At 34.4% G+C, this 63,803-nt stretch overlaps 3 protein-coding genes across 4 annotated transcripts; all 3 read left to right on the top strand.

The window, feature by feature from the left end:
• Window positions 1-12,533: 12,533 nt before the first annotated feature.
• Window positions 12,534-15,401, top strand: LOC123265119. Its single transcript, XM_044728764.1, has 4 exons — window positions 12,534-12,946; window positions 13,303-13,899; window positions 14,089-14,372; window positions 14,567-15,401. The coding sequence occupies exons 1-4, from the start codon at window positions 12,928-12,930 to the stop codon at window positions 14,846-14,848; spliced, it is 1,182 nt and encodes a 393-aa protein (XP_044584699.1). The 5' UTR covers window positions 12,534-12,927; the 3' UTR covers window positions 14,849-15,401.
• Window positions 15,402-38,917: 23,516 nt separating this feature from the next.
• LOC123265122 lies at window positions 38,918-50,547 on the top strand. 2 transcript variants are annotated; one of them, XM_044728769.1, is made up of 6 exons: window positions 38,918-39,140; window positions 41,504-41,882; window positions 48,998-49,227; window positions 49,333-49,404; window positions 49,488-49,591; window positions 49,802-50,546. In XM_044728769.1, the coding sequence occupies exons 1-6, from the start codon at window positions 39,096-39,098 to the stop codon at window positions 49,989-49,991; spliced, it is 1,020 nt and encodes a 339-aa protein (XP_044584704.1). In that variant the 5' UTR covers window positions 38,918-39,095; the 3' UTR covers window positions 49,992-50,546. The 2 variants fall into 2 exon arrangements, with proteins under 2 accessions (XP_044584704.1, XP_044584703.1); XM_044728768.1 differs by lacking the exon at window positions 38,918-39,140 and adding an exon at window positions 40,734-41,274 and having other exon boundaries at window positions 49,802-50,547.
• Window positions 50,548-56,250: 5,703 nt separating this feature from the next.
• On the top strand, window positions 56,251-61,026 carry LOC123265131. The gene is made up of 6 exons (XM_044728779.1): window positions 56,251-56,641; window positions 59,154-59,529; window positions 59,816-60,036; window positions 60,107-60,175; window positions 60,287-60,390; window positions 60,785-61,026. Exons 1-6 carry the CDS (start codon window positions 56,597-56,599, stop codon window positions 60,969-60,971), a joined length of 1,002 nt encoding a protein of 333 aa, XP_044584714.1. The 5' UTR covers window positions 56,251-56,596; the 3' UTR covers window positions 60,972-61,026.
• The last annotated feature ends 2,777 nt before the right edge of the window (window positions 61,027-63,803 follow it).

Genomic DNA, 63,803 nt, shown 5'->3' with positions numbered 1-63,803 from the left:
TAGTGAGATGCTGGTTGAGTATTACCTTTTATATATAATACGCCTAGCCCGAGTAAAGAACTGGCTTACAAACTAATACCACCACCTTTATTTGCTCGTCAATGCGGTGTGTAAAAAGAAAAAAAGAAAAAGATAAAAGTTAAGAGTTTCAGAAGAGAGAGAAAAAGAAATTCACTAATAAAAACTAAAAATTATTCTTGGATAAATTTCCCTCCATAATGGTAATCTAACTTTAATATTGTTCGTGTGTTTATTCTGTGTTCGAGTATTGTCTATGACCCAGTTGAATTGCAACGTTGCTACAAAAAAGAGATTCAATTGTTTTAGCTGTCCAGTTCGTTCGGAGAGAGAATTTTTATTAATTCGAAAATAATTTATATTAGTAACCCACAGTCATTACGAGACTGTCGAGAATTACTAATTAGAAATAAAAAAACTTTGGCTTGATGATTTTTCGATATTTTTAATTACAATATACCGTTGGAATACTTTTGAAAGAAATTTTAAAAATAATATTGGTATCACAAGATCAATTACCAATCATTTTTATGGGCAAATGTCACGGAAAAAACTTATAGAACTACTGAACTATTAAAAACTCCTCAATATATAAAATCATAAATTCACGTCAAGAATTTTTTGATGTGACAAAATTTAACTATAAAAATTCTTTCCAAAATAAACATACGCCAGTTACCAAATTTGGCTTATTCTCTTAATTATTTAGATGATAAATTGATTATCGCTGAAAAAAATATCAAACTGTGAAAAGACATAAATTTAGGTTACGACCATTCTGATGGTACCAAATTCAACTATAGAAACCCATTTTGTAGTAAAAATATGCTCGTCATAAAATTTTCCTTATTCTCATGATTAAATGGATTAATATTTGATATAGAACGACACTCAAATGTACAAAATAAGAAAATAACCAAATTTTATCGAGCGCGAAATTTGAATCAATTGAGAAAAACTCTGAAAATTTATCACACTAAGCTAACTATCGTTAAAAAGCATATAGAACCTTTAAAAGGCACTGATTTAATTCAAAATCGTTCCAATTATACTAATTTTAACTAAAAAAAAAAATTATTTTATTATATAAATACGCAGAAGACAAAATTTTCCTTATTTTCTTAATTATACACTTAAAAAATAAAATTAACTGGATTTAAGAGAAAAATTCTGGAACTGAGAAATTTTCTTGATTTAAGTAAATTTAACTTGATTCAGGAATTTTTTATCTAATTTAATTTTCAATAAGTAAGCAATAAAGAGAGTAAAGAATACTTCCAATTACAAGCATTAAATTACTAATTACTTCAATGATAACTGCAATTACAATTTAACGAGGACTTACAGGCTGAACTGGTGCACCGTAGGAATCGTAAGCTTGACCACCGCCGCTAGATCCTCCCGATAATCCGGTAACTCCACTTAATACTTTCCCAGCAATCCCAGATATGAAATCGCCACTGCCAGATCTCTTTATCCTCTCCCGCATGATTGTTTCATAATTAGGATCATTGTAGAGCTTGTAGGCATTAGTTGCAAGCTCGTCGATCCTCCTCATGGCGTCCTCGTTTAGCAAGATCTCCTGCTCCGAACCCGGATTTCTCTGCAAGGTATCTCCTTTACTCCCCTCATTTTTGCTCCTGGTTCGCGAAATCTCGTGCTTCGGAATCGGCTCCAGAAGATCATTTGTTTCGAGCTTTACGTTTTTGTACTGAGATAAACGGTTCAATTGTGCTGCTGCTCGCTTCAAGAATTCGTCGTTCGGTACTTCCAAGGATGCCGATATTGTTGCGAAAGTCAGTAATAATACTGACAGCTAAACAATTTTATATTGTGCTTTAATAAAAATAACTATAGTATTCAAATAAATTATAAACACCATACACTATGTAAATAATTATTTTTATTTTTTTATACTCAAAAAATTGATAGAAAAATTAGATAAATTTTATAACTACACGGAGAAAATTTTATAGTAGAGATTACTATCTAGTTATGGTAAAATCTATTAACTCAATTCGATAGTAGATATTATTTAAATAATTATGTAAACCATCTGAATTGTAGTAGTTACCATCCTGATGGTTACTACTACTATTATGATGGTAATCAGTAATAATAGCTATTATTATTTTAACTAGTTACTACTATTATCAAAATCGTAATTCCTAATTTAACCTGATGGTTACAGTTACCATCAGTAATAATAATAGCTACTATCTAAGCTAGTAAAAAATATTAAAAAAATTAAAAATTTGCGTTAGCGTGGATGCATTTCTGAATAAACTAAAAGCAGTTGTAGCGCAGTGTAGTACACAAAAAATCGGGATTAAATTCGGATTGAATGTATATTTAAATTTTTATTTGTCTAAAAAAAGTTTCAACGCCAAATTTTTCAAAAAAAAATTTGAAATTTCCAAAGAAATCAAAATTTTCAACAAAATTAAAATTTCAAAAAAAAATTTTTAATCTTACAAAAAATTTTTAAAAAACATAATTTTCAAAAAATCTAAGATTTTCAAAAAGAAATTTTGAATACAATGAAGCTTTAAACTAATTATTAATCATAATTATCTAATTATTTAAATTAAAATTTTCCCTTTAACAATTGCAATTAAAGAGAGCATACTCTTTGCTCCAGTTGATGGTATCGTATTTTGAAATGCACCGAATCGGCTTGACTACATGTAATTTTTCTTCTGCATTAAATTAAATGATATATATACCTTTAATTTCTATTTGAATAAATTATTCTAAAATAATAATAATTATTATTATTTTAAGTCCACACAATTGAGCTGAAATTGTTTGAGTGTGTACATTTAATTATTCCCCTAATTTAACAAGAATAACAATGTCGATGATTATAAATTTATTATTAATAATTAATTTATGAAATTTGCTTCTGGAATTGATATGCAACATCTTCAAGCATTACTTGTATTCTAATGAATACTCGTTGATGATGAACTAGAGAAAATTATTCAACTTTGAAATTCTCCGCAACTCTACCAAATTTGTTTGAGGTACATTCTAAGAAATTAGTGAATGTGTAATTTAGGCTTATTCGGAATGTCGGAGTGAAATAAATCCCTTCAACGTACCGTATAAATGCATACATTCCAATGTAAATTCATAAAACTTCCATTATGATTACGAAAAAATTTATTATAAAAGTTTAAGAGTTTTCTTTGGGAATATTTTATGGTAAAATATTAGAAAATAAAAAAAAAAAGAACATGTCTTAAGTCTCAAGCTATTTAGTTAAAATATTATTAGTCGGGTTATTGATATTCTAATTTATTATTCTCACCCAACATATTTTTCAACATTTAAATAAATTTATCGATTCTGTCACGTAAAAAGAGAAATTTAATTTAACCATGAACCCAAACTAACCTTACATTTATTTATTTATTAAAAAAGAAAAAATATAAATTTCCTCATTTCATAGTTTTTGAGTCACTTGTCAATGACCAAAAAACTTTCTCTTATTAAAAATAACTTAGTTAATAAATAATTAAATTATGAATTTAAGAAAGCATATTAACATACTAAAAATTTTTATTAAAATAAAAAAATTCACAATCTGAGATTTAATTACCAAGGAAATACGGAATTCGTAATTGCACTGTCTTCAATGGAAAAATTTCAATTATATAAATAAATGACTTATCAGAATACAAAACATATATTTTTCAATATTTCCGGCTTTTATGTAATGAGTAATGAGAAATTCACTTGATTTGATTATTTTCATTAACTTTTTTGAGGCTGGCGCGAAATTAAATTAAATAACTGGGGTATTTATTTTAATATTATTATTCTCATAATAGGCACACATTCTAATTACCATGGTAGTGTATGAAATTTAAATAAAATATGGAATGTGCGAATGAATCTGAATGTTTAATTTAATTTATTTTAATTATATAGAAATTTAATAAAGGAATGAAAGACATGCTCACGTTGGTGGAAGCCATCTCAGTAGTCGGGTACTGAATCCGATAGACATTTATAAGATTAGAAGAGATATTGTTTTGATAAGCATTGTTGTGAATTAGGAAGCGCTGTGACGTTATGCTGCACTGATAGAAGGATTTATTTGTATTAAAAAAATATTTGTTAATAGTTAACAAATCATTTATTAGAGACCATTTTTTAGTATCAAACAAATATTTCTTAGTATTTAAAATGATTTGTTTGTATTTAATAAATCAGATATTCATTTATTAAATATTAATAAATCTTTTTAAATACTAAGAAATATTTGTTAAGGACTAAAAAGTGGTCTCTAATAAATGATTTGTTAAATATTAACAAATATTTTTAACTATAAACAAATCCTTCTATCAGTGTGGCGTACGTGCAGCAAGTGGAGCAACAAACTTTGTTGTTTTGTTGGAGAAAGTCTGTAAGATGATGGGTTTTGTCGTATTTTATGTTTACTTGTCTTATTAGACGCCCACAATGTAAGAATGAAGTGTGAGTGTGTGACAATAGTTTATTCATTTATTTTTGTGGCTTCAATTATTTTATTAGGTTTTATTTGAGATGAAAATACGGATGATATTTTTTGAATCAAATGAAAAAGCGAAAAATTAGTCTCTGTAATTGACAAAATAAAGAGACAAGTTTTTTTTTTTGGTTTAATAAATTTATCAACTTGGATTAATAAATTAACATGGTAGTGCATTACTCGAGAAGAATAATTGAAAATTTCTTGATTTAATGTTCTTAAATTTGAAAATTTTTTTCTTTTATCTCAGAAAATTTTGGTGTTCAGTTTCTGTCCGTAGAAAAATTTTCTGTATATGAAAATCAAGAAATACTATAGTTTTATTGTTAATTTTTTTTTCTTTGGAAATTTGTACATCAATCAATGTGTCATATCAAATAAAAATTGGCTGAATAGTTTGTCAAACTAGAAAACAATGTCAGATAAGCTTCTAAGGAATGTCAAAAAGAAATTATTTAAATCTCACAAGTTACATCTCTTGTAAAGAGAATATCTAGCAGTCATATGCCATCTATCGGGATTTTTAACACTAATTTGAGTTGAAACATTATTTATGACTATATGAAAAATTTTTTCAGGGATTACCCGAAAACTTACTTAAGTCAAGAGTATTTATCCTAAATCAAGAATTTTTTATAATCGTAATTATACAGATTCGTGGAAAATAAAAAAATTATATTTTATACCGTAACGTGGTGCTTCGAACCAAAAATCAGAACAGTTACGGTTTCAGATCATAATTTTTATAAATTCTGTGAGAATTGCATTTTAAACTGTAAGAATTAGATTTAAAAGTTTAAAAATCAATAATTAAATGTAAATTTCTAAAAATGTTTTTTGATATGAATGTCTTTTAAAAATTGAATTAAACAATAATTTTAAAAAATGAACATTCCTTTTTTAGATAATTTAACTTTTCAAAATATTGAAAAAAACTTTTTAGAACTGAAATAATTAATAGCAGTACGAAGAAAATTTCTCCAATACAATCGAAACTAAATCACTTAAAACCTCCGAACCTAACTCTAAAATTCAGCCCCTAAATCCTCGAATAGCCTTTAATCACGTTATCAAAGAATTAATATCACCCACTGTACCGTAAACCATAAGAATTGAGTAACAAAATAAATCAAAAATTAATCTACCCATTGAATAACAAACTATCAGAAAAAAGTAACGGTCCGGAGTAAAAGTGATCTTGAGCGTCGGCCTTGATCTTGGTGACCTCAATAGCGAAAATAATAACAACTAGCTGATGGTTCTGTTAAAACTCACTATGAACTATTTTATCTCTCTGTCCACATCTCGACTACTTCTTCTTCTTCCGCTAATTCTCTTATTAGCTTTTGTAAATTAAAAAATGCAATCTTGATTTCTACGAGCACTGCTTTCTAATTGTCGATGCAATATCACATGTCAATACTTTTTGCGAACTTTAGATTCGAGCCTACCACTTGCTAAATGAAATTTTAAACCATTTTATCGGTCAGTTATATCTTTTTTTATTGAACATATTTAAACACATACGTATGTGTTAAATACATACATGTACATAAATGAGCATACATAGAACGTAAACTCTCTCAAAGGTTACGGGCACGAATGAAAACTTTCACGAACAAATAATTGGTAAGATTTAAATTGATACACCGATTTTTAAAATTTCCTTTCTAGTTTCGAATTATTTTCATTTTTTTAAATATTTTTTGACTCGTCAAAATATCCATCAAACATAAAATAATAATAATAATAATAACAACTAAAAAAAAATCACTAACTACAATTAGCGAATCCACTATTATATTTATTATCTTCAGAAATTAGCTAGATCATTTAAACTAGCAATTACTCTTGAATTTAATACTTATTAATTAGCACAACACATGATTATAATGATGATGAGATAATTGCGAGTATAATATAACATGATGTATGTATTTATATGAGATATAACATGCAGTGCGTAATATATAATGAATCCAGATCACGAAACATAGGCAATGGTAAGTACCTTCATGATAGACCAACTCGCAATGATACACCAGATTCAGAATAACTCACGGGCACTCTCACTTTACTCACTGAGCTGTACTATCGTCATTCCACATTACTTATATTGATCCCCACTCGTTTGTTTACCACGTGTATCCCTTTCAAAATATCCATTGGTGACACCCGAATTTTTCTTCATGTTTATTATTATTACTCATTTGTTAATTAATTTTTGGGTTACTTTCAAAAAGTAGTTCACAGATCTGCTTCAAAGCATCATTTATATGGTCGAAAACAACGGTATAGGTGATTTTTTAATTTTGTAGAAATATCTTTTCAATTTTCAAAAAAAAAAAAAAAGAACTGAAAACTTATTTTTTTCCGTATGCATATAAGGTACCCGAGTAAAAATAGTAGTCAAGTAACCTAGTGGATAAGATAACCTCCGTGAAAATTTTTCATAACGATCCTACATGATAATATCGGAAAATTTTATATATTTATATCTGCGGTCTGATATAAAAATTAGCCATATATTGCTTGAAATGGCTTGATATGTACATCTAGGGTGATATATGCCGCAAAATAATTTTTCGATCAAAAGTAGTGTTGTGAATCTCCGAAAGGTGGCGCATGGTCGCTAAGTCGTCTCGTTAAGAGAAATAAGTTTGAGGGATTAAGTTATAACATAAAAATATTTTTTGTACTTTTTTTAAGAGCGTATATCTGCCATTGATTTTTAGGTCTATCAACTACCGAACTAATTTTTATCAATTTGATGTGTTAAATGAAGTAGTCAAGTATAAAAAAAAAATCTGGAAAACGGTTGATTATGTAGGCCATCCCTGCAACTTTCCCCTATGTACGAGAAGTTCAAAACGCTCATTACATTGTTTAATCCCAAGTTTTGAGCTCTTCGAGCTCGCAGCATTTGACGTACTTCTTCAAGCATCAAAATATTATCTATAACCTAATACCAAACGATTCAACGTAAAATTTATGTTAAAAAAACCTTTTTTGGAATTTTTGAAAATTAAATATCTCTCAAACGATTTGACGGATTTTGAGGCGATTTTCGCACGGAAAAAAGAAAACTCGAAAAATTACAGTATATAATGCAACGTGGCACTTCGTGATGAAAACTGGAAAAATTACAGTTTCAGATTGTAATTATTACAGATTTTATAAGAATTACATTGTAGAATGTAATATTTACATTGAAAGCTCTGAAAATCAAATTCAAAAATTGAATTTAGAAAAATATTATTTTAAACTGTAATTTTTCTAGTTTTGATTACGACGGGACCGATTTTACATTTTATACTGTAATTATTCCTGTTTTCTTTTTTCCGTGCGGCAATCGGCGCAGTTTTTTAGGCACAAAAATATTATTTCTGACTCGCGAAGTGATCTCTTGAACGAATCAACCGATTTTGATGAAGCTTTTGGCAATTGATGTTTTTTGAGGTTAAGAGCTGAATAGTTTTTGAAATCGATCGATACACGAGTTCACAAGTTATTCCAAAAAAACATTTTTTTAAAAGTTTCATTTTTGAGATTTCTCAATATCTACCGAGCAATAATAGAATGCCGCAAACCCTGTTTCAATTGGTCGAACCATTGAAGAGTTATGAGAAGTTTACATACATGTACACATACATACGTACACACATAAACACACATACATACATACTTGGATCGGAAATCCCCATAAAAATCCCCGTAGTGTCTTAATACCTCAAAATGTGGAGATCTGATGAGAACTCTATTTTCGAAAACTGGGGTGAAACCAATAATTTCTCGATTTTTTGAGAATAATTGATTTTTATAACGGGAAGTTGAAAATAATAAATTGAAAAACTATAATATATGATTTTTTTATTCTTATACATTGTCGTATGAGGTCATGTATGACTATCACAAGAAGTAATATATGAAAATTGGCCATATCAAAAGTTTTTTCCCGGGAAGAAATTCTTCAAAATGATTTTCTTCGTTCGAAATTTTTTTCTCTCGAGTCAAATTAATTATTTTACGAAAGTACTTATGAAAATAAGTACTTTAAAAATATAATAAAAATATTTTTTTTATAAATTTTATAGTATGTCGATAAGAGTTACTTTTTCCGTAGTGTATTTTAAGATACTTCTGTTTTATGACTAATTCAATTAATGACCAAATTAGCTATTATAATTTATAACCAATAAATCTTGTACTTTAAAAATGAGTAGAAAGCTCATTAAACGATCGTAAAAGTATAAAGTTCATTTGACCATTGTTACAAGCCCACAACAGTGAGTGAGTACATGGAGTACTAAAATTTGAACACATGTTATGCATAAAACACTAGTACATTTAGTTAGTACGTTAATTATGCTCCTCGCGAGGAATAACGCTAAAATTTTCATTATTCATGGCGTAAATTTTAGTTTAATTTAATTTTCTGCGAAAGCTGAATTTTTCGGTTGAGTTATTTTTTTTTTTAAATTAAACCATTTAGAAAAAACGATGCGACTATTAATAAAATTTTATGCTCTGTACGTTGCTGACAAATGTTAATTTTTCAGCGCGGAAAAAAAATTTGGTCATTACATGTTTATAATGATGAGCAGTAATGACGGTTCTTTCAAACAATCCTTTCTCTTTCAGCCATCACACCGAATTATGATGTGTCGGCTGGCCGTTTGTCTCTTCCATTCTAAGTGGGCACTGTTCCAGCGAGAGTGAAATTCGGTTAGAATAAAAAAACTTTCTCTGTAATTAAATAATACAGTCAAATTAAATATTTATATTGTTAATAAAAGAGTATTGTATTATCTTCCGTGACTCAGCCAAAATTTTTGCTACTATAATTTGTAACTTTGCCATATTTTTTTTCATTTGTTTTTCTCATAATTTCTTAGATTGAGTACTAAATTGTCACTAGTACCACTTTCATAGGTATAAAATTTTTTATCAATAAATTTAATTAACAGTAAACATTATGTACAAAAACGAATTCAAGCAACAAATAGCTGCCTGATATAAAAAATTTCAATTTTTAGTTTTTAGTAATTATAACAAAACGCCACGGGTTTGGATAGTAATTTTAAATACTGATCTTCTTAAGAAAACTAACGACCTACCTATACCTTGATCGATCCGATTATTGATATAAGATATAAGTCAAAAGTTATCACATCTACAGAAATTAAAATAGATCAATTGACAGTACAAGTATAGAGTACATCTTTTTTTTACAAATGATTTTTTGTGTTTTGGCTAAATATCATTTAATTCTTTACTAAAATTTGGAAAATTAAAGATCCATCCCTGGAAATTCTCGCTATGTATGAGTTCAAAACGCTCGGTAAATTGTTTATTTCAAAGTTTTAAGCTTTTCGAGCTCAAAAATGCAACTTGCATACTTTTCCTAGCTCGAAAATTTAGTGGTTGTAAATACATACGTTCTAGAAAATTCTAAATTGCAATATCTTCCGATCGAATCAATCGTTTTTGGTACACGGAGAGAATTTTATATTAACCCTAACAATACTTGTTTTGTAGATTTTACTATCTTAGATGGTAATTAATTTTGTAGAAGTTAAAATATGATAAATATAGCAATTTAAATTATAATCAGTACAATAATAAAATAATAATTCCTAAAATAAAGCAATCGTAACATTACTATTGAGATGGTTACATTTATCATCACAAGTGGTTAAAGTTACCAATTGTATTATAAGCTATTCAGTAAAAGTAAGCACTGAATTAATCAACAACATTATCAATAATTTAATAATAATAATCTATTTTATTAAGAGAATAAGCAGAATTTTGTGGCCAGGGTATTTAGATGATAAAATGGGTTTTTTACTGTTAAATTTGGTGTCGTTCGAAAAGTCTTGACCTGGAGTTGTTCCTTCTCATGGTTTCATATCATTCTCACCAATAGTCAATTTATGATGATAAGTATTTAGGCTGCATTCGAAAATGCTCTATCTCTAGATACCTAATTAAGGAATGACCTTGAATCTTGTGAGCTATTGACATTTTTTAAGATATAAGCTCATCCCGATATTACACTTATCAAGACCTTTCATTTAAGTACCCACATCATTTTTTCATATATTTATATATATATTATATATATATATATATATATATATATATATATATATATATATATATATAGCTATATATATATATATATATATATATATATATATATATAAAGCCAGTCCCATGGCTAAGCGGTATAACGCTTGTCATGTTTGCTTGGGACTGGTGAGGCGTGGGTTCGAATCCCGGTGTGAGCTGAAATTTAATTTTCAGTGAACATCGGTGCTCGTAACTCACGCCGGGCTGTACAGGTTTGGGTTTTTCGATGGTTTCCCCAAGCCCTGTGCTACCGGTGGGGCACAGGCAAATGCGTGCAGTTTCCCCAAAGTCGGCCCATCGCCGCATTACTCTCCAGGCTGAAAAAGTATGTAATACCGCCAAACTTATTATGCCAAACTTAATGTACCGATCAGCCTGGAGTCCCCTTCCGGTCTCGGCCGGACCCCCATCGAGACAGAAGTCTGAAAAGCGGGGTTAAAATAAAAAAAAAAATAAAAAATATATATATATATATATATATATATATATATATATATATATATATATATATATATATATATAGGGTTCGGCTCCAAGCTTCGAGATGGCACTAACATCATTGCCTCTCGCATGATGCACTCGTCCTCACGCCTGTTTCAATATATAACAATTTCCATCTCCTACTCCACAAGCGTCCTGGGCCGAGGCAGTGACACTAAAGGCCTGGCTGATGAGTGTGTGTCACTGCCTACACGAAACGCCTTACCCACACAAATACCTTTTTTACCTTTCCCCCTTCTTCCAACTCTCTGACTACACAGTCAAACACAAAAACGCACATAATATACGTAGATGGCTCATTCATAGACGCTATATATATATATATATATATATATATATATATATATATATATATATATATATATATATATATATATTAGACTGATTCAAAAAAATCGATTATTTTTTTTTTTACAAAAAACCTATCTTAGAATTTTTCGATAAACCAACGCGTTTTGAAGTTATTCAACTTTAAAATATAATTTATAAAATTTTCTCATTTTTTTCCAATTTTTTGACGAAACTATCAAGTTTATCAAAAAATTTTGTCAAATTTTACAAATTTTTTGTATTCTATATTTTTTTTTGGTTTAACAGATTCTTTTATTTAACTGTCAAATTTCCAATACTGTCGTATCTTAATTTTTCACTAAATTAAAATTAATTTTATTTTCAATTAAAAATTATTTTCATCTCTTATTTAATTGATTTCATAAGTTCATAATATTATATATTTCAAATTCATGAAATTAATTTTATTACTTTAATAAAAATGTACTGATTTAATTTTTTTATTTATCGAAGCTAGTTTCACAATTAAAATCATCGAAGCGCGAAACAGAGAAGACATCGGTTGTACTATTTGTTCTTAATTAACCACACTGCTATTCATACCATCAAAAAAGCTTCAAGGACGCCCCCTCTCTTAGTATCTGACCACCTCGCACTACAACGCTCATTATTCCGCGACTCGACGCCTTAACCGAACTTTTTTGATTTGGGTAATAATCTAATAATAACCCATTGTTCAATTGATAACTGTGAGTGACGCGGTGTTCTAACCTCCAAATTCGGACTTTGATCATTGCTGTAGTTTGTCATTGTTTTTCGTGAATATTTTTGGCTTGTATTTTAAATTCATTTTTTTGCAATTAATTAATTCATATCCTAGAATTCCTTTTTCATGGGTTATTTGTCCAATTATTTGATGAACGATATTTATTCTTCTTTGAATTATTTCGTAACTGAGTCTTTTTTTAAATGGACAAAATCGATTATAAAAAATGGATAAAGAAATTTATTTAATTGGTTTTCCAATAACTGGTATTGTTGGACGTAAACTTCTAACTTTTAAGGACGTTTTAGCTTTATTTTTCTATAATCATAAAGTACAAAAGTTTAGTGTTAAAGTACATAAACAAAGTGCTTTATTTACTGTGACCGAGGTTCAAGAACAATGGAAAAAGGCTCAAATTCCTACTTGTGAGACTTTAAATGCCATCAATAAGTTATTGAGAATGTTCAAAAAGTGGCAAAGTTTGCAGCGTAGTTATAAACGGAGACAATCATTCACGCAAATCAAAAATGAAACTGTTTTTAAGAATAAGTTGAAGGAGTTATTTGATATTGCTCACACAAAAGCAGCCAAAACCTTAAGTAAAGAGGGATATGAATTTTTGCTAGCCCAGAGATCATCAGGTCGGCGTGGATTTATTGATAATTTTCCATAAAAACCTCTAACATAAGAAGAACTGATGGAGGTAGATGAAGAAAGTATGTATTAATTCAAGTTTTTCACAAATATTTCATGTTAGTTGCTGATTGATTAATTTATTGACTTTAAAATGATAGAAAAAGAATTGTAAAATATGGAGATTTTTTACTTTTCGCATTAAGTAGACAAGCAAGTACACAAAATCTTTATATTATTTTTACTTCATTAATTTTTGCAAAAAGTGTGATTTTCAGTAAAGTTTAGTTAAAAGTTTTTGGATGCTGCGGTCAAAAAGCAGTATAAAAAAAATCACGGGAAAAAAGCTTTGCGATTTTTGTTTTTTTACTTCATGAGCTTTCAAGAATATATCGAGCTATGAACATTTTTAAAAGTACGATGTTTTAATAATTTACAGATTCGGATGAACTGGTTGACAATAGTACCATCACTCCAAGCCAAGATAGTAACACTACTTCAAGCCAAGGTACACTAACAACATCACAATCAACGATAAGTCATGTTTCAAATTTCGAAGATGAATTATCTCTGCCAAAAGTGACTTCAAAAATGTCTATAATGACACCTGAACTTGTTGCTGCATTAGATCGCGGAAATGTAAGCAGTAGAAATGCTACTTATATCATAGCTGCAACTTTAAAGATTGTTGGATATGATCTTAATGATGTTAATTTAAGCTACAGTACTATTCGACGGGCACATATATCTCTAAGAGAAGGTATAGCTAGAGAACTAAAGGAACAATTGAAATTGGATGATAATTACGTTGTTCATTGGGACGGGAAACTTTTAAGTGATATAGTTAGGTCTGATACCGTTGATAGGCTGCCTATTGTTTTATCATCATCTGGTGAAGAACAATTATTAGGAGTTCCAAAAATAAATTCTGGGACTGGAATAGAACAAGCAACAGCTGTACATTCGACTCTAGATCAGTGGGGTGTTAGTCGATATGTTAAAGCAGTGTGCTTTGATACTGCAGTTACTAACACAGGTAACATTACAAAATTTTTCTCATGACGTTGAAATAAATTTGTAAGATTTACACAATTTCGCATAAAATACTTTAAAATCATTAACATAAAACTGAAAATTTTTTTGTTTCTTAAGTTTTTGTGAGCAACAACAAGTGTAAAATACAATTTGCATTATTCCAATATCTCACTTGAATTTTATTTTTTAGGTATTTATCACGGCGCAGGTGTTGAATTAGAGAAAGCTTTAGGTCGGGAACTTATTTGGTTACCATGTCGTCACCACATGTTTGAAATTATTTTAAAAAACGTTTTTGAAGTACATTGGCCTAAACAAACAGGCCCGAACGTGCCAATCTTCAATCGATTCAAAGGTTTTCGGAACAAAATTGATAAATCAAAATTCAAAGCGGGTATAGAAGATACCGCTGTTGATCAAGCTTTGTCAGACATCACTGATGAAATTTTAGGATTCATTGGAGAATATTTGCAGGTAAGATCTGTGTTAAGTGATTAAGTTTTGTTGCATATCTTAAAAAATCGTTGAGAAGAAATAAAGCTTATCAACTTTATCGGTTCAAAAATTATTTGTATTTTGGTTCAAATTCATTCATTATTTCTTATCTTTTCGACGAATGGAAAATAATAGTTTATGAATCAATATTTTGAATTTTAACTTCTTTGCAGAAATATCATCCAAGGAGTGACTACAGAGAATTTTTGGAGCTGTCATCAGTTTTCTTAGGAGTTGTTCCAAAAGAAAATTTTTCGTTCAAAAGTCCAGGAGCTATGAGTCATGCTCGTTGGATGTCCAAAGCAATATATTGTTTAAAAATATTCATTTTTCGGGAAGAATTCAAACTCACAACTTATGAGATAAATAGCCTCCGAGAAATATGCGTTTATCATCACAAATTATATAACAGCGTGGTTTACTTCGACTTCAGCGACTTTGGCCGCACAACATGATTTAATTTTCATGCAGAAATTAATTCGATACAAAGCAGTAAATTTGGCAATATCAACTGCAACTACTGAAAAAATGAAGAATCACCTATGGTATGTACCTGAAAAATTAGCCGTTATATCTTTATTTGATGGATGTGTACAAAATGAAGTGAAAGAACAAATTATTGTTAATTTGAAGAATCGAGATGGTTTTATGCGAAAGCCAAAAAATTGGAGATGAGACAAGAAGACATTGAAGGATTTTTGCAGAAAGATATGAGTGATTTTGTATCAAAAGATTCTATGTTCATTTTTACAGCGTTTAATTTACCGTATGATTTTATGGAAAGAGATGTGAATTTTTGGCCTCTTGATAAAAGTTATAATGAATGTGTGAAGATTTTGGATAAATTGACTGTGGTTAACGATGTAGCGGAACGTGGGGTAGCGTTGATCGAACATTACAATAAGTGTTTTACAAAAAATGAAGAACAATTGCAATACTTATTACTTGTTATCAGTGAATATAGGAAAAAATTTCCGAATTGTAATAAAACTACTCTAATGTCACAAGGTTAAGAAAAAAAAAAATAAAAATAATTTGAATTCATTGAAAAATTAAGATACGATAGTATGAGAAATTTGACAGTTAAATAAAAGGATCTGTTAAATCAAAAGAAATATAAAATAGAAAAAATTTGTAAAATTTGACAAAATTTTTTGATAAACTTGATAGTTTCGTCAAAAAATTGAAAAAATATTATAAATTATATTTTAAAGTTGAATAACTTCAAAACGCGTTGGTTTATCGAAAAATTCTAAGATAGCTTTTTTGTAGAGCGTTCAATTTTACACAAGAAAATGATTTAGTCTAGCTTTTTTGATTAACGATTAAAGAGTTATAAAATTCTAAACTCAAAAGAACAAGCTTTCCCATGTTAATCATACGGGAAATTGAAATTTACCATGCGGGACATCTTAATATTAATATTAAGGGCTGTAACTTTCACAGGATTTTTAACTTCCCGCTAAGAAAATCGAAGATTTTCAAAAATCGGGAAGTTATTGTTTTCACCCCGTTTTGGAAAAATCGAGTTTTCATCAGATCTCGACGTTTGAAGGTCACAGGAAGCTTCCCTGACTATACCCGCGAAGTTGCCACGGTGTCTGTATGTATGTTTTGTGGGGAATCCTTTTTACGGATTCTAGGCATAGCTGTTTGGCCTGGATATGTGGCGACTCGACGCAGCGTCATACTAACTCGACACTAACGCCCCTACCCACTAAACCCTAAACCCCTTTTCCTTCTTTCCTCTAATCCCTAATGGAAACCGCCGTCAGGCATTACTTCGTAAAGGGAGGATCTAGCTACTGCTCTTCCTTCTGGTGGCTAAAGTGTTAACTATCTTCCTTCTATCTTCTGCTATTTGCTCTTTTTCTTTCGGTGGAACGCAAGTCTTTAAGGACTTCTGTTGCAAACGTGTTGGTAGCGTTCCAGGCAGCTTCTGATGACAACATTGCTTCTACTAGTGAATCTGGTTGCATTCTCTGGTTCAGGATCCTCTCCAGTTCTTCACGCTGTGGATCGAAACGAGGACATACAAAGAAGACGTGCTCCGCGTCTTCAGCAGCTCCTGGGCAGGACGGGCACTCCGAAGAGTCATCGTTCTTAAAGCGGTGTAGATACTCTCGAAAACACCCATGTCCCGACAACATCTGCGTAAGATAGTAATTGACCTCACCGTGATTCTGGTTAAGCCAAATGTCGACCCGAGGTATGAGACGGTGCGTCCACCTACCCTTCTCTGCAGCATCCCATTGTAGTTGCCATCGGCCTATGCTCTTCTGCCGTTCTTCAATTCTAAGTTCTTCCGGGCTCAGTGCAGTTGACCTTTTTCGTTGGTAAAGGGCCCGTCTTTCCTCTGCTAGAACTCTAAGAGGTAGGGTTCCAGCAATGACGCACACTGCTTCTTCTGATATAGTGTGGAAGGCACTAGCTACTCGTAGGGCACTCAGTCGGTATATTGGTCCAGCTTTTCTCCATGATTCTTGGGTTTCCAGTGCATCAGCCCAAATGGATATTCCGTAAGTGAGCACTGATGTGACTACTGATGACAATAGTAGCCTCCTGCTCTGCATTGGGCCTCCGATGTTAGGCATCAGCCGTGCGAGACTAGCCCTCACTACTGACGCTTTAGCACTGACATGTTCCACCTGCTGTTTGAAGTTGAGTCGTGCATCCAGCATCACTCCCAGATAACGGATAAATGGTTGTGATGTGATTTCTCGGTCACCGACATTAATCTTAATTGTTTCAACTTCTTTTCGGCTGGTAATAAGCACTGCTTCGGTCTTCTGCTTGGCCAGTTGTAGGTTCACTGTATCCATCCACTGGTTGATCTTCTCAAAAGTGATGTCAAACAGATGTAGAATCTCGTCGAGGTGTTTGGCGACGATCACTGCGGCAACATCATCCGCATACGCTACCAGTTTGACACATCTTGGAAGCTTCAGTCTCAGGAGCCCGTCATACATGATATTCCACAGAAGTGGACCAAGAACAGAGCCCTGTGGCACACCACCGGTTATATCATACTCTTTTGGACCATTCTTTGTATCGTATTTCAGCACTCTATCTGTAAAATAGCTAATCACTAGTCTGCGAATATATGTTGGCACGTTCTTCTCGTCGAGAGCTTGCATGATGCAGTCCCAATTAGCGGAATTGAAAGCATTTTTGATGTCCAAGGCAGCCACCAGGCAGTACTTCTTCGTTCCACCCTTCCATCTAGTTCCTGCGATTGCCTCTTTGGCCGTATTAACAACCAGGTTGATCGCGTCCAGGGTTGATCGTCCTTTCCGGAATCCATACTGGTTGTCTGCCAAGAGTGGGTCGACTACTGCATCTATTCGCTGATGGATGATACGCTCAAATATCTTACCCGCCGTATCTAGCATGCAGAGTGGTCGGTAAGATGACGGTTCTTCTGGCGGTTTCTTTCCTTTAGGTAAAAGTACTAACCGTTGCTGTTTCCACTTACGAGGAAAAGTCTCCTCCTTGAGGCATGCGTTGTAAGCGTCTAGAAATAATGTTGGTGCTGCCTTTATGATGGTTTTCAAGGCTATATTAGGGATTCCGTCCAATCCCGGCGCTTTATTATTTCCTACCCGATTACAGGCCTCCAACAATTCTTCTTCAGTGACAGGTGGAATGTCGTCCAGTTCATCTTGCGTTGACTGATAATTGAGACTGTGTTGCTGTGGAAACAGCACAGTGACGATTTTCTGAAGGAGTTGGGGACACGTAGGTGACGGCATTTGTTGTTTCTTCAGGTGCGTCATGACCACCTTATACGGCCGACCCCACACGTCTTTGTCGACCTCGTATATGAGCTCTTTCCAGCATCTTCTTTTGCTCTCTTTTATGGCCTTATTAAGTTCACGACGAGCTTTTTTGTACTCTGCGATCAGCACTGCAGAGTAAGGTCGTTGATAGCCACGCTGTGATATTCTTCTCTTTCGATGACACTCTTTACGGAGGTTGCTGATATGATCATTCCACCAGTGTACCGCAGGTCTTGAATTCATAACACGTTTGCGAGACATACTGGCATCACAAGCTTGTGTTACTCGCATCATCAGAGCCTTAGTATGTTCTTCTGCACATCCAGTCTCTATCGGATCACTATCGAGGGCTGTTAGCAATACTTCTGGGTCAAGAGATTTCACCTTCCAACCGACGGTGTTAAATTGCTTGATAGGCCGCCGGAGGTTCTGGTCGTTTGACGTTTCCCAGAGTATCGCATGATGGTCACTGGCAGTGTAGATGTCCAGTACCTTCCAGTTAGTGTTACCTTTAGCAAGGCTGGTACTGACAAAAGTGACGTCTACAATCGAGCTTGCGTCACCTTTGGTGTAGGTCGGCGTGTCACCACTGTTGAGCAAGACTACGTCTAGTGTAGAAAGAGCTTCTAGCAGCTCTCTTCCTCGTGCATTAGTCTGCTTACTGCCCCAGTCCACTGCCCAGGCGTTAAAGTCCCCGGCTATCGCCACTGGATGATGTTGCTTCGCGTCCTCGGTCAGTCGATCCAAGAAGTCAGTAAACTCAGCAATTGAGAGGCTAGGTGGTGCGTAGCAGCTGTAAAACGGATGCCATCTACTGATGCTGCTACAAAGCCAGCGCTGCCATTGGTAGCTACACTCTGGAAAGGGAGCTTACCACAAGCCCAGATCACAGCTTTCGTGGTGATATCCGTCTCCCAAGGTTGTCCAGCTAAATGTTTATATGGCTCCGATAAAAGCACAACGTCGAGCTTTAATTCCCGTACTGTCTGCATAAGCAGGTCATGCGCAGCTTCGCAGTGATTGATGTTAAGCTGCAGTATCCTCATGTTCGTTTATTTGTCAGCTTCTGGAGTGCTTCTTGGAAGACTGGACATCGGCCAGAACCAGACCGGTGAGCAGTGTCCTGAGAGCCAGGTTTTTCCGCACATAACGCACATTTCACTTTATTTTGGCATTGAGCAGCTTGATGACCTGTTTGCCCACATTTGATGCAAAGCCCAGATCGGTCGACTTCGCTTTTACATTGGGCAGTAGTGTGCCCAAAGTGCCAGCACTTATAGCATCGTAATGGTGTCTTAATTGCTCTGACATGGCAATTTACCCAGCCAATCCTTATTTTGCCTGTCTTTCCAAGTATCTTCTGCACTATTGCTGCTGGCAATCGTACCGAAGCAGTTTGAGTACCTCTGTAGGCCGGACGAATTTTAATGACATCTTCAGGTATTTCATAGTCATTTCCAGCTGCCTCTTGTAAGGCCTTCCGGACATCGTCTTTAGTTGTTTCGTCGTCAATGTCCCGGATTTCAAGCTGTTCCTCTGGGCCTTTACAGATGACTTGCGCTTCTTCTTTAAGGATGCTCTTGATGGTCTTCAGCAAAGCTTGTCCTTTGTCTGCAGTCTTTCTGGAAAGCGTAATGAGCATATTCCCATCATTCGTCTTTTGAACCTTGTCAACGACGTCACGGGTCTGATCTGGTGGGACATCTTTTTTAATCCGACGCAGTATCTCGGCATATTTTGCCTTCTCAACGGGTCGAATAATTAAGGCATCTGGTTTGGTGAATTTTCGCGGTTTTTCCCGCTTAGGCTCCGGCCGAGATTTGTTCACCGGTTGTTTTGGTAACCGCTCTCTCGCTTGCTCCTTCTTCTCCTTCTTGGATTGGACCTTCTGCCATTCAGTCACCTCTTTTTCTACGGCGTTCTGCACTGCCGTGTTTTCGGAGGGCTTGGTTTCAGGTCCTTTTTCTTCACAACTTGGCAGATCGTTGGGTCGGGAGAAGATCGATCTTTTCTCTTAGTTGACTTGCTGCTAGTTCTGATTCTGTCTTCCGCGACTGATTCACCGTCACCTTCGGCTCCAGTGTCCATTGCTTCTTCATTCACGATAGTTGCTTGAATACTTCTCTCCGGTGTAGTGTGAGAAGTGCGTCGTACTGTTAAACACCATTCTTCATCAAGTTTCTTGAATCTCTGGAGGGCATTGGCTACGCTGGTCGTCTTGGTCTTAATCTCCTTGTGGATATTGACCTTAGATTGGATGAAGTCATTTAGCTCACTGGTCAGCTTTTCAAGGCGTTCAAACGCTTGCGACCGCTTCATTTCAGCGCTTGCTTCAATCGCTGCTTGTTGGGCATGAGGCCCGTTTTCACTATTGTTGTTTTCCTGAATTTTACTCATACTTTTAAATTCACCAGCGCATCGTACGGAGTGGAGCGGGTTGTCATAACTAGGAACGGGTGTACCCTCGGAGATAGTACTCCTACCCCAGTTCCCTGAGGCCTAGCCGCCACTTAGCCAGCCCCGGAATACACGGACGGACTAGACTCGCTCGGAGCGGTGAAGATTCCGATCTCTAACACTCACTGCGTACTTCCTGATCAAGGCCCGAAGTGGCTGGCTCCTGATCCACTGCTGCAACTTACACCTCGGCAGAGCAAGCTCACATCAGCCGTGGCCTGCATCGTCGGAAACTACGACACGAGGTTCCGGTCACTCCCAGTGGGTCACAGCAGGGAACGATCGTCTTGTTCGGTCAGTTAGTGCGATCAACCCATTAAAGGGGAGTTTTGTCCACGGGAGCGTATTTTGTTTGGTTATTTTGCTTGGCTCCTACCCGCTGTACCTCATCAACTAAGAGATTAAGTGTCATCCAAGGACAGCGAGCGTTCTCCCATCCGCTCGGGGAGACGCGCCCGGTAGCAGTATCTCTTCTGCCCCGAGAGTCTGTATGTGTGTGTGTGTGTGTGTGTGTGTGTGTGTGTGTGTGTGTGTGTGTGTGTGTGTGTGTGTGTGTGTGTGTGTGTGTGAAAGTATGTGAACCGCTTATAACTTTTGAACGGCTTGACCGATTTCATCGCAGTTGGTGCCATTCAAAAGGGCTTGACCAAACTTAAATTTTGAAAACTATTTGGATTGATTCAGATCAATAGATTTTGAGAAATCTTAAAAAAACTGGAAAAAAAATTTTTTTCAAATGTGGTTTTTTTGGAATAACTTTTAAACGGCTTAAAGGTTCAATTCCAAAAACTAATCAGCTCTTAACCTCAAAAAACTACGTCGATTCGAGAGATATCGTGAACGAAAGAAAAACGAAAAAAGTGTTTTTTCGGAATAACTCCGAAATTTCTAGCGCGATCAAACTAAAATTTGAGATTCTTTGTGAGGCTTGAAAAACTGCGTTGAATGCTTCTAACTGCGTAAAAATCGGTTTATTCATTCAAAAGTTATTGCGGTTTAAAAATTCAAAAAATAGTGTCATCAAATCTCTATCAGACTTTTGAGCTCGAAGAGCTCAAAAGCATAGGAAAGCAATCTCTTTGAGCTTGGAGAGCTCAAAAGAACCTTATACATTGTATTTTTACGCTCGAAGAGCTCAAAAACGTCATTGGTGCAATTTTAAGCGCCTAAGTATGGAATCAGCGGGAAGTTGCAGGGATGGCCTTCAGGGTCAACCGTTTTCTAATTTTTTTCATCATTTCCAACAATATTTTCGATATATTTAAGAAAAAAAAATTAGGAAAACGGTTGACCCTGAAGGCCATCCCTGCAACTTCCCGCTAATTCCATACTTAGGCGCTTAAAATTGCACCAATGACGTTTTTGAGCTCTTCGAGCTCAAAAATACAATTTATGGGTTATTTTAAGCTCTCCGAGCTCAAAGAGATTGCTTTCTTATGCTTTAAAGCTCTTTGAGCTCAAAAGTCTGATAGAGATTTGATGACACTATTTTTTGAATTTTTAAACCGCAATAACTTTTGAATAAATAAACCGATTTTTACGCGGTTAGAAGCATTCGACGCAGTTTTTTAACCCTCACAAAGAATCTTAAATTTTGAATTGATCGCGCTAGGAATTTTGGAGTTATTCCGAAAAAACACTTTTTTCGGTTTTCTTTCGTTCACGATATCTTTCGAACGAATCAACCGATTTTGACCGGACTGGTGGCGATCGACGTGGTTTTTTGAGGTTAAGAGCTGATTAGTTTTTTGAATTGAACCTTTAAGCCGTTTAAAAGTTATTCCAAAAAAACCACATTTGAAAAAATTTTTTTTTCAGTTTTTTTAAGATTTCTCAAAATCTATTGATCTGAATCGGTCCAAATAGTTTTTAAAATCTAAGTTCGGTCAAGCCCTTTCGAATGGTACCAACCGCGATGAAATCGGTCAAGCCGTTCAAAAGTTATAAGCGGTTCACATACTTTCACACACACACACACACACACACACACACACACACACACACACACACACACACACACACACACACACACACACACACACACACACACACACATACATACAGACACCGTGACAACCTCGCGGGGATAGTCAGGGAAGCTTCCTGTGACCTTCAAACGTCGAGATCTGATGAAAACTCGATTTTTGCAAAACGGGGTGAAAACAATAACTTCCCGATTTTTGAAAATCTTCGACTTTCTTAGCGGGAAGTTAAAAAAATAGTCGATTTTTTTAATCAGTCATATATATATATATATATATATTATGACCCAAATTTTACTTTTTGTAATTGAGTATTTTAGTTTATTCGTTGTTAATTACTTAAAAATTAATAGAAACAATTATTGTTATTAGTGCGGCGATTATTATTTAATTATTGTATTTATTTAGTTAATAATTTTATATTATTGTTACCGAAGGTATGATTAAATTAAGAAATTAAGCATGTGAGAAATTATTACGAAGCCGAGCGAATTAATTGTAAAAGAAATTAAAAGACTGGGCAATTTATTCTAAGTTCCGAACAAGATTTAGTATGGGAAGGTGATGAATGGATATAAAATGAAAGAAATGACGATTATTATTTTGTAAGAAATAATTTAGGTAAGCGAAGATTTTATAAGTCCCGAGGACAATTTAGTATGGAAAAATCAACGAATGGATATATAATGAAGGAAATTGCGATTAAAATAATAAAGAATTGTGAATTTGACGAAACGAATGGATAGAGAATGAAGAAAATTGCGATTAAAATAATAAAGATTTGAGTTTCAAAAATAAAAACTTAGAATTTGGCGAGACGAATGGATAGAAAATGAAGGAAATTGCGATTAAAATAATAAATAATTATTTTTGAATGCTAGTTCGAGAACACCGGATAGGTGTCTAAAACGACTCTTCCTTTTCGTTACAAGAGAGTTAGGCAAAAAATGATAAACGCCAAAATTTGGCTCGATAAAGCAAGCAGTTCTTTCTCGGGAGAATTACTCGGGCGAATACTCTTCACCAAGTAATTCCAGAGGATGATACTCTACCTGGAGTCTGATCAAGGCCCAGGTAAGTATCATGAACCGACCGGATGAAAGTGCTTCTCCCCGTGCCGAAGCCTTCAGCTGAGGTACGGTAGGTGATCATAAGCCGTGTAGGTGGGGGCGAAGAGGACACTCTCCATTCGCTCTCGGGGTAGAGGTTTAGGCCCAGGGGTGACGGCTAGTCTCCTGGGGAAGCGGGGAATCAGCTTTTGAAGTTTAGTTCGCGATTTTGACGCTCACGGTGAGTGAGAGTATGTGTGAGAAGAGTGTTCTAATATATTGTTTATATTGTTTAATTTGTTTATATTGTTTATATCGTTTATTAACATGATCAGGCCAATAAAGAGGTTTTTCTTTTTTTCTTTGATTTATTTAAAATAAAGTGTTTTGTTTATTATTTTGTTATTGATAATGTAATCCCCGTTTATGACCCTGGACTCCGGCGAGCAAATTTCGAGCCGGGGACAAATAAATTATTTTTATTTATTATAATTTTTTTGGAAAACGTGGACGTTACAATATATATATATTGTAATGCCTTTTCCGGCACTGGCGTCGACAGGACCGGATCAGGTCAACAAAAATTAATTTGCCTACCTGGTTCGTAGATTTGGTTGGGCGCCAGGAACTCAATGTTCCACGGGTCGATATCGCTGTTGATCTTCGTTGGGCGGCGGGTCGGTGTTGAAGAGATTCAAAAATCGAATAACGGCAATCGACGGACAAAGAAATCGAAATTGGACGATGGGATCGGTTAATCAGAGCAACAACAATTAAAAAAAATAATTGAGGCGTGCACTTCTAATCCAGCAACGGTTTATTCAACAACAAATATATTCTGTCGGCAATGTCGCATTAATAACAAAAATTATTTTTAACGCAAAATAATTCTAACGCAAAACTAGTGCTAACGCAATGATTCAACAGTTCAAAATAAAACAAATTACAAAAAAAAAAGTATTCGAGTAACCAAAAAAATTACAAAGTCTTTTCTTAAAAAAAAATATATTAATTAATTCAACTTACCAAATTTATTCAAAAATCTTCAAAACAAATAATTAATTCAACTCGCCAAATTTATTCAAAAATGTTCAAAACAAAGAATTAATTCAACTCGCAAAATTTATTCCAAAATTTTCCAAACAAATAATTAATTCCACTCGCCAAATGGTTCACAATGACAAGAAAAAAAAAAAACAAATTATGCGAAGCATTCGAATTAGTCAACTTATTTTACAAAGCAATTTACTAAGCCGCTTTGTCGGGTATTTGAAGCTCGAGGTAGGTAAACAGTACTTATAATCCCGACCAAAAATTCCACACACACAAACACGTGACTCAACGGTACCGTGCCGCAGAGTGTCGTCACTAAGCTTCAAAAATACCGCACGGAATTTATTTAATTCCGTGCAACTCGAATTATAAACAAATTATTTTAACACGACGAAATTCGCGGTGATGACACCCTGGGGCTAATAAAGACAGCGACCAGACTTACCCTGCAGCTACCGTAGACGTCTCGGGCGATGCTGACCAAGTAGGCGAAGTTGGCGGCAAAACTGACGGAAGAGCGTCGATATCTCGGCGATGGCGTGTCCGGGGTCGTAGTGTCCAAAACAATTCGGCGAAATATTTCACAATAATGTACACAATTGTACTTACGTCAGCGACAAATTTTAAAAAAAATTAAACAGCAAAAATAATCAAAAAGAGAACTGCACGATGCCACAGTCACGGCGTCCAGATCAGAATTAATTGTTAATATATGGCTGCCTCCTCGGCAACCCATGCCCTTTTCTTTTCGGTTCGTTCCAAAAACTCGCATCCAATCAGCTCACAGCTTCTTCTAGCCGGCCGTTGTATTACGGGATGCGTCCAGTATTCCGTTGCGATCGATGATTGGTCGATACTTCGATTAGTGATCAGCCTCGTGTTCAGATGGCGCCTCGCATACTTGTTGTTGATCGCTCTCCGTCGTCATTGGTCCATTCAAATTTTCTCGTCGTTCCATCCTCGCGGCCAGATGTCACGTTGATCGTCGATGGCTCGTAGAAATTCGCGGGTCGTCTGATCGCTATAGTCTAGTCTCACTCACTCATGCATTCAACAATAGTTCACACTCATTCCGGTATTCTTTTTATTTAAATTTTTAATTTAAATTCGGCGCGTTTTCTTTTACTAATTTTACCTCGAGCTTGTCATTCTGATCGGGAGGCTGCTTGGGGCGACACAGGCGCGTCGAATCTCTGCTTTTCCTCAGCTCAGCCAACCTAATAATTGTTAAACTCGGAATTTCAAATTTTAGAAAATTTTTCTCATGTCACAATATATATATATACTAGCCGTTTCCCGCCCGCTTCGCTGGGCGAATTGAAACACGAAATAAATTAAATTTTATGTTTCATTTTTATTTTTTTTAACTTCCCGCAGAAAAATTGAAAATTTTTAAAAATCGGGAAGTTCTCGGTTTTACCCCGTTTTTCGAAAATCGAGTTCTCATCAGATCATGACGTTTTGAGGTCCCAGGAAGCTTCCCTGAATGTTTTCGCGATGATGTCCGTATGTCTGTATGTGTGTGTGTGCGTGTGTGTGTGTGTGTGTGTGTGTGTGTGTGTGTGTGTGTGTGTGTGTGTGTGTGTGTGTGGCCGTATGTAAACCTCTCATAACTTTTGAACGGCTTGACCGATTTCATCGCGGTTGGCGCCATTCGAAAGGGCTAGACTAAACTTAGATTTTGAATATTATTTGGACCGATTCAAATCAGTAGATTTTGAGAAATCTCAAAAAAACTACAAAAAAATTTTTTTGAAATGTGGTTTTTTTGGAATTACTTTTAAATAGCTTTACCGATCAATTTCAAAATCTAATCAGCTCTTAAAATAAAAAAACCATGTCGATCACTGCAAGCCCGGTCAAAATCGGTTGATTCGTTCGTGAGTTATCGTTGTCGAAAAAAAAACCGAAAAAAGTGTTTTTTTGGAATTACTTCGAAATTCCTGGCTCGATCGATTCAAACTTGAAAATTCTTTATGGGGCTTTAAAAACTGCATCGAATGCTGCCAACCGCGTGAAAATCGGTTCATTCATTCAAAAGTTATTGCCGTTTGAAAATTCAAAAAATTGTGTTTTATTAAACTGCTATTAGAGCTTTGAGCTCAAAGAGCTCAAAATGACACAAAAATTATATTTTCGTTTTATATTTGTATTTCATTTTCGAGCTCAAAAACGTAATGTGTAACTTTGAGCGCTTAAGTACAAAATGAGCGGGAAGTTGCAGGGATGGCCTTTAGAGTCAACCGTCATCCTAATTTTTTTTCATATTTTTATTATTCTCCTTTTTTTTTTTTATTTTTGTATGAACATAAATATGCCCCGCAGATAGAACTGTAAGCATCGATATTGTTTAGACTTGCACAAATTCCATCGAATTAGCCTGTATATTTCATCCATGTGATTTTTCTAGCTAATATTCATTGTAACTTTCAATGTGCAATGATTATAACATTTCCATGACTTTCTTCCAAAAATTAATAATAATTGACACGAAGAAAAAAATTTGAAATGAGCATTGAAAGTTTTAGTTAAAATCATTGCAAGTCTCATATGTGAAGTTGAAATCTATCTAGGTTCAAGTGCGACGAATTTTCTGTTAACTAAAATTTTCTCCGTCACATCAATATTTTATAGAAAAATAATTGTTCATGTTTTTTATGAATTCTATTGAAATAAGTAACTAAATTTATTTTCCACATCTCAAGTGCTTGGAAAATGCATTCATTTGAATCTGTTACATTTCCGCGATCCCGCAATAAAAGAATTCATCGGTTATGTGATCTGCAAAAGTAAAATGAATGTAAAATTCTTAGTCCGTTGATTGGATAGCTACATGTAAAGTTAAGTTTTGGAAACCTCTCAATGACTTTTTCTCCACTGTCAAAGAGACGATTGTTGTAAGGAAATACACAAATATCCCCACATACACGAAGATCCCCACCAAATTTGGAGTCTGTAGAAATTACAGGTTAGAAATTAAAATTTTAGATTTCAACACCCACCCCCGCAATTCCTGTCGGAAGTAGACTTTATTGAAATCCATTTTGAGATGATCTTTACATGAATAATAAAAGATTCCTACCATATTTAGAATTTTTAGAAGCTATATTTCGAAATTAACATTTTTTATTGTTAACACCCACCCCCACCAACCTTATTGAAGGCAATTTATTGTAAAATCCGCTCTTAGATAATTTTTATATTACATATAGAAGACTCCCACTAAATTTGGAGTCTATAGGAGCTATAGCTTAGAAATAGAAAATTTTCATTGTTAACGCCCCCGTAATCTTTTTTGGGATGGGATATCGTAAAACTTGTTCATAAATCATTTTTACATCACTTATAAAAAATTCCTACAAAATTTGGAGCCTGTAGGAGCTTTAGCTGGAAAATTAAAAATTTTAATTGTTAATACCCACTCCCGCAACCCCCTGTGGGGTGAGCTATCGTAAAATTCGTTCATAGACTATTTCTACATCTCTTATAGAAGATTCCTACCAAATTTGAAGTCTATAGAAACTATAGTTTAAAAACGGGAATTGTTCATTGTTAACGCCCCCGTAATCCCCTTTGGGGGATGAATTTCTTAAAATCCGTTCTTAGCTGACCTCTACATAGCAAAAGTAATATTTCTACCAAGTATATGAACTTTTCAAGGAACGTCATCCAGATTGCAGGGTTGGTTTTTCAAAATTTGCATCATTGCGTCCTCAACATTGCGTGCTTGCTGGTTCGAGTGGAACTCACACTATTTGTGTGTGTTCTATACACCAAAATGTCAAGCTTATGATGTTAGGTAAGTGATACACTAGAAAAGTCTTTTTCAAAATCATTCATGGTCTCGTTTATTACAGGGTGTAACTTGGCAGCACTTACTGAACAATTAGCAACACCATTACTGACGTATAGTGACTGCCTGAAGATAATCATATGTCAAAACCTTACCTCTGATTGTTTCTTTTACAACTGTGATAAGTGTCCAGGAATACAAACTTTGAAAGACTTACTATTAAATGTACTAGAAGAAAATGGAATTGATGAAATTACTTATAAGTATTGGATTTCAAATCCCCGTACGAGCTTAGAGAGATTTGTGAAAACTTCATCAGATTTTGTAGACAGTTTTTGTGAGAATATCACAAGTCTTCTTCCTCATAATTATATTGCTAAAGAGCAAGCGAGTTATTTAAGGTCGTTGAAAGAATCATTGAAGGAGAATGAATTTATTGTTATCTGTGATTTTGCGGAAAATTATGCTTTTGTTATCCAGAATGCTGCATCTGGATTCCACTGCAATAACAGCCAGGCAACTCTTTATCCAGTTGTACTTTATTATAAAAACAATAATGAGCTGGTTCATAAGTGTCTAGTAATTGTATCAGATTGCTTATCTCACGATGCAGTTGCTGCTCATGAGTTTACAAGAATCACCACTAATTTTATCAAAGGTCTTTCCAATAATATCTCAAAAATTATTTACTTTTCTGACGGAGCACCCCAACAATTTAAAAATTTCAAAAATTTTGTAAATCTTCATTATCATGAAGAAGACTTTGGAATTAAAGCTGAATGGCATTACTTTGCAACCGCACATGGGAAAGGACCTTGTGATGGAGCTGGAGGGACTTTCAAAAGGATGGCAGCACGATCAAGTCTTCAACTTCCGTATGACCAACAAATTTCAACTCCTGTCGAACTATTTGAATGGGCGGAAAAACCAAATTCTTTACCAAATATAAATATTGAATTTTTTTCAAATGAAAAGTATGATCAGGCTAAACTTTTATTAGATCAACGATATTCACAAGCAAAAACAATCACAGGGACGCAGAAATATCATTGTGTCATTCCAGACGGAAAAGATACTTTGCGATTTAAAGAATTTTCATCATCCAGTGAATCTCGTATTTATAAAATATTTAAACGTGTAAGGAAATAAATGTGAAATAATAATAATCGTTTAGTGTAAATAAAATTTAATTATTATGATGAAAACTGTGTCAGTAAGTTATTTATGGTAAATCCTGAGCATAGAATTTTTTAGAAATTTTTATTACAAAAAGTTGGAATTTGAAATTTTGAAAAATCGGAAAAAAATGGATCCCATCGATTGCCCATTAAGGGACTAGGCTTAAAAGTTGGGGGATAATTGACAGTTTTTTAGAAAAATTTTTCAAGAAAATCGATCAGTACATGTTTTTTGGAAATCAACATTTTAAAGTCAAAATTTGAAAATCTTATAGAAATACAGTTTAAAAATTTTTTTTGATTTTATATCCTAAAAGTGTGTTTAAAAACAAAAATTTTCAAAAAAAAAACGTCCCGATTAGCCCATTTTTCGCAAAGTTACAGATATTTGAAAAAAAGAAAAGCGATTTTTTTCAAAAATTGATATCTCGAAAATGGCTGGACAAAAAAAATTGAAAAAAATCATGGAGGTCTTTTTCAATGGTTACTATAACATAAAAAATTTTCAAAAAAATCGCAGATGCAAAGGCAGAATGCTATCCGATTTGGCGTGGAATGCCCCAGATATTATATATATATATATATATATATATATATATATATATATATATATATATATATATATATATATATATATATGTATTTATGAAAAATATTTAAAAATGTAGACTTCAAATACCTAGGCTGTTGGATATTCAGCAGCAACAGCTGGAAGAAGCACACTAACGAGTTGACAGCCAAGGCTAAGAAAGCTCTAAACTCCACGTGGGTGCTCATTGAGAGAACAGGCAGAAACTCACTCAGACAGGATGTACCTTTACAGCTCTCTGGTAAGATTGGGGGCACTTTACGCAGTAGAGATTTGGAGTTGGGAAGGCAGCAAGGCAATAGAAGCAGTGTATAGCAGATACTGTAAGGCAGCGATGGGCCTAGCTAGAAACACTCCTGAGTACATCTGGAGGTGTGAGGGTGGGCTTGAAAATTTAAAATATATCTGTAGAGAGAGAGCAGGCCGGTATCTTCTAGATGTGATGAGAATGGAGGAAGGCAGATGGCCAAAAGTCGTATTGAGAGAAGAATGCAGAGGAATCTTGAATGGCAGATCTTCAAAGTGGGGTGGCAGGTTGATCAAAGCCCTGGGAGAAATGAGATGCAAGGACAGAATAAAGATGATTTGGGAAAAAGCAGAAGTGAATTTGATAGAACAGAGATTGCAGGAGAGCCTTCGCCACCTTCAAGCTACAACGAGAGAGGAAGAGAAAAAAAAATCATGGAATTGTCTTACAACCCTCGTTTATGCCAAGGTGAAGATGAGACCTCAGAGCACATCTTCAGATGCAGAACATTACTGAACAGTGTCAAGGCACAGGTGAGAAGTTTTGTTTTGGATCGGATTGGTAGAAAAACAGGAGCAGATTTTGACTGGTTGTTACTGCAGATGCTAAGAGGGGATCCAGTACAAGAAATTTGCCATTTACTCGTTGGTAAATTCCTAAAACTCACAAGAGAAGGGAGTGATCCCTTGCTTGAAGATCATGATGCAGCAGCCCAAAAAGTCCCGAACGAAGGTGATTAGATGGCAGCCAAAGAAGAAGACACCCAGTGCAGTAAAATTGTTATTCATAATTGCCTCATAGAGGCTATATTGAATTCCTTTAATTTTAATCAATAAGTGCCATAAAAGTTAGTTTGTAGTGTCTTTAATGTAACGTAATTTGATTTAACCTAAAATGTTCCAAAAATTTCTAAATTTTTTTTAATCTAGTAAAAAGTGATATTATCGATAACATAAATGATCGATAATATTTAAGTAAATGTGGTGCTAGAACCAGAGCTTTAAGTATTTATTAAGATGCAGAATTAATTTTAAGGAACTGTGATGAAAAAATTGTAAAAAACAGTTCTTACTGTTGTACAATGCTAAATAAATATCTATATATCTATCTATTTAAAAATATATGTGCGTACTCAAATGAAAGCTTGCAGCATTCAACGTAGTTTTTCAATCACAAAAAGATTATTGATTACCTACTAAACAATTTAATGTAAATTCTGAAGTTATGTAAAAAAAACACTTTCTCAAATTTTTAGACAACGATTTCTCTTAAACGAATGAACTGATTTTGATACGATTTACGGCAACTATTGTTGTTTTTTGAGATTAAGAGCTGATTAGTGTTTTGAATCGATCGATACACTAGTTGAAATGTTATTCCAAAGAAAACTTTTTATTTTTTAATTTTATTTCCAAGATTTTTTCCAATCTACCTAGCCGAATTGATTCAAGCTCACGGAAAATCTAATGGTAACGAAACTCTTTCGAACGCCACCAACCCCGTTTCAATTGATCAATCCGTTCAAAAGTTTTGAGGAGTTTACACACACACACATACGAACATCATCGCGGAAACATTCGGGCAAGCTTCCTAGGACCTCAAAACGTCAACATCCGTTGAAAACTCGATTTTCGAAAAACGGGGTGAAGCCTATAGCTTTTCGATTTTTGAAAATTTTCAATTTTTTTAGTGGGAAGTTAAAAAATATAGGCCAAATTGACTAACGGCCCACAAAAAAAAAAAAGTGCTCTGTACTTTTGATCGGACCTACCTATCTTTACGTATTTCGACGCGCTGAATCCGAATCTAAAGTCAGTTTTGCCCATACACCCTCAAAATTTTAAGTAAAATGCAAAAAACCCAAAAAAGGCAAAAAATTGCGAAAAACTGCAGTCACAGCAATGAAAAAATTTTTTTGGACCTAGATCACGTATGATTTTCATGTATTTATTAATCTGTTATACTATTAAAAATATTTAATGGAAACGATCAATAGAATGGAAGGCTAACAATCCAAACTTTCAGTTCACGACTGTTCGCACTATGATAACATGTAACGCAGACAATTGATAAGACAAGCAAAGCTTCATACTTCGTAGACTGTAAAATCAGTCGAATGTGAAGTCTGATCGCGTGAAAGAACTTTTTGTTATCGATTTCCTGACAAGTTCGACAGATGTTAGCATTTTATTTTGTCTATAACAGTTCTGTTACTGCGGTTACTGTCAGCTAATTCAAAAATTTCAATTGGTTTTATCGAGTTATTTGTTGAGTATCAACTCCAACAAATTTTACTTTGTCCTCTACAATTTTAAGGGTATAAGTTGTAACTGAGGCAATGAAAATATTTTCGCGTTGAATTGCATTTATTTTTCATTTCCAGTGATTTTTTATTTTATGACTGTTTGAAAATTGCGGGAACAATGTCGCGGAATTTAACCTTCTTTTTTGTAGTTTGTGTTTCTAATATAATATAACTTTAACACTTTTTTTATCTAAAGCGCTACACTGAAAGATTTATTTAATTCAAGTTTTTATTAATAAATTTTTAATATATAATTGAAGTAATAAATTAGGTTAGTCTTTTTATGTATTTTTATAAATAAAATTAATTAATTAATTGAATAATTATTCAGTCAATAATTCGCAGAGACAGAAGATACGACTTGAATGAGAACAGAGTAATTAATTACGTAAAAAATAATAATAATTTATTGTGAAAGCATTGCGTCGTGGATGAATGAATGCGTCTTGGATTTTAATTTCCAATTTCCTCAAATGAAATCATGTCTACAACGATGTTGGACGAAAATATATCGATTGATAAATAGTGCATGCTAATGTCTAATAAGCATAGAAAAGTAAAACGTAACAATATGATTGTATATTAATTTAAAATAAAAATAAAAATAGAATACATATAATTTGAGCATACAAAGTAGCAAGTATGATTAATTTTGAAAGTATTACTTAGATATAAATTATATATTTTCCTTTTAACAACTTTAAATAACCGGTGTTTAAATGAAAATTAATTAAAATTCTGGGCAAGGGCTAAATGAAGGAATTGAATTATCTTGGCTGTTTTGAAGTTATTGAATTATAAAGTTACAGTTTTTGTTCTTGGGACATAAATTCACCTCTAGTCGCTTATATTAGATAAATAAAACGTTGGATGTTGGATGCTGAATTTATTTAATCGAATTTATTCTTCCAAGAACTTTTGTATACGAAATATAAGAATAGTAAAAGATACATAACAATAAACAGGACGAATTGGTTCACTGAGAATGTCTTTTTATTTGTAATAAAAATAAATTTGAATAGAACTTGAATAAATTCAACGGAAATCGATATCGAATCACGCCTTGTTGTGCTCGAAATAATAATAATAATAATTTTTTTTTTTTTTTTATTTTAACCCCGCTTTTCAGACTTCTGTCTCGATGGGGGTCCGGCCGAGACCGGAAGGGGACTCCAGGCTGATCGGTACATTAAGTTTGGCAGAATAAGTTTGGCGGTATTACATACTTTTTCAGCCTGGAGAGTAATGCGGCGATGGGCCGACTTTGGGGAAACTGCACGCATTTGCCTGTGCCCCACCGGTAGCACAGGGCTTGGGGAAACCATCGAAAAACCCAAACCTGTACAGCCCGGCGTGAGTTACGAGCACCGATGTTCACTGAAAATTAAATTTCAGCTCACACCGGGATTCGAACCCACGCCTCACCAGTCCCAAGCAAGCATGACAAGCATTATACCGCTTAGCCATGGGACTGGCTATAATAATAATAATAATAATAATAATAATAATAATAATAATAATAATAATAATAATAATAATAAATCTTAAAATTTACTCTACGCACTTAACATTTAATTATCTGAATATTTTTTTTGAATAACTTCAATAAGAAATTAAGAGTTTCAAATGCAAAAAGTTTTTTAATATCACTTTCAATGCTCCAAATAATTTAACAAGAATGCATATTTTTAATTGCAACAGTTTTAATCCATGCATTAATATCAAATCTTTCAACAAGTTTTTTCGTATCGTTTAATGTGTGCAGCACTGTTCATTTAAATGAAACTATCTCAAGCTTAAAAATAAAACAGAAAAAAGACGTGGTAGAAGTGTTTAGTAGCATAAAATTAAAAATTTGCTATTTGCTATTAATTTGTTGTATTTATCACAAATTTGAGTTATATACATTAGAAATAAATTAGAATTTTTAAGCCTATTGGTCACAAGTGACTAGTGAATCTAATTCAAGCCAACCGATGGACATTCCATCTTCGCTACTGGTCGAGAGACATCCTCTCTTTACGTAAGTTGGACCCCATCGAACTTACGTAAAGAGAGGATGTCTCTCGACCAGTAGCGAAGATGGAATGTCCATCGGTTGGCTTGAATTAGATTCACTAGTCACTTGTGACTAATAGAATAGGCTTAAACATTCTAATTTATATATACAATCGGTCACTGAAAAATAACTCTGAAAATTAGAAATAAACTTTCTTTGTTGCTGTAAGATGGACAACGGAGTTCTCGGTCCACCTAACCTTACCCCTTACACTATTATTTCATAAAAAATCATCAAATATTACAAATATAAATAATAATTTAAAAGATATATAAGATCAAATAATTTTCACTCTTGACGAATTATTCATGTCAATACTACAGTAGTTACCATAAATAATTGCCTTCAAATCACTAAAATAAAAACTTCTCACTTCAAGAAATTAAAAAATATCCCGACTAGAAATTTCAGTGAGACAGTGATTTGGCGCAAGTAAGGCATGCCGAATTCCAAACTTGCGGTAAGTGAGGCATCCAAACCAGGCCGAAGTTTGGGATGTAACGCAGTTGCGAGGCTCAGCCTAACTTGACTTCCTGATTAGGTTGCAGTTTGGAAACCAAATTTGCAACGAAGAATCCAAATCTAATTCTTTCTTGATTTTTAGATTTTTTATTATCAAGCGAAAATTAATAATAACAAATGCTTATTTTTTTATCTTCTTTTACTATTTAAGTATAAATATTAAATTTAGGACTAAATTTTTTAAATATTTCATGAATAAAAAAAAAACAAATTCTTTGTTGCTTTTATTTACTATTATTTTTATTATTTAATTTTATTTTTTCTGTAATTTTTTTTTGTTTTTTGGAGCGTTTTTTAATGTAAAGAGATTTTTTTAATTGGTAGATTTGATAATTCAAGGGGGAAGGAGAAATAAATATACATGCGCTATCGCGTATACCAAACAAAATTTGGTATGCTCGTAATTGCGTGACTAAAAAATTAAATATATACCCTAGCGGTATCGACGACTCAGAGTAAACTGGGAGTTTACGCGGAGTTACTATGGAGTATACTCCCTCTTGGAGTTTAATCGGGGTATAAGCGGAGTTTACGCGGAGTTTTAGAGGTGTATGCAAGGAGTATTGTGTGCAGTTACGACACGGAGTCACAAAAGTGTATTATTGGAGTTTTCGAGAAGTTTTTGACGAGTTTTTTCGGAGTCGCTATGGAGTTTTCCTCGCGTTTTTGTCGAATATTTTCGGAGTTGCAGTGGAGTTTTTTTGGCGTTTTCGTCGAGTTTTGTTGAGTATTTTCGGAGTTGCTAGGGAGTTTTTGTCGAGTTTTTTTCAATGTTTTGCGGAGCTTTATAAGAGTTTCGCTGGTGTTTTTTCGGAGTTTTGGTAGTGTTATTGTGGAGTTTACTCGCAATTAATAATACTTCACGGCATGAAAATTAATTTTAATTTCACAAAGATGACTATAAATAAATCATTTTTCAATTACGGTGTACTCTTTATTAATTAATTTATTTATTTACAAGTTGAAATATATTTATCTACATAGAATATGTTATTTAATAAATGTATTATGAAGTTTATAAGTAAAATATATGATATATAAAAAATATGACATCATAAAGAAATTGTCAAAAGTTTACAGTTGTTACACTGAATCAATATTATCATAACTAAAATTAGAATTTTATCAATACATAAAGCGATTCAAAACTTTTTCGGTTTCCGTAAGATAGACAGTGTTGTTTATTACTTGGTGGGTCTTATTATGTGACTAAATAGTTAATACTGATAATGTCTAAGATAGCTTGACCGATTGATCCCTTGGCTAGAAATCAAATGGTCCGGGTTCGAGTCCCGGTCTGTACGAATTATTTTTTTCGGTTTTTCATTCATTATCCATCAAAAACTCCGATGAAACTCGCAAAATACTCTTGTAAAGCTCCACAAAAGCTCGGTAACGACGCTGACTAAACTCGACAGAAAACCCGTAAAAACACTGATAAAACTCGGGGAAAACTTCATGAGAACACCAGCAAAATTCCAACCAAACTCCGTAACGATCTCAATTAAACACCTATTAACCACTATCGTCTTTATGTGTCACAACTGCACACAATACTCCGAGTTTACTCCCCATATGCGCTGACTATACTCCGTCGTTACGCTGAGTTTCGGACGAGTTTCTACAGAGTTTTGTCGGTGGCACTGAAACCGCTTGGGTATTACTAATTACAATAATTGATTAACGCAAAATATGATGTACGTATATTTGTCTCATATTTCACGAACGAAAATTGACGTACATATCTAATTATATGTTTACAAATATGTACTGTTATGTCGTGGTCTCATTTTAACATTATTTTATTTGTCTGAATAATATAATTTTATTCTTTTAAAATATATTTTTAAAAAGAAATAAAATTTACAGCAGACACTGATAATGAGAAACGCATTAAGTGTCTCGTCCGGTCTCGCCGAAAAATTTCTCGTTATTAGGTAGACTCAAGTTCTTTGAAGATTAAAAATCCTAAGTACACAAGTAAATGGGAGTTTTATTGCCCTCTGTATTGACAGCATTTTAGAAAAGAACTTTGGAAATTTTTAAACGTTTATAGGATTAAATTTAATAGAAAAATAAATTTAAAACTTTTAAAAATAAAATAATTTTAAAGAACTAAAATTAATAATAAAAGTTAACAACAAATTAATAAATAACATTAACATAAATAGAAAATACTTAAATAATTATTAGAAATAGGAATTAACAACTAAACAATAGAAAATATTTAAATAATTACTAAAAAATTGATAATATAAAAAAAAATAACAACAATTACATAAATAATTAGGTAAGAATAATAAATAAATATAAGAAATGAATATTATTATTTATAAAAAGCTAAATAAATAAATAAGTTTAGTAATAGTTATAAATAAAAAAATAAGACTTAATTAAATAAAAACTATGTATTTGTGTGCATGTAAATGTGCTTACACGTATACCAATACATAGATATATATTAGCCTATAAGTAAGAGAGAGAGGCACATCATGCCCTCTGGGCCCAAGGAAGGGAGTTCAAGCGAACATCTTGGAAAAATCGGAAGAGAGGGTAGAAACTAAGGAAAATAGACAGGTAATTGGATACTGTTTTCCCCCAATTAGTAATTTGGAAACGCCCGAAAATTCGAGTCCCAAGAGAACTTCGCATGAACTCTCTCTCGTCATCCTGACCCCGAAGTGTGCGGATCGCCCAATTAGCTAGTGACCGTGGTTACTCTCACGCAGCTAAATAGTTTATTTTAAACTAAATTCAGTGTTTTTGAATAAGTTTTTATTAGTTATTTTAAAGTAAAATCGTAATAATATTTTAAACAACGTCCTATTTAACTTCAATAAAATTAAATAAATAATTAACCACGTTAAATAATAAAAATATTAAAAGAACCACGTGTGTCGACGTAACAATAAAGGTATGTGTTAAAACTCATTGTAGTTTCACATTTGTAAAACTTTGAATATTAATATAAATCTGAAATAGTAGAACTTTTGTAAGCATTTATAATTTATCATTTATCTTTTGTAACTTTGGTAACTTTTGTAACTTTTAATTAATTTTAATATATTGTATAACTCTTAAATTTGCAGTGAGTTAATTTATTTAAAAATAAAATACCAATATCCTTTCACAATATTTCTGGGTTCCCGGTCTAGTGGTTGAAAAATACCAGGACCAAAATAAATATTAATAATTTACGTTCAACGTTTTGGACGTAACAGTACATGTAATTTACGTAAGTAATAAAACTACAAAATATACTTTTCACCCGATATTAATAGTCAGTTTATTGTTAAAGAGGAGTAAACTTTGCAGAGCTAATACTGCGCAAATATTATACAGGCATAATTTAAACTTTGTTATTTTATACACTTTATAAGCTTAGATGGATAATATGTATAATTTCAAGTATCATATCATATAATATATAAAGAAGAGCCCGTATATAACAGACGAAATCGGTATATTATATATACGAAGATCTTATGAGCGTGTGAGCAGTAACCGAGTAAGCGTGAACGCGTGCGTATCACCTGTCTCATGATTACCATTCATTATTATTTAAATTAATTAATCAATTGACGTGATTAATTTATTATTATTTAATATTTATTTAAAGTGAGATGTTCATATAAATACTCCATTTTTTTATAATTATTAATTTATTCATTCGATATTTGTTTATTTAAATGATGCTGTCACGGACTTTGTTATTTATTTTTTGTGTTCTTGAGGTAATTATTTTTTATTAACTAACTACACTGATAGAAGGATTTCTTACTATTTAAAAAGATTTCTTTGCATTTAAGAAATCATTTCTTAAACATCATTTTTTAATATTTAAAAAATATTTCTTAAATACAAAGAAATATTTCTTAAATATTAAGAAATATAAATACTAAGAAATATTTCTTAAATACTAAGAAATATTTTTTAAATGCTAAGAAATGATGTTTAAGAAATGATTTCTTAAATACAAAGAAATCTTCTTAAATGCTAAGAAATCCTTTTATCAGTGTAGCTGGTACCCGCCCGCTTCACGACAAAAAGACGAAATTAATGGCGGAAACTAGTCGTGACCTATGAATAAAATTGTTAATCTTTAATAGATAACAAATATATTCAAAATGACAAATTTAAAATTTGCCTGAAATTCTAAATTTTAGAAAATCCAAAGAAATGACAAAATTCAATTGATTTCATTGTTATCTATTTGAAATTAATTTCAATCATCTTTCACGTACTAGTAAGGTGCAAGGTTCGGTCCTGCCGAACGCCAGGAGTTGTTATTTTTTAATAAAAATTAAAAATACACTTTTAAATTTTGGTTTTAATCCTCAGTTAGTGCGCAGTAATTAGTTACTAATTAAATAAAAATGTTTTTCTTCGAAAAATTTTTGAATTTAAACATATTTATAAATACAAAAATAGCCATATATATTTTTTTACCGGGTCAACTAAGCGGGCGGGTATCAGCAAGTTTTTACAAATAATTTTTTAAAATTTTTTTTATATGAATTTCGTAAAACCCTTGAGATTTCTTCTATTAACATGCAACAATGTGTAAAAAATTGAAGCCAATTCATCGACTCCTTTTCAAGTTTCGTGGACGTAAAGATAAGAAAGCTGAATTTTTATATACGAAAGTTTTGCTTTAATTTCAACTGAAATAACAGGTGAAAAAAGTTCAAAGTGTGACAACATAGAAAATTGAATGCTTAGTTATTCTTAATGATGATGACACTAAAGCATGATCTAGTAGCTTATTACACAGTAAAAAAATTTTTGTCAAATTTAACACAAATATTTGTGTTGCTGACTGTTTTTACACAAACTAATGTTAATTCAAAATTCTAGTGTGTTAAATCAACACATGACAATGTGAAATTCTACACACTAAAGTGTTATATTCTACCCAAAAATTTTTACACTTTATACAATAACGAAAAATTTTTTACTGTGTACTAACTTTTTATGAAAGTAGCTTTATGCTATGATAAAATTAATAGAAAGCTGCCATTTATGAAAATGTAAATAAATAAATGCATTTATATTCCAATTTGGTAGAAGAAATACTGTTCGTTCGGCTTTTAAACTACTTATTTATATTTTTGAACAATTAGAGGTATGAAATAGAATACTTTTTTATAAAATTGTCTACTGTCCCCAAGATTATTTAAATCTAATTTAATCTAAATTTAGATCGTAGTTCGTTGCGCTGAACCCTCTGCAGAAAAAATGATCCAAAATTAGAGATATTTTTAATTGAAGAAAAGAAATACTACAAAGACGTCATTGAAAAAATAAACATAATCAATTATTATTAGATTAATTGTGTTTAATTTCAATTGACAACATCTAATTGATATCGGTAATAAATAGTTAGATTTGACTGATAAGAGGCAGGTGCGTTGTATGTATTTAGATGAGTAAACATTACTGACTATTTCACACTTTTTCGGTCATTAAATATAGGTATATTGTGCGTGTAAAAAAAGATTCCGTTTCACATAGACGTTATGAGTCGATAAATTTGGAAACAATTGCAAAATTTCTTTTATCGATCTAGCCAAATATTAGACTTGATAAAAATGAAATTAATTAACGTTAATTTATAATTTCTCTTCAATCTATTGATTTATCGATTGTTAGGAGTTTGAATTCATGTTACGTAAGAGATACAGAAGATGAAATATGACGGGAATCATACTGGTCAATTTATTTGGCACAAGAGATTTTTTAATTGAACTATTTTTTCGATGCATCTCTTTAATTCGAAAGGAATTGATGAGAATGTATGTCACTAGATTGTACCGTTATAAGGCCATAAATGTCAGTACCGATGAAAAGAAAGATATGCACGATCGGGTAATTGGATTTGATGAATATTTTTAATTCTGTTTCTTTGATTTATGAAAAGCCATATGATAGGAGAAATGGCGACTTTGCAAATGATACAATTATTCTTGAGATGGAAAAATAATATGAATTATTTATAAATCAATAATAAAAGCATTCGTCAAATTCCGATGTTGATAATAATAATAGTTGTGATAAGGGGGTGCTGATAAATGTGAATAATAATGAATCTTTTCAGGTAAACAAAATGATCAGGGGCTATCCAAATCAGTTGCAAGCTATTGAACGTACCATCACGTTTCAGAGTCTTGAGAAAAGTGGTCTTGTTAGAGACGTAACGTCTGTCGATCGAGAGAATAAAAATTCAAGTGAGGACGTGGGTGATCGCGTTGCTGATAAGCTCGTAGACACAGAAAATAACCAGCCAAGTGAACAACCCATTGGGAATTCAAGGCAGATTGCACGCAATCGACTTAATCAATTTCATTACAGTGTAAGCAATAACAACAACAATGATAGCAGTGATAATATTAAAAATAAATCGCATAATTATCCAAATGAGTTAATAAGTTTCTTTAATAAGGAGAATTTTAAACATTGGAATCATCGCGATAACAGTGAGTAAACCTTATTATTGTTATTATTATTATTATTATTATTATTATTATTATTATTATTATTATTATTATTATTATTATTATTATGTTATTAAATGCTCAGGGGGGTTGTCCCCGGAGTCCGATTCTCCAAGGGCCCAGCCTGAGCTCCATCCATTACTGCTGGACCACTCCGCACAACAAGGCGGTTAGTGATCACAGCAGGCCAAAGTCATTTTCCTAAGTAGACGGAGGGAACCTAGTATGACAGCCTTCTGCATCCTGACCGCCAAGAATTCAGCTTTTGATGAGCAAGCTGGAACTCTGGCAAGTGAGGATACAAAAGACTGTTTCATCCCTCCGAGGACGCCAACAATCAAGACGACGAGCTTGACACGGTAACCTGAGTAAAGTTCGCCAATTTCAAACAGGAGATCCTGATATATCTGTCTTTTGTGCTCTTCTTTGGCTGAGATGTTGTATTCAGCCGGGGCCGAGAACTCAATGACATAAATGTCACGAGTAGCCTTGTCGAAGAGCACAATATCAGGTTTGTTGTGATCTATCCGCCGAGTTGTTGCAAACGGCATGTTCCAATAAATTTTGCAACTGTCATTCTCAACAACCTGGGGAATATCTCCTGGCAGATAAGGCAGCACCGGTGTCACGTCAATACCGTAGCGGTGACGAAGATAGTAGTACAGTACTCTCAGGGCAGCATTGTGACGCTGGATGTATGCACCTCTCGCCAGCACAGGACATGCTGACAAAATGTGCATAAGCGTCTCCGGATGTAGTTTACACGCCCTGCAGGTCGTGTCCGGGAGCTGCACCTGGAGCACCTTGCTACGGTACTCTAGAGTGTTAGTGACACCATCTTGGCAAGCAAATATGAACCCTTCAGTCTCGGACATCAGGCCAGCTGACTTTAAGAAGGAAAACGTCAGCTGGGTGGACAAGCCATGATCACGCACGTGTTTGAAGAACACGCTGTGCATAGACTTGTCCATCAGTTTGCCTAGGAGTAGTTTTTCCTCGGCGTTCCTGATGACGCTCTTGAATTCCTCCTTTCGGAGTTCCATAAGAGCGTTTATTTCTCCAAGACCAAGGGTTCTTGCCGCATATATTGCTGCCTTATATAAGAACGACCCCTTATGCGCATTCTCATGTTTATGGACAATTTGCATAAGAAAGTCATCCTCATCTGCAGTGAAATTGACAACTTCGTGTGTTAAACCCAGGACTAAACGATCGTGAAGCCGCTCCAAGCTCTGCAAACCTCTCCCACCGATCGACCGGGAGAGGTATAATCTGGCGACTGATGAATTGGGGTGCATGCTCCGGTTCATGTTGATAGTCTTACGGGTTCTGATGTCGAGATCTCGCAGATCCTTTCGGGCCCATTTTAAGACACCGAAAGAGTATAGTAAGACTGGGACAGCGAGCGTGTTAGTAGCGGAGACTTTATTTTTACCGGAAAGTTCGGAGGACCAAATTTTCCGGAGTCTCCTAACATACTCGCTACGGAGAGTTGCTTGGACTTCGGAGACCGCATGCATGCGGTGCTCTTCCATTCCTAGATATCTATACAACTCTCCGGCGTCTAATTGTCTTAAAACGCTCCCATCTACCAACTCGACATCATCACCCGTAACAGAGCACTTACCCCTCGCCAGATGTACGACCGCACACTTGTCCAACCCAAAAGACATTCCGACATCCCGCGTGTACTCTGCTACGATGTTAAGAGCCGCCTGTAGATGATCTTCATCAGCACTATACAGCTTCAGGTCATCCATATAAAGCAGATGGGTAATCGAGTATTTTCGATCACCCGGAGGCCCCACAGAGTACCCACGAGTTTTACGGAGAGCAACAGATATAGGCAGCAGTGAGATGCAAAACAGCAGAGGGCTTAAGGAATCACCTTGGAAGACCCCTCGTTTGTACTCTACAACTCCGGTTATGTGCAATGCGTTTCCACTTCCAATGTGAAAACGCGTTCGCCAGAGCTGCATTGTACGCCGAATGCATTCCACTATTTCAGGATTGACCCCCAGGCATTTGAGGAGATATAAAATCAACTCATGAGAAGTTGAGTCAAATGCCTTGCGATAGTCGATCCAGGCCATTGACAGGTTGCGTTGATAGTAGATCGCATCTTGTGTGACACATCGATCAACTATCAAGTTCTCTTTGCAACCTGACAGGCCTCTTTGCTGCCACGCTGTTCATATATCTGTTGCCATACAGGTTCTATCTCATGCAAAAATACGGTTGTTTAAAATTTTTGTAAAAATTTTATAAACCGCATTCAAGCAGGTGCTCGGCCTGCAATCCTTCCAGTAAGACAAGTCACCTTTTTGGTATCAGTACGGTTCGCCCTTCCACGAGCCAGTCTGGAATCGGTTCGTCAGCTCTAATGTACGATGTAAATATACGGGCCAGATGGAGGTGGGTAGAAGTAAACTTCTTCCACCAAAAGACATTTATGCCATCTGGTCCCGGGGCAGCCCAATTTTGCTGCCATTTAGAGCTGAACGAACTTCATTCACACTGACTGCAGGGCTCTCTTCATCAGCATTCTGTCTACGGTGTTCCCGACAGAATGCTTTAAAGTCGTGCAGAGCTGGAGTATTGGCGTTCACGTTTGGTTGATCTCCATACAACTCAGTCCAAAAAGCTTCCACCCGCTCAGGTGTTGGATAATTCCCGGTAACATCGGTCTTTGGTGTCAGAAACCGTGAAGGGCTGGATCGAAACAACGAGTTGTCGACCAACCGCTTCAGCCTTTTCTCTAGTGACTTTTTGGCAGTCACTAAAGCCCGCAATTTATTGAGAGACTCTTCCTTGATGACAAGAAGAGTACTCTTATTCAGTGTGTGATGACGCCACCGAAGTTCAGCAGCAATGCGCCGAATTCGGGGCGTGTATGCTCTTTGAGTTGTTTCAAACTCAATCACACACTGAATGCGGGAGACCTGTTTCCGGGATCTGTCAATTTTGAGTCCAAGTTGTGAGATGCGCTGTCTCAACCTTGCCTCGATCGAGAGACAATGTCTCTCTCTCGGAAAAGCCGAAACTGCTGCACCATACACAACCTGGCTCACAGTGAGCAGGGTGGAATCCTCCAGGATGTTTGCACGGAGATCTTCATTTACCGCTTCTAGCTGTTGTTGGGAGTAAGTTATCTTTTTAGATATACTTACTTGCCGTCCTATAAAGGGATTGTTGTCATCCAAGGAGGAACGGCGTCGCTCTTGGTGTAATTGCGCCGGAAAGGAAAGTCTATTAGACTGCCTTCTATCCGGCACAAGCGATCTTCTATTACGCCGAAGATAAGCGGCATAATTACGCAGGTGTTTAGGCGTAAAATGCTCTAGCTCCGGATGCATATCACTCCAAAGAGTGTGCATCCGGGCCATATAACCGCTCACCCCCGGCTCGCTACGTTGGTAGCACACCAAGAGGTCGACTCGTAGTTCCTCCGTCCACTTAAAGAAAGTCCTTAAAGCGCCAGGGTCGTCATCGTTCATCGGGTCCGGCGTGCTCCTCCCACCTGATGAATGGTCCTCATCCGAAAAGGACCGGTTGTGGGGAGCACTTCTGAGATTACGTCTTGTTGTAACTCAGTATTTCAATGCAGTGGGTAGTTGGCCCACTGCATCGGCTACGTCGTTCGCCTACAGACCTGGTGTTATGGTCTGCGTTTCCCGCGATGCGCCGCTTGGAGGCCACGTAGCAAGCACCGCTTATTATTATTATTATTATTATTATTATTATTATTATTATTATTATTATTATTATTATTATGTTATTAAATGTTATTAAATGCTCAGGGGGGTTGTCCCCGGAGTCCGATTCTCCGAGGGCCCAGCCTGAGCTCCATCCATTACTGCTGGACCACTCCGCACAACAAGGCGGTTAGTGATCACAGCAGGCCAAAGTCATTTTCCTAAGTAGACGGAGGGAACCTAGTATGACAGCCTTCTGCATCCTGACCGCCAAGAATTCAGCTTTTGATGAGCAAGCTGGAACTCTGGCAAGTGAGGATACAAAAGACTGTTTCATCCCTCCGAGGACGCCAACAATCAGGACGACGAGCTTGACACGGTAACCTGGGTAAAGTTTGCCAATTTCAAACAGGAGATCCTGATATATCTGTCTTTTGTGCTCTTCTTTGGCTGAGATGTTGTATTCAGCCGGGGCCGAGAACTCAATGACATAAATGTCACGAGTAGCCTTGTCGAAGAGCACAATATCAGGTTTGTTGTGATCTATCCGCCGAGTTGTTGCAAACGGCATGTTCCAATAAATTTTGCAACTGTCATTCTCAACAACCTGGGGAATATCTCCTGGCAGATAAGGCAGCACTGGTGTCATATCAATACCGTAGTAATGACGAAGATAGTAGTACAGTACTCTCAGGGCAGCGTTGTGACGCTGGATATATGCACCTCTCGCCAGCACAGGACATGCCGACAAAAGGTGCATGAGCGTCTCCGGGTGTTGTTTACACATCCTACATGACGTGTCCAGAAGCTGCACCTGGAGCACCTTGCTACGGTATTCTAGAGTGTTAATGACACCATCTTGGCAGGCAAATATGAACCCTTCAGTCTCGGACATCAGGCCAGCTGACTTTAAGAAGGAAAACGTCAGCTGGGTGGACAAGCCATGATCACGCACGTGTTTGAAGAACACGCTGTGCATGGACTTGTCCATCAGTTCGCCTAGGAGTAGTTTTTCCTCGGCGTTCCTGATGACGCTCTTGAATTCCTCCTTTCGGAGTTCCATAAGAGCGTTTATCTCTCCAAGACCAAGGGTTCTTGCTGCATATATAGCTGCCTTATACAAGAACGACCCCTTATGCGCATTCTCATGTTTATGAACAATTTGCATAAGAAAGTCATCCTCATCTGCAGTGAAATTGACAACTTCGTGTGTTAAACCCAGGACTAAACGATCGTGAAGCCGCTCCAAGCTCTGCAAGCCTCTCCCACCGATCGACCGGGAGAGGTATAATCTGGCGACTGATGAATTGGGGTGCATGCTCCGGTTCATGTTGATAGTCTTACGGGTTCTGATGTCGAGATCTCGCAGATCCTTTCGGGCCCATTTTAAGACACCGAAAGAGTATAGTAAGACTGGGACAGCGAGCGTGTTAGTAGCGGAGACTTTATTTTTGCCGGAAAGTTCGGAGGACCAGATTTTCCGGAGTCTCCTAACATACTCGCTACGGAGAGTTGCTTGGACTTCGGAGACCGCATGCATGTGGTGCTTTTCCATTCCTAGATATCTATACAACTCTCCGGCATCTAATTGTCTTAAAACGCTCCCATCTACCAACTCGACATCATCACCCGTAACAGAGCACTTACCCCTCGCCAGATGTACGACCGCACACTTGTCCAACCCAAAAGACATTCCGACATCCCGCGTGTACTCTGCTACGATGTTAAGGGCCGCCTGTAGATGATCTTCATCAGCACTATACATTATTATTATTATTATTATGTTATTAAATGCTCAGGGGTTGTCCCCGGAGTCCGATTCTCCGAGGGCCCAGCCTGAGCTCCATCCATTACTGCTGTACCACTCCGCACAACAAGGCGGTTAGTGATCACAGCAGGCCAAAGTCATTTTCCTAAGTAGACGGAGGGAACCTAGTATGACAGCCTTCTGCATCCTGACCGCCAAGAATTCAGCTTTTGATGAGCAAGCTGGAACTCTGGCAAGTGAGGATACAAAAGACTGTTTCATCCCTCCGAGGACGCCAACAATCAGGACGACGAGCTTGACACGGTAACCTGGGTAAAGTTTGCCAATTTCAAACAGGAGATCCTGATATATCTGTCTTTTGTGCTCTTCTTTGGCTGAGATGTTGTATTCAGCCGGGGCCGAGAACTCAATGACATAAATGTCACGAGTAGCCTTGTCGAAGAGCACAATATCAGGTTTGTTGTGATCTATCCGCCGAGTTGTTGCAAACGGCATGTTCCAATAAATTTTGCAACTGTCATTCTCAACAACCTGGGGAATATCTCCTGGCAGATAGGGCAGCACCGGTGTCACGTCAATACCTTAGCGGTGACGAAGATAGTAGTACAGTACTCTCAGGGCAGCATTGTGACGCTGGATGTATGCACCTCTCGCCAGCACAGGACATGCTGACAAAATGTGCATAAGCGTCTCCGGATGTTGTTTACACGCCCTGCAGGTCGTGTCCGGGAGCTGCACCTGGAGCACCTTGCTACGGTACTCTAGAGTGTTAATGACACCATCTTGGCAAGCAAATATGAACCCTTCAGTCTCAGACATCAGGCCAGCTGACTTTAAGAAGGAAAACGTCAGCTGGGTGGACAAGCCATGATCACGCACGTGTTTGAAGAACACGCTGTGCATAGACTTGTCCATCAGTTCGCCTAGGAGTAGTTTTTCCTCGGCGTTCCTGATGACGCTCTTGAATTCCTCCTTTCGGAGTTCCATAAGAGCGTTTATTTCTCCAAGACCAAGGGTTCTTGCCGCATATATTGCTGCCTTATATAAGAACGACCCCTTATGCGCATTCTCATGTTTATGAACAATTTGCATAAGAAAGTCATCCTCGTCTGCAGTGAAATTGACAACTTCGTGTGTTAAACCCAGGACCAAACGATCATGCAGTCGCTCCAAACTCTGCAGACCTCTCCCACCGATCGACCGGGAGAGGTATAATCTGGCGACTGATGAATTGGGGTGCATGCTCCGATTCATATTGATAACCTTACGGGTTTTGATGTCGAGATCTCGTAAATCCTTTCGGGCCCATTTTATTATTATTATTATTATTATTATTATTATTATTATTATTATTATTAGTATTAGTATTATTATTATTGTTATATAGTTAAGTGGCCATTCAGAGTATTTTGATTATTCAATTATGATAAATTTAAATTACTTTTGAATTGGGTTATATTTATTCTATCTAGGAATTTGCAATTGTGATAAATATTTATCTCAAATGTTCTTTGAATTGATAAATAAATTTTTCCACCTCACGAATTACTATTATTTAGATAAAACTATCTTTGTAATGTTTTTGTTCATTGACTAGAAAATAAATTCTGATCTTTGGTTTCTTATTTTTTCAGAACGAAAAGATCTCGATACCCAGGAAGTTATTTTCCCAGAAGAATTAATATTTAGTATATTCGATGAAACCAAAATTAAAAATAAAACTCATGATAAGACATTTGTACCGGTGATGCCTCCTGAGTGTCATGGACGGACGTTCTGTGATTATGCACCAGATTACCCAGAAGATATTATCGAAAACTTGAAGGACGATATCTTCTTGCAACAATTTGCAACTGAAGGAGAAGTAAGTATATCGTTTTAATTCCATATATTCAACATCTTATTGTAATCTGTTTTAATTTTCAAGCTTTTAAAGAACATCTAATCAAAATATTTTTTATGTCCATAGCCTACGACAGTAGCCCAACGTATGTCCGACAGTGGAAATTTTGACGGAAAAACAAATCTTTGCAATTCAACGGTTCGTAATAAAATTTTTTCATAGAATTCTTCTTTCTTGCACTTATTGATTTTTGAATCATTATAAATATTTCTTCTCAACAGGTTGAACCGAACATTCCAAAAATAGGAATGACCTGCGACGGTCAGTACAAATATATTTTACAAGTCGGACATTTGAAGCAATGGTTCGATTCCGAAGTCTGCCTGTAATTATTATTTTTTGTTATGATTTACAACAAATACAAACATTTTTTACGATATGTCAATAGAATTTATCAAAAAAAAAAAAAAAAAAAAATAACTAATTATAAATTAATAATAATTTTTTTTTACTTCTATCAACAGTTTCAAATTTTTTCCTTACTTGTTGAGAGCAACAGAAAAATGAATAATATTTATTTTTTGATATTTTACAGGCAGGAAAATGGATCATGCAATGACTTTCTTCCTTGGCTACCGGAAGGCTACTCTACAACTTGTGTGCAAAAGTTTATCAGGCGTAAATTTGTCAATTTATCACATAAGGGTGAAGTAGAAGTAAGTTGGTTCAATATAAAGTCGAGTTGTAGCTGCCATTACTACCACGACTTGAATCGCACTAATTAATTTATTATTTCGTAATAAATAGGTTTTTATAATGGATCGTAGATACTTTTATAAAAACTGTTATTATAGTTGAAAGCTTGTGATTGTTTCAATTTTTGAATCAATCGATGAAAAGCTCTTCGGTTGTTCCAAAATTTTGACAAGTAGTTTCGAAAAATTAAACTAAAATGTCATATGTGGGTGTGTTATAACATGTCAGAAATTATGTGTAGACATAATAGCAAATTTTTTCAAGGTTCATTATCATTAGAAGGAGCAATCCGAGTAAAGTGAAATTCAAAAACACACGGTGTTTTTAAAGCGGACGTTAATACTATGCAGAGAAAATCAAACAACGATGCTAAGTGATTTTTTTCTGTTACACTAAACTTTTATTACTCTTTATCACGGTATGCTTTTAAGCGATTAAAATAGTCGAAAGATGGTAGACAGATTAGTTGATATAATAAAGCGCATTTGATAGAAGGAAAGCGTTTGGTATTTTGATATTAGAAAAATTTATTTAATATTGTGATATGATAATTTGTATGAAATTGTATTTATTAATGCTGTAAAAACTTAATTTATGATTTTAAATTAATAAATAATTATTGTATAACAAAATGAGAAACCCATTTTTTTTTCTTCAAATTTTTAGGATTGTTTCAAGAAATAAGTCATTTTTGACTATGTACTTTGTAACAGTGCATTTTGATATACTCGTGCTCGTGCAGAAGCCTTGCGTACCGGCCTTCGTCAGTTTCATTTTCAGGCACTAGGCGGCGCTGTCGCTTGTCTTAATTCTCGGAGTGGGGAGCTTGGGGCCTAGCTCGAGTCAGTTGAGCGAGTCGTTAGTCAGTCGATCTTCGAGCATTCAAATCTTAGGATCTCCAAACAAGTCAAGAGGCTCATCATTATCCAGTCGGAGCGAGTTGTATTAGCGAAGACGAGGTCGGCCCAGTTAGTGATAGTTTAGTTTAATTAGTTTTTGGTCTGCGAGCTAACTGGTTAGCATCCTAGAATTTGTTCAGTTGTGTGTTAATCAGGCTATGGCGAAGACCAGGCCATTAATTAATTTATTCTATTTCTGGGGATTGTTCATGGAGAGCCTACCTACTGAAGACGAGTTAATTTCACGGAACCGCGACGTAAGCTGCCTTAACTTTGTTTAATCAATTATTGGAGTTTTGATTGTTATTAGATTCATTGACTAAATTGATAAAATCCTTTGTTTGTTAATTAAGAATAAAGTCGTCACGTAGATTCAAAGGAGGAGTAGATCCGAGAGGTTTCTTGCGAGCCTTCTCCTTTATTCAATTTGATTAAATAGTTAATTGTCGAGTCATTGGAAATAAATTTGTTTATTGTTATATCTGTGCCAATAATTTCAACAATCGAGCCTCTTTCCTCTCACTTATTAGTAATTAGTTAATTAAATTATATTCTGTGACCGGATCAAGTTTTGGATTACCCACTCCCTGAGTGTAAGCTAGCTGAAGTAACTCGGTTCCAGGAGGCCGAGTGAATTCACCATCGAATAATTCTCCTAGTGGCGTCCAGACCATCTCTGGCGCGAAATAGTATACCTTGGTTAGGGGGTCACAAAACCTGCCAAGGTATCACTGTTTTAACTTATTTAAAATATTTTTATAGAGTCGCTTTTAGTGATTCATGTCTGTAACGGTTCGGAAAATTAAAAAAAATCTATTTTCCATTTGCCATTATGTAAAGTAATAATTTTGAAAATTAGTGATTCACAGTTGGACCTTGATAAAAGACTATTAGTTTCTTTTTCAAGCTACCGCGATGCTTGGTTTATAAAAGAGATAGCAAGTAGTCTCATAACTAGGTACGACTGTACCAACAAACTATATTTTTGGATTTGAACAAGTCAAAACTTTTTAATAGAAAAATTTTCTAGGTTCAATACAGTGAACAGTTCAAGAAAGGCCAAAAAATTTAATAATTTTCTTATAATATGTCTTGCACGAGCCAACTACCTTTACACGTTCTCGTACCTGAAAGAAAAATTTCACGACGCCAAACTTCTAATCACAGGTCATTATAATCTTCCCATCAGTCTACCGTGCGCTAATTGCGAGTATTTACTACATGAGGGTTTCTCAACACTTGAATGCCTACAGTATAATAATATACTCAATAAAAATGATGATTTGCTAGACCTTATTTTCTGCAACTCGGATATTCAGATGGATAGTACTCAAGCAATCAATACAATGGACCTATACCACCCTGCTCTTGATATAATTATTGAACTTCAACCAAGACTCAAGCCAATGAATTCGCCTTTCTTCATCTTCAAAAATGCAGACTACACTAGCCTAAATGCATACTTTTCTAATATTGATTAGTCGCAATTATACAGCTCTATCTTTTTAGACATCAAGATCAGTAGTTTCCCTTGTTGGTATTCTAATGAGTTGAACCATTAAATTATACTGAAAAAATCAGCTCATTCCGGTTACAAGAAAAACAATTCTAAATCAAACTATAAAAGATTCAGCGACCTCAGACGGGAATGCAAAAAGCTCAAGCTCAACGACTTATGCTATAAAAACTATGTAGACAAAGTAGAGCATCTGATCCAATCGGATATCAATAAATTCTGTAAATTTATTAAGAATAAAAGAAGAAACAATAGTGAAATACCATCAACTATGTCCTGGAATAATTTATCAGCCGTCACAGGTAATGATATTAGCAATCTTTTTGTCTCGTATTTTGAAAGTGTATACAATAAGATCAGATACACTCCTCAGACAGCACATCAGTGGAACCTGATTCAATCCTGAATAGTTTCGACATTGATATTGTTGATGTGTATAAATCTTTATTATCCCTGAATATAAAGAAAGGTGCTGGACCTGATGGACTACCTAATATCTTCCTCAAAAACTGTGCTGTTAATCTTTATGAACCTCTCACGCATATATTTTTTGCATCTCTACAACAAGGAGTTTTCCCTACTGACTAGATAACATCATATATCAGACATACATAAGGATGGACTAAAATCTCTTATAGTTATATATAACTATAAGGTAGAGCAGCAGAGATTAAGAAATTTTACGTATCGGAGCTGGCACAGTATTGACGATGATTTGTTGGCACGGCTGTTTGATAAAGTTAACATTGTGGAAATGGAGTCGCAAACGTCTGTGGAGGATATGAATACCTGGTTTCATCAGCAACTTCGTCGTATTACTGACATTGTTGCGTCTGAAAGAACGATATGTTCTCGTCGTCCCCCGGCTCCATGGTTTACTAGTTACATCAGAGATCTTCAAGTTCGTCGTGATAAGCTGTACAGGATCTTCAGGAGAACTGGTTACGCCTATAACAAGTATGCCAATGTGCGGCGTTTGGTGAAGCAGCGAATAAGTGAAGCTAAAAAGTGTTACTTTGATAATCAGTTAAGTTCGGCAAAAAGTGTGCAAGCGATGTGGAATGATCTGCGTAGACTTGGCTTAATAAAGCGAAAGGGTACGTAGTCGGTTGTTGGATTGGATTTGAATGAGTTAAATTACTACTATGTACAGTCGTCTGGCCACTTTACAAATATAAATAATGCTGTGAAGCGGGAAAGAATAGGAGTTACGGTAATTTTTACGTGAAGCGTTCCACATTCACGTAACAGGATATTGGTAGGAAAGGATTGAGAAAGGAATGTGGAGAGGATCATCTTAATGTGAGTTTATAGAATATGAGAGAAAAAAAATTATTAGATAGCTCGGACTGGGATTCGAACCCAGAACCTTCCGAAGACATGTCGGCTACTCTACCATTTGAGCTATCCGGTTTATACTAAATTTTCTTTCGCTTATTCTATATACATTAGGCCACACCGTCCATCTTACGGCAAGCATTTTTACAAACATAAATAAAGAATAGGCGATTCATTAACTAACTTAAGCAACTTAAAAATATATATATTGATTAATGCACCCTCTTTATTTTCTATACATCGCGCCTCATGTTGGTGAATTATGGGAAGCTGCAGTCAAAAGCTTCAAAAAACATTTATACCATGTCACAGGTCATGAAATGTTATTCACATATGAACAATTTAATGCTTTAATTATCGAGATTGAAGCCATGTTAAATTCTAGACCTTTAAATACCATTTCCTCTGATCCTACTGATCCTAAAGCTCTTACTCCTGGCCATTTTTTAATAGATAGATGGATAGATAGATAATAGATTTTATTTGATCCTGGAGTTCTAAGCTCCTTCAGGACCATCAACAATACATAAAGATAATAATTTACAAATGTACATTTGATACAGTGTTCGCAATATAATTTTAGAGATTGCCACTAATTAATAACTAATTAATACCAATTAATAACTAACATGTTAAACTGCACGATTAATGGTAATTACATTAATTTCAAGAAGAAGTTAAAACAAGCCTGTTTGAAATTTTCAAAGTTGTCAATTACTGTGATATTAGCTGGTGATGAATTCCAAATTTTTATACCACGAATCAGAAAAGAATTTTCACAGATAGCCGAATTAACAAAAACTGAGCAAAGTTGTAATTGACTACTGTTGAATTTGAGTAAGGTTGTAACTGATTAAAGTTCTACCTGAAGGCAAATAATATTGAATTAAGTTGAATCAGAGTAAACATTTAAATGAATAAAGTTGTGACTGAATGAAGATGATTTTGAATAAAAATGTAATTGAGTGCAGATGTCGTTGATGGCTGTGAGTAGAGATTTTATGAGTAGACCTGTAATACAGCCGGAGTAACGAATATTCCCTCGCGGTTTTTGAAATACCGTAAATTTCCGGTATTAATGCGTTTACCATAAATTAACCGTTATAATTCTGAAATAATATGGTATTTCTATGTTTATTTTGGTCAGTTTTTTTACTAGAGTTAAACAGCATTTCTACCGTACTTTTGCTGCAAAGTTCAGAAATAAAACGATAAAATTACCGTAAAACTCTAGAACTTTTACCGTAAAAAATCTATGTATTAACTATAATATTACTATAATTTTACAATAATAAAATCGTATTTCTACGGTAAAAATACCAAAGATATACAGCAATTTTACCGCGTTTATACTGATATAATTAAAGATAATGCTTTCTACCGTAAGATAGACAGTTGTGTTTATGACTCGGTGAGTCTTATTAGATGACTGAGTAAATAGATATAGATAGTGTCTCTGATAACTCAACTGGTAGAGTCTTCGGCGCGTAACTAAATGATCCGGGTTCGAATCCCGGTCTGGACTAAAAAAAATGATAGTAATAATAATAATAGAGAAATTAATTTATCAACCTCTTAAAAATTATTCATGATAATTTTTAATATTATAAAAAAAATTTTAAGCTATTAAAAAATAGTAGTAAAGCAGCATATTTTTGTTATTTTGCCGGTAATTGAAAGTAGGGATCTTCTTTTCCGGTTTTTTGCTGCAATAGTGCCGCAGATATACAGTAAATATGCGGTACATTTACGGTTTAAATGCTGTTAACATACCGTAATTTTTCTATTGTATTGCCGTAAATATTCTGAATTTATTTCGTAATTTTTTTGTAATAATTCGACAAAAAAACTGGCTAAAATAACTAACATATTACGGTAAAAATACAGCATTTATATCGTATAAACACCGAATTTTTACGGCATTTCCGAAACCGTGAAGGTTTGAACGAATTAACCGTTCGCAGCAAGTGGGAAAAGACCGTTCCTGACGTTGTGATTGGTGCTGCCGTCCTATTAAGAGAGGACGACATACCACCAGCTCAATGGGTTTTGGGAAAAATTGTTGAGTGCTATCCAGGTGATGATAGGTGATGATTCTAATTTGAGTTCGAGTATTTTCTTCCTTCTTAAGACCAGAATTCACACCCACCCTTCGACAATTACCAATAGCTACTGTACTTTCGTAAATACTCCGCCCCTATAACGCAAAAATCAAAACAGAAAAATAGTCAGTCTTCGTCAACCAGTTAACCTAGTAACCACGAGCACATACGCATACCTCGGCTCTTTAACCAAACATACCGTTCAAATTTTCAATACCGTTCAAGTCAAATATTTCTAATAATATTTATAATTAAAATTCTAATTAATAAACTATTAACTTAATATTAATTTATTTAGCTCATTTCGTCAGTTTTATTTTAAATCTCTTTAAATCTAAAATAAGTTGATGATTAAAAACACTACATATATTAAAAATTTTAATTTATAATATTGTTAATTTGTTGTATATTGCCGATTGGCATTTGAACTTTAAATAAATAAGTAAAAAAAATTTGACTGTCAAATTATAAGCGTCACAAAAAACCAACGTATGAATAGTATAAGATTTATAACGAGATCCTACGTAAAAAGCCAGTATACAATGTAACAGCAATACCAACCAAAAATTTACTATATATACCTTGATCTTCTGAACATATGAGCAGTAACCGAGTAAGCTTCAACGCGTGCGTATCACCTGATTCATGATTATCACTAATTATGTTAAACTAATTATAAAACTCAACATAATTTATTATTTGTTATATAATATTTACTGATCGTGGAAAATTGGTGTAAATGAAATAATTTTACTTTTAATAATTTATTGTTTGTTAGAATGATGGTGTCGCGAATTTCATTGTTTATTCTTTGTATTCTTGAGGTAATAACTTTTTGTTAACGAATTTCGTTTTTATTTTAATTAGAACAAATAGGTGAAAAAAGTTGCAATTTTTAATAATGTGTGAATAGATTTTCGATATTGCGAATTTAAAAGTTATACCATTCATCAGCAATGAAAATTTCTTAAATAAGTCGAATAGTTTAAAAACGAACATTCAACAAAAATAACGGCCGTGTTGAAAGATTTAAAAATTAATTACTGTGCGATTATATTTATCCACATAATCTTCTAGAACTAAAAAAGAATGAAAAATGTGACAAAAACGTCATTAAAAAGATAAACATAATGAATTATTATGAGATTAATTGTGTTTAATTTCAATTGACAACATCTAATTGATATCGGTAATAAATAGTTAGATTTGCCTGATAAAAGGCAGGTGCGTTGTATGTATTTAGATGAGTAAACATTACTGACTATTTCACACGTTTTCGATCATTAAAAATTGGTTCATTGTGCGTGTAAAAAAAGATTCCGTTTCACCTAAACGCTATGAGTCTATAAACTTGGAAACAATTACAAAATTTCTTTTATCGATCTAGCCAAATATTAAACTTGATAAAAATGAAATTAATTAACGTTAATTTATAATCCGAACAGAAACAGCTTCACTGTAAAAAATTCGCGCCAAGTCTACGTTCATAAAACTTATAAGAAAAAAAAATTTTTTTTTCTTTACAAAAAAAATAAAATCAAAATATTAAAAAATCCAAGTAACCGATATGATTGTATATAAATTTCGGAAATTAAAAAACATTTTGTTGTAAATTCAAAAATTAAAGAAATAATTTTGGAACGTATTTAGTGTGCGTGGTTGCAAAATATTTTACTTTTTATAAAATTCGTAAAATCTATCTACTAAGACTGAAAAAAAATTTGACATACACAATGACGCACACCAAGTACGTTCCAAAATTATTTCTTTAATTTTTAAATTTATAACAAAATGTTTTTTAATTTCCGAAATTTATATACAATCATATCGGTTACTTGGATTTTTTAATATTTTGATTTTATTTTTTTTTTGTAAAGAAAAAAAAATTTTTTTTTCTTATAAGTCTTATGAACGTAGACTTGGCGCGATTTTTTACAGTGAAGCTGTTTTTGTTCGGATTTTAGTATTTTTTGTAATTATAATAAAAATTGACAATTGGTATCAACTTAAATCTCGCGTTGGCTGCATTTTTTATAACAAACTATCCTCTTGAAGCTACATTTTATGTAGAAATAATTCTAGCGCACCCTGGCGGGTGTAGGTGCAAGCTGTGAAATATCTTTTTCTAACTGTAGTTTCCTATCTATAGAAGGATTACCATGGATTCTCGAATTATTTAGTCTGTGACATGTCACTTTCTCCATAAGAAAAAAGTCAGGATCTAAAAATCTGGGTCACTATAGTTTGTGCCAGTGAATTTAATTAATTTTAAATAGAATTTATTATTTTCAAAGACCATTATTAATTAATATTGATAATATAACATATAACGTATTATTATAGAGTATCATTGAAGAAAAAAAAGGTCTGTAGAATTAATAAAATTTTGCAACCTGAAAATATCGTTCTGCTTACGGTAAACACACTCGGTAGACTGGCGCTTCGTTTACAACGGATTTGAACGGAACTTGGCGCCAGATTCTACCGAATCTGTGGATTTCTCTTCAATTTATTGATTTATCGATTGTTAGAAGTTAGAATTTATGTTACGTAAGAGATACAATAGATGAAATATTGCGGGAATTATATTGGTCAAATTATTTGGCGCAAGAGATTTTTTAATTTAACTATTTTTTAGATGTGTCTCTTTAACTCGAAAGGAATTGATAAAAATATATGCCGCTAGATTGTACCATTATATACTCATAAATGTCAGTACCGATGAAAAAAAATATGCACGATCGGGTAATTGGATTTGATGAATATTTTTACTTCTTTATATATATTTTTTACAATTCTAAATTGACTATATTTACAATTGTTATTGGCTATCTAGTCTAGTGCACAATTTTCTGTAATTATTTATAATTTTTTGTTAGTCTGTATTCCCTCCAGGCCTAAACAATTTTACCATTCTTATTTAAATTTGTCACTAGAGATAAATTTAACTGAAAAAATAATTCGGACGGCCCAGACCAGGACTCGAACCTGGATCTTTTGGTATCGCGCCAACTGTTCTTCCCTTAAGCTATCCGAGACACTGTCCAGAATTACCATTCAGTTACCTCTTAATGACAAACTCAACTCTGAACATAGTATGATGTTAATTTCCTTGACCTTCCGTCCATTTTTAATTCTGTTACTTTGATTTATGAAAAGCGATATGATAAGAGAAATAGCGGCTTTACAAATAATACAATTATTCTTGAGATGAAAAAATAATATGAATTATTTATAAATTAATAATAAAAGCATTCATAAAATTCCAATGGTGATAACAATAATAGTTGTGATAAGGGGGTGCTGATAAATGTGAATAATAATGAATCTTTTCAGGTAAACAAAATGATCAGAGGCTATCCAAATCAGTCGCAAGCTATTAAACGTACCATCACGTTTCAGAGTCTTGAGAAAAGTGGTCTTGTTAGAGACGTAACGTCTGTCGATCGAGAGAATAAAAATTCGAGTGAGGACGTGGGTGATCGCGTTGCTGATAAGCTCGTAGAGACAAAAAATAACCTGCCAAGTAAACAACCCATTAGGAATTCAAGGCAGACTGCGCGCGATCGGCTTGATCAAATTCACTACAGTGTAAACAATAACAACAATAATAGCACCGATAATATTAAAAGTAAATCGCATAATTATCAAAATGAGTTGATAAGTTTCTTTAATAAGGAGAATTTTAAACATTGGAATGATCGCGATAACAGTGAGTAAACCTTACTATTATTATTATTATTGTTATATAGTTAAGTGGCCATTCAGAGTATTTTGATTACTCAATTATGATAAATTTAAATTAATTTTGAATTGGGTTATATTTATTTTATCTAGAAATTTGCAACTGTGATAAACATTTATCTCAAATGTACTTTGAATTTATAAATAAATCCTTCTACCCTACGAATTACTATTGTTTAGATAAAACTACGTTTGTAATGTTTATATTCATTGACTAGACGATAATTTATGATCTTTGGCTTATTACTTTACAGAACGAGAAGATCTCGGTACCCAGAAAGTTGTTCTCCCAGAAGAATTAACATTTAGTATATTCAACCAAACTAAAACACAAAATAACAGGTTTGTGCCAGTGATGCCTCCTGAATGTCATGGAGATACGTTATGTAATTACGCTCCAAATTATCCAACAGACGTTGTTAGAGAACAAATAAAGCAGAAGAGCTACTTGAAACAATTCGCAAGTGACGGAAAAGTAAGTTATTTATTTTTTCCGGTTGATATTTCGGTCAGATAATTAATAGAGTATTTATTTTTGTCCACAGCCTACGATGTTAGCTCAGCGTATAATATCTGTAAGGAGTAAAGCTCCGAAAAATCTCTGCAATTCGTCGGTTTGTATGCTAAAAATTTACTCTTAAGAATTATCAAAACACCGAGAACTTGCCGAGAAATTTCCGGCAATATTTAATGTTTAATACTAAAAAATAATTTTCCATCAACAGAAAGCATGGTACTTTCCAGAAATCGGGACGACTATTAATGGAGAGAATAAATATATTCTGCAATCCCCAGATTTGTATCAATGGTTCGAAGCTGAAGTTTGCAAGTAAATTTTTTTCAATTACTTTAAAATTGTCTAAGTTTGAAGTGGTATAATCTATAAAGCCTGGTTGTATCACAAAATATATGACTATATCAAGTTGGAAACGTCAAATGAACTAACTCGTGAAAATCTATTATTTTTTGTTGAGTACAAGTAGTGCTTCATAGAAAAAAGAGAGATGAAATTCAACGATGGAAACTTTATTTACGTGGCTATTTGACTTAATAATGCTGAATTGTTACATTATATTCAATGTCTACTCAGATTCGAAATTTTTGGCATTTGATCCAGAATTATATAAAGAATAATCTGTGTAAATTTGAAAAAAATTATAAGAAAATGCATTTGGCGGTACAGCTACCTTAAATAAGAATTGATTTAAACTTTTATTTTACAGCGAAGAAGGACTTCCGTGTCAAATACTTCCAACGGAAACAAAAAACACCAATACAATTTGCGTACAGAAGTGGATGAGTCATCCGTTTGCGTGTTTATCACACAGAGGTGAAGGAGAAAGAGATTGGTTCAACATAAAAACAAATTGTTGCTGTTATCTTGATCAAAAAATATTCTTTAACTATTAATGTACTTCGAAAGTCAATAAAAAAAAATTTTTTCAGCAAATGTCCGATTTTAGAAAAAAAATGTCAATTTCTTGCCGGACTTTTACTTCGAGATTTTTGAAAAATAGTAAAAATAAAAATCTCAAAAACGGTTGACCCTAAAGACCATCCCTGCAGCTTTCCGCTAATTCCATATCTAAGTGCTTAAAATTGTACTTATAACGTTTTTGAGCTCTTCGAACAATGGAACAATTTTTATCTAATAAAATTACTTATTTTAAGATGAAAATAAACAATAACGTTTTTGTATCTTTCTAAATAATAATTAAAACTTGACAGCACGAAAAATTAAAAAGACTGAACATTAAAAAATTTATCTCCATTTCGGAATAAGCCAATTGACCATTTTTTCTTTTTTTTTTCTAATCACTTACTAAGAACAGTAAATTTTTTGAAAGAAATTCGAGGGATTTTCATAGTTCAATCTGTATGTTTGCTAAAAATTATAACAATTCCACAATGTCTTTCTCTATTCCTATGCGAGAGATAATTTATTATTGTCTTAAATAATCCTTAAATGATCTTAAATGATCAGCGATGAACGCTGCATCAACCGCGTACTCCTATGACCTGGACAATTTGAGCGACGACGAGATGGCGGGCGATTCGTCTCAAACATCAAATTCAGCGTATCATCAAAACGGATCATCGTGTAGCGACGTAATGGTAATTACAACCGCGCAATTAGCCGCGACTCTGGCACGTGCCGGTGCTGATACTCAATCGGCACCAACCCCTCAAAAATCTACCTAAAAATTAAAGAATCGTACATTACCTATAATTAATCAAAATTAATTTTTCATGTCTTGGTGCAGAGTATATTACCCTTGAATAAATGTTTTTTAAAGTGAAACTTTTATTCTATCGCCCCAAAATTTTTCGTCCAACTATCGCATGTCGCATTACCCGGCCGTGGAGTAGGGATAAAGTGAAAGGCACATGGCAGAGCAGCCAAGGCTAATATGGCGGCGCCCATAGCTCGCATCAGCTAACCGTGTAGCATTTATATTCAAATCCGAACAAAAACAGTTTCACTGTAAAAAATTGCGCCAAGTCCACGTTCATAAAACTCATCTCAATAACATTTGCACTTTACAAAAAAAATTAGGCTCGTTTTAATAATTTTCATTCTCTACAAAAAGATGTGAAATACGAAAAAATACCAAGAAACCGTCATAATGTTGAAAAAATTGAAAAAAAATTTGTTGAAAATTAAAAAATAAAAAAAAAATTTTTTATCGTACTTGGCGCGCGTCATTGAGTACCCCAATGTGCGTCATTGTGTATTTCAATTTTTTTAAAGTCTAGTAAATAAATTTTACGAATTTCATTAAAAGTAAAATATTTTGCAACCGCGCACACTAAATACGTTACAAAATTTTTTTTTAATTTTTAAATTTACAACAAAATTTTTTTTAATTTCCGAAAATCATAAACAATTATATCGGTTACTTGGATTTTTTAATTTTTTTATTTTATATCTTTTTGTAAAGAAAAAAACAAATTTTTTTTTCTTAATAGTCTTATGAACGTGGACTTGGCGCGATTTTTTTACAGTGAAACTGTTTTTGTTCATTGTTATTAACATAAATACAAATTCCTTTTGTAGCTTGATTAGTTAAAAATTTTTGTGTAGACAATGACAGTCAAGAATTGGGTTAGGTTTAAAAATGTTTAAATAATGACTTACAGCAGTATCGTTGGAATTTTTCTTATACGACTTTTTAACTTCCCACTAAGAAAATCGAAGATTTTCAAAAATCGGGAAGTTATTGTTTTCACCCCATTTTGCAAAAATCGAGTTTTGATCAGATCTCGACGTTTGAAGGTCACAGGAAGCTTCCCTGACTATCCCCGCAAGGGTGTCACTATGTGTGTGTGTGTTTTTTTTTTTTTTTTTTTTTTTTTTATAGAGGAGGTAAAATACGTTTACGTATGCCAGGACTTGGTGTTGTTGCCAGGACTAGGTGTTGGTGCCTGGGTATGTCGGACTCAGAAGACAATATTATTTTGCAACAATACCGACTAAACATCCTCCTCTCTCGTTTCCCTATAGATGTTACAGGGAAGACTGGATCAGGACCGCGTTAGCATTACTTCAATCCAGTCCATGTTGTGCCTCACGACACCTACTTCTTGTTATTACTGGTTTCTAATCCCTTTCTGCGATTTTTTCTTTCAAGAGACGCTGCGCGTAGGCTACTACAGCTGTCCAGTTTTCTTCTTTTTTGATCATGCAGGTTACCAAGCTCTCAGGGGAGAGCGCGGTGCCCATTGTTTCTTCGGTGCAGATTCTATCGTCCTTCCATCGATCACACTCGAAAAACGTGTGCTCGGCGTTGTCAATTTTGTCTGGACAGTATTTGCACGTTGGTATGCTGTGCAAACCCATCTTGAATAGATAGGCATTGAACTGCCCATGTCCCGTCAGTAGCTGGGTCAGAAAGAAGTCCGTGTCCCCGTGCTTCCGAGAAAGCCAGACGTTGATGTTTGGGATCAGTCGCGCTGTCCATCTGCCTGTTTCTCCCGACGTCCATCGGTCCTGCCACTCTTGCTGCGTTTCCGTTTTCATCCTCGTTCTTGCCTCCTTCATGTTTTCACCACCGATTTTAGCGTCGTAGAGTCTTGCTCTCTCGAACGCTAATAGGTCGATGGTCGCAGCTCCCGCAATGACCAATACAGCCGCTTCGGAAACCGTGCGGTAGGCGCAGGCAACTCTGAGAGCGCCTCGCCGCTGCACTGCTGCCATTTTCCGCCGATAGGTTTTCTGCTTTAATATATCTGCCCATATTG

The sequence above is a fragment of the Cotesia glomerata genome, linkage group LG5 (assembly GCF_020080835.1).
Source record: "Cotesia glomerata isolate CgM1 linkage group LG5, MPM_Cglom_v2.3, whole genome shotgun sequence".
In the NCBI taxonomy this organism is placed as follows: Eukaryota; Metazoa; Arthropoda; class Insecta; order Hymenoptera; family Braconidae; genus Cotesia; species Cotesia glomerata.
The sequence above is the reverse complement of the archived record's forward strand: the minus strand, read 5'-3'. Positions and strand labels throughout refer to the sequence as shown.

Bases quoted from the DNA above. Each gene is read 5' to 3' on its own strand.
- LOC123265119 (XM_044728764.1), top strand. The intron at 13,900-14,088 runs GTAACATTACAA...TTTATTTTTTAG, and splicing joins TACTGCAGTTACTAACACAG to GTATTTATCACGGCGCAGGT. The intron at 14,373-14,566 runs GTAAGATCTGTG...ACTTCTTTGCAG, and splicing joins TCATTGGAGAATATTTGCAG to AAATATCATCCAAGGAGTGA.
- LOC123265122 (XM_044728768.1), top strand. From the start codon at position 41,101: ATGACGGGAATCATACTGGTCAATTTATTTGGCACAAGAGATTTTTTA. The intron at 41,275-41,503 runs GTAATTGGATTT...GAATCTTTTCAG, and splicing joins AGAAAGATATGCACGATCGG to GTAAACAAAATGATCAGGGG. The intron at 49,592-49,801 runs GTAATTATTATT...GATATTTTACAG, and splicing joins TTCGATTCCGAAGTCTGCCT to GCAGGAAAATGGATCATGCA.
- LOC123265131 (XM_044728779.1), top strand. From the start codon at position 56,597: ATGATGGTGTCGCGAATTTCATTGTTTATTCTTTGTATTCTTGAG. The intron at 59,530-59,815 runs GTGAGTAAACCT...ATTACTTTACAG, and splicing joins TTGGAATGATCGCGATAACA to AACGAGAAGATCTCGGTACC. The intron at 60,037-60,106 runs GTAAGTTATTTA...TTTTGTCCACAG, and splicing joins AATTCGCAAGTGACGGAAAA to CCTACGATGTTAGCTCAGCG.